The 72089-nt window shown below is 42.1% G+C and overlaps 1 protein-coding gene across 7 annotated transcripts; it reads left to right on the top strand.

Moving 5' to 3' along the window:
- Positions 1-14335: 14335 nt before the first annotated feature.
- Positions 14336-66139, top strand: esrrga (estrogen-related receptor gamma a; the record flags this gene model as incomplete). Of its 7 annotated transcripts, none has more annotated exons than XM_083994652.1 (7): positions 14336-14760; positions 20921-21037; positions 31163-31273; positions 42507-42689; positions 61751-61857; positions 61973-62135; positions 65895-66139. In XM_083994652.1, the coding sequence occupies 7 exons, from the start codon at positions 14349-14351 to the stop codon at positions 66137-66139; spliced, it is 1338 nt and encodes a 445-aa protein (XP_083850778.1). The 7 variants fall into 7 exon arrangements, with proteins under 7 accessions (XP_083850778.1, XP_083850777.1, XP_083850779.1 ...); XM_083994651.1 differs by having other exon boundaries at positions 20921-21049; XM_083994653.1 differs by having other exon boundaries at positions 20909-21037.
- Positions 66140-72089: the final 5950 nt, after the last annotated feature.

Below are 72089 nucleotides of genomic sequence, written 5' to 3'. Positions count from 1 at the left end.
AAAGAATGACTGTAGACGGGTTCAGCAAAGTTTCAACGTCTAAAATAATTCAAAAATTGTAAATACCAAATGATTTCCCACTTTTTAGGCCCATTTTACAGTAAATAGGAATAATTACTTTAACTCATGTGTCAAATAGAAATACTCACAATGCAAAGCATAGGAGGCCTTGAGCGCCGCCAGCAGGCATCGCTTTTGCATTTTACATTATTGAAGGATCGCTTCATGAGCAGTTGTGTTCTGACATCTGCCCCACAGTCTGAATCGGTGACTGTATTTTCTATATTCTGTCGCCATTAAGTTAAGTTCTTCCCATTGGTCCTGCTTCATTCTCCCCGTGATAGTTTTCTTTAAAGTAGGACACCCACTCACTTTTATCACCAACGTTGCCTTATTCCCTCCTCCATTGACGTCAGCCATGAGTCCCGTTTCTGGATTCTTCCATGTGATGAATTTGTTTTTTGCAATGGGTGATTTTGATTCCTTTGCCTGTGGTGACCTTATCACCCCAGCAACAGCTCTTCCCCTGACGACAGCATTGGCTTTGATTGACAGATAGCAGTCCCTCCTCCAGGGCTTTTACTTTTATATTCTCCGGCCCGGTGTGAAAGCTTGTCCAAGGATGAAACTGGTAAAACTTCTCTGACGTTAGATGCAGCAATTAACAACCTAACGCACACACGCGTGCACATGTTCGAAATTTAATAGATTTGATAGCTCATTCTAGAGCAAAAGTCTCATGCACGGGTGCTGTCTCTGTGTCTGTCTGTCAGCGGTGCTTTCCACGTCTTCGAACTTCAAATTTACTTTTTTTTCTCCTCACTATCTGCAAACCTACAGACCTTTGTTCTTCCTGCATTGAGCAGTTACATCAGTAACATTGTAACTGTTTTGTGTGTTTGTGTATTTGTACTGTGGGCATGCACACACATGAAATTAGTGAACACATGAATGATGAATGTGTGAATGTGTGTATGAGATGTGTCCATTGACCACATCAATAACATAATTTCTTTTTTTTTTTTTTTACAGTATTTGTCGTTAAGTTTACTTTCTCTATGTCATTGTTTAGTTTTGAGCTTTTCTGGGAGTTTTGTCTTCACCCTTCTTTCACATTTCTATGTTTACACTTATTTATTAAAATTAGAATATTTCAAATATTGAGAGATCTTAAATACATATTTTAGAGACATTTGTTTAGTATTTCTGTTTACTATGCACATTTGAACTATATACCGACAAATGTGTATATATAATATATTTTCTACATGAATGTTTAATTTATATTTTTTTCATTATTTGCACTATTTTAATATCAATGCAGCAATGATTTGTATGTCCTTTTTTTTTAACAATTTATATTCAAAAAGTCTTTTTCCATCTTTTTTCAAACTGATTTTGTTTTTACTTGATAGTTAATCCAGCACCCTTGTATCACTAGAAAAGGCATGTGTCAGCTTTTCTTTCTCACCCACTGTTTCTCTACCTTTTCCTGCTACATTTGCTGTATTTTCACTGCCATCCCTTTCTCTCTCTCTCGCTTTGCCCCTGCCTACAGAATGAACTTATCGAAGGGGCCTTTGGTGAACAGCAGCAGCGAAGATAACTCCAAGTCGACCTTTGGTAAATGCGGCGCTGGCGCCTGGAGGATGCACCAGAGCTACGATCCACTGGAGGCCAACCACATGAGAGACGCACATGCCCTCTACAACCCCAGGTAAGACAAAATGACAAGAGGACCACAGACACACAGAAACAGGGGGAAATAGAGGGAGAGCAAAAATACGTAAGAGAAAAAGAACCTATGAATCTGTTAAGTTCAGTTTTACACAAAAGACTCACTTGACCTCTATAAACCTCAGATGAAAGAGAGAGAAAAGACAAGCACTTTGAGGCATCAAAAGCCAGTGTTTTACGTGTTCAGTGTCTTTGATGCATAGTGCTGAGAGAGGTAACTTGCCTCCATGATCTATTCAAATGTGAGGGGATGGATAGTGTGTGCGGGAGCATATGTGTGTGCGTGTGTGTGTCTTTACATTTCTTTACATCCTTTGATTTTCATTCATTTCAGTCCAATTCAGATCATAATATTTGTCCTTTTCCTACAGTATAAGCTTCATTTTGAAACTCAGTGTTTTATATTTTTGGCATAGCTCAGCTTTAAAATAAATAATTAAAATTAAATTCAACGGCTCTGTTTCAATATCATGGTGTGCAAAAGGCAACGTTACTGCACAGCACAGACCATGTGCTAATGTAGCCGATGTCATATCTGGCCCTCTGCGTTGTGTTTCTCACGGCCTGCCCTAGGTGGGGTTCGATCCCAAGACCTCCCGCACCGGAGGCGACGATGCTAACCTCTTCGCCAAGAGGTTGACAACCACTTGGCGGGTTGGTTAGCACGTCTTTTATGGGTGGAGTGAGTGCACATCCGCTACACTCACCCCCACTGAACTCACTCCACCCAGGGCATCCGGGTCACGGCACCACTGTAGCCGATGTCATATCTGGCCCTCTGCGTTGTGTTTCTCATGGCCTGCCCTAGGTGGGGTTCGATCCCACGACCTCCCGCACCGGAGGCGACGATGCTAACCTCTTCGCCAAGAGGTTGACAACCACTTGGCGGGTTGGTTAGCACGTCTTTTATGGGTGGAGTGAGTGCACATCCGCTACACTAATATCAAAAAGAAAATCACGTCAAAGAAGGGAAATGCAGTGACATGCACCAAAGGGCCGCTGGGGGAATCCAACCAGGGCTGCTGCAGCGAGGACTGTAGCCTCTGTATATGGGGCGTCTGCTCAACCCATTGAGCTATACGACGGCTTATATTTATTGCTTCTTAATAGGCAAACACAGTGGCCACTGCTATATTATTATGTTTTTGTACCTATAGCACTATCCTCATTTCACAATGTTTTCATACTATATAAAAGAGTATCACAAGAGAGCAAGATTCAACTTTTGGCTCAAGGACACTTAAGTAGTGCAAATGTGTTGCAGCAGCACAGAGGCTTTAAATCATATTTAGTGGGAGGACAGTCACTTTGACCATTAACAGTAATCCTCCATGCCATCTGCATGCGCAATAAAACTCGTAGCATCAAAAGCTTCAACAACAGTGAAGTTTCACTCTGAAGCTGTGCGGTGTAAACCAGTTCTTAGTTGGTGTGGGTGCAGGCAGGTGAAACTGAGGGCTGCTCTGGTCCGTTTTTAGAACTTCAACGGTAAATACGCTGCTTGTGTCATGTTAAAACACAGCAAATGTGTGACGCATGAAACAGACACACTTTCTCTCTTCTGGCCTCTCTCTACCACGCTCTCTGTATGTCTTTTCATCTCTGAGTTTTTCTGGATAAGACAGACATGCACAGATTGCAAAACTGTAAGTATATGTTTTGTATATAATTAGCATAATGTAGGCTTATTGTACTATTTTATGGTAATGAGTTGAGTACTGCTCTGCGTTTATATTTTTTCCCACCCGAGCTTGTTCTGACAAGGCACAGCTAATGATTGGAATTGACGTTATTAAATAAGTGTGGCAAAAAGGTTTTCCAAAACTTTATCTATTCATAAATAGATTTACTTCATCTTTTCATTCTCTCTCTCTTTTTTTTTTTTTTGTGACCAAACAGCATTATGCTGCATGATCTTAGTGGTTGACATGATTATCTTAGCAAATGTTACTATTGTTAATGATGTTGTTATTGCTGTTATGTTGCACAGCCTATTAGAACAACTATTGATTGATTGTCGGGCATTTGCAAAGCCCTTTAATTTCAAGTGTGTTTGCATCTGTGTATGTGTGTGTGTATGTGTGTGTGTAGGTGCGTGCGTGTGTGTGTGCATGTGTGTGCTGTAGACTGGGAAGTCTTAGTCCAATAGGATTTCAGGGTTAGTCTGGGTCAAGCCAATTAGAGGTCTGGCAAGCCATTCTCACGCAGACTCTCAGCCAATCACCAAGAGGAGTGTTACTAGCACAGTATGTGCGTGTGTGTGTGTGTGTGTGTTGGCATACACTGAAGTCTGGTGATGAGAGGTGTAAAGGTTTGCCAGGGGATAGCGAGTCACGCCATGGCTTGAAGTCACACTACATTCGCACACACAGATGGACATTCACATACACACCAACCTGCAAAACTGTGGAACATTATTTCCCTTCACATTGGTCCAAGTCTTGGACCAAGTCAAACAAACTACAATAATTATTGTAATTGTGAATTCAACAAGCAGAGCTCTGCCACGCATCAGCAGATAATGACATTACTGTAACAATACCTGCTGAAGTTCACGACCTCAAAATGTATCACCTACTTAGACTTCTGCTGAAATACTGCACTACAAGATTATGTCATTTAAAAAAAAAGCTCACAATGGGCCTTTTTCACAGCTTTGTCTTCATTTGTATATTTACACCTGTGCTTTTCCTTCTGTGACATGTCATCATGACTTGACAGCTTTAAAAATGGACCAAAAAGAAAAGTCTTAAAAGAAAAAACAAACAATTAGGAACTGAATAATTAATAAAAACATAAATAGCTTCATTCTTAAATTACCTCAATTCACAGTCTCACACAAACACTCACACACCTGCACCTACAAAAAGGAGTGCACTTTTATAGACACACATGAGATCACATAAACACTCCCTTTAGGATATCCGACCTCCAACTGTGTTGATAGGATTTAGTCACACGATTGTGTGACACACACACACACACACATACACACACAAACAAACAAACACACATCTAATTCTAAAGTCCACTTTCAATTGTTATTGAGACTTTTTTCCTGTTCTTGTGGCCAAAATTAATTATACATTATTGAGAATGGCATAACAGGCAAAACTGATATCAAAAACATTGTTAAATATAAGACCAACATGACCATTTTGATTTGCTTGCTCCCAAACTTTTCTGAATTCTGCAGAAATTCCTGATTTGTTTTTGGAGATCTGCAATTTTCATTGGACAGCAAGAATATTATTCCTCTTTTATTTAGGCCATCAAACCATGGGAATGTGATTAATGTCAGGCAGTCAGGGTGCGCTTGAACACACACACACACTTTGCTGTAAACTGAGCCCAATGTAATCATAATGATAAAGCAGATTGCCTTAACACACAGATGGGCCTCCCAACAGCTCTGTGTGTATGTGTGTTTGTGTGTGTGTGCATGCATGCATGCGTGTGTGTATGTGTGTGTGCAAGTGTGGACAACGCTGATTGGATTGCAGATTTATAGAAGAGGATTACTGCGGGAGCGGAGAGAGAGAGCGAGAGAGAGAAAGAGAGAGAGGGTTTCAGACACTCACCTCTCATTAACTTCCACCCCCTTCACCTCAACTCACCTTATTCCCAGTCATGAACAAACACAAACATATACACACATAAACATGCACAGCGTAGGACCTAATTTTCTCCATGCAATGTCAAATTGATTCCTTACACAAATAATTCATTAATTTTACTATTGAGATGCTGCAGTAATATTTACATCTTTGTAACTTGCAATTAGTTTTAAAGATGATGAGAGTTTAGGAGAGCAAATTTAAAATCAAAGCAAATCCGAAGCTGGACGGATGAACAGTAGTGGATTGTCCTTAATGTCAAAGCATTAAATTCAACCAGAACCAAATAATGCCGAAGATCAGATAAGACTAGATCAGATTAATTGGCTCTATCTGAAGAAAGTGAATGGGGAAGAATAAAAACAGACGAATAAATAGAAAAATGTAAATGAACTGTCCGAATACACAAAATTAAAATGGATACTTTTCTACCTTCTTCCACAGCAGAAAAAAGGGAGAAAAGTAAAAACAATGGACAGTTGGACAAAATATGAAATGCAGAGAAAGAAAGAGAAAGAGACCGAGATGGACAGAGAGAGACAGAGGCAGGCAGAGACAGTGGGCAATCCAGCAAACCTGATTATGACTGGATGTGAATTAGATTCCCTAACAGATGGTCCAGGAGCGAGGCTGTAAGGTGCATCAGCCAGCAGTGAGCAGGGGAGGGAGAGGGGGAGGAAAGATCAGGCGAGGAGGCAGAGGGGATGAGTGTCAGCAGCCGCAGCAGCAGTTAGTGACAATACAGATAAATTGGGTGCAAAACCTGCAATAGTAAAATGTGTTTGCATGGGATGCTTACCTTCATGTAGGACATTTAGTATTTTAGTAAATATCGAGATTTAATCAATTACATTCTTATTTTAACCATAGTCCCTTTATTACTTTTTCCATGATTAGTTTAGGTTAAAGAGGTTGATTTTCACCAATCACTACTTTTTCATATCTGTCACTGTCAGTGAATGCTCAGTATGTTCGTCCCCTTTTATAAACATATGACAAAATATTGGAAATTGCATTGAAAGGTAAGCAGTGGATTGAGCCTACTACAGATGGTTTTTCTCAATTTTTACACATGCTGTGCATTATTGTACATACTCTGGCCCTGCTCCTCTCCCTCTCCCTGTGATGGATAGGTGTAAATCATCACAATCCTGTAGTGTGACAGCCCAATTTCCCCAAATCTGATCTGCTTAAAGAATGCAGCTCTCCTCTCCTCTCCTCTCCTCTCCTCTCCTCTCCTCTCCTCTCCTCTCCTCCTCTTCTTTTCTCTTTATTCCACTTTTTTGCCTGTGTCTCTCAGATCCAGAGTATGATTTTACGTCACACCCTCTCTCTCTCCTCTCTCTGACTCACCCTTTCTCCCTCTTCTCCTCCCTCTCCTCTCTTGCAGTGTTGCACTCCCTTTTCCCATTCCCCCCCTTGTCTATTTCCCTCTTCCTCCCCTCCCCTCTTGCTGCCTCCCTCCCATGTCACATCTGAAAGCCCTGTCATATTTACTAGAGTGGAAATCCTCTTTCACCATCTGCTTAATAAAATGTGTTTTTAATCCGATAGCGGATATTTTGTTTTTTTAAACACTTTTTTTTTTATTATACTTCTGTGCAATTTCATTTGATACGGCACCTTGCCCAGGTCTCTATCTGTCTGGGCATGAGAGAGAGGGAAGGATAGCTGCACACTGCACTGTACTCAAATGGTAGAGTGTGTGTGTGTGTGTGTGTGTGTGTGTGTGTGTGTGTGTGTGTGTGTGTGTGTGTGTGTGTGTGTGTGTGTGTGTGTGTGTGTGTGTGTGTGTGTGTGTGTGTGTGTGTGTGTGTGTGTGTGTGTGTGTGTGTGTGTGTGTGTGTGTGTGTGTGTGCGTGCGCGTGTGTCAGCGACAATTGCAAGTGCTGGTAAGTGTTTGGAAGGGCTGTTGCACCCCTAATGCTCAGCGATAACACAGCTAATCCACACTCTCTAACACACACACACACACACACACACATAGAAGAACAGAAACAAACACTAACCTTGATCAATGACCTTTCTTTTATAAAGGAGCCAGCCAACAATTTATATCCCTTACACCTCTGCACAAACACTTCCCAACAATATCACATGAATAGGCAGTTTGAAAACATGATCAGTTGCATCAGATTTATTGTGCACGTCGTTTAAACAAGTACATGTTCATGAAGATTCTGGTTATTACATGAAATGAAGGATTTGTAATTTCACGTTTGCCACATGCAGTCTCCTCTACAAAGGGTTTACCTAACAAGAGGATGTATTCAGTAATTTCATTGATTTCCACTCTTCAGCCTTTCCAGTAAAAGGCTGGAGGTCACTACAAGTACATGGTATGCTGTTTACTCTGCCAAGGCCCAAAATAGAACTGAATTAGACATCCAATTTGGAGTTACTTATGTATTAATTTTTTTAATCGAATAAATACTGAAATCTAGTACACAAAAGGGTTGTGTTTATTGTACTCAAGATGTGTGGCACGCCGGATGGAGTTGAGCTGTTTCAGAGGTTTGAAGCACTGTCCTTACAGTAGACAACCACCCTTACAAACACAATGACACACAGCAGATAAAGGCGACAGAAAGAGAGAGACAAAGAGAAAGGTAAGGGGAGAGAGGGAGACATGGTGACAAAGATAGTGGCTGGCAGCAACACACTTATCAGCTACTGCTCCGCAAGAAAATGACCTAAATCATCAAGATTCCCATCTGACACACACACTCACACGCAGGGTTAGCAGTGCACTGCTGTACATTTTTGCCCCGAACAAGCTTACCCTCTTCATATCTTTTCACTGAAAGGCCACACTCATACTGCACCAACACAGTCAGGCTCTCAAATCTAAACGATCCTGTGAACACACCTTGTAGGACTTTGTGGGGGGAAAAAGCACTGGATTCAAAAGAGAAGAACAGAGGAAAAACACAACAAACAGCACCATGTAATAATTTAACACATGAATTACACTGATATCAACATGATATTCCCAAATAGTTGGCAGTCTACAGTTTGGAAAGCACATGATTCTTAATCAATAGTGTTAGCTGAGCCTGCCCTGTGTGCGCCGTCTCCCACAGTTTATCCATTCACATCTGGAGCAGGCGTGTGTGTTTGTGTGTGTGTAAACTTTATAAACCCCAGGATGCATCATAACAGCTTTATCCCCACCAGTGTGCCACTGAAAGTCTTACCCAATTCATTTCACACCTGTGCATGTGTGTAGTTTCTGTGGATAGTCGACTCGCACACAGCACTGATATATAGGTATGTGTTTATCACATTAAGACTTATACTTAGAGGCAGTCGTTGTGTTTAAACACACAATCACAGACTCATACACTCAGGGATATAGACACACACACATTTCCTCTCCTCCGCCGGTCTTTACAGCCCAACAGCCCATTGGGTAGAATGTGTTTTAGCCATTATCACATTGATTGTATGTAATCAGGGGTTTATTCTGCAGCCAATGAAGTGAATTACAGGTTTCCTGCCCGACTAACACTGTAACAATTGATCTGCTCCCTGGCGTGTGTGTATGTGTGCGTATTTGAGTGGGGTGTAAGGTGGTGTGTGTGATGGGGTGTGGATGAGCAAGAAAGAGAGAGAAGCAATGATAGAGTGTGTTTGTAAGTGTAGAAACGACAGAGAGAGAGCAGGAAGAGGAGGGCGAGAGAGAGCTCAGTAGGAGGGAGAGTGGTTTAGATTGACTGTCGCTGCGTGAGTTTTTATTTTGTATTTTATTCATTTTTGTCCCTGAAAACAACTATAATCATCTACACACTGCGGGTCTTTGGAGCTGAAACACACATACGCACACACACACACACGCACACACACACACACACACACACACACACACACACACACACACACACACACACACACACACACACACACACACACATACCTCTACACTACACAGACACACACAGATTATTCTTTAAAGCCTGTGCTCTGTTTCTCTGCATGAACTATACACACACACACATAAAACACATACATACACACACACAAGGTGCATGTAAAAATACAGATTCAATTATCATGAACCTAAAAAATGGTACAAAATTTGGGATTTGTTTGTGTGTGTGTGTCTGTTCATTTCAGGCACCTGAAAACAGATAATGTGTTCTTGTAAGTCAACCTCTTATGTGTTCTTTTTTTTTTTTGCGTACGAGTGCACACTTACCAGTGCATGTATCAGCCTAACAAGCTGACATGCAGTTCAACAACCCTCCACAGATAGCAGGGCAGTGAAAAGGGAGTTAAATGGAGAGAGAAACAGAGCAAAGAAAGAAAAATAAACAAGAGGAGTGTGAGGGCGGAAAAAGCAATTCAGTCTATTGATGAAATCATTCTGCTCATTTGACTACGGAAATGTAAAGACATTTCCTGCTCCTATTCCCTTCCTCGCCCCATTCTTTAATTCAATGTATTTTTTTTCTGTCTTCCATCCTTCTTTCCTTCACTCTCACGTCCATCCCACAGCATTGCCGGTATCATCTAGATAGAATTGTGTAAGGTTTCCTCTCTTTCTTTTTTCTTTTTTTTCCTTTTTGCTTATTGGACTACGTGTTCTTATCAGCATCGAGAGCACAATGCTTGGTGTGATGGAAAGGTATTAGCCAACCCGTGGTAGCTACATTGTCAGCACTTCTCCCTTCTCTGTCTCTACTGCTACCACTTCGCTCCTCTTATTCTTCCATACTCATTTTTTATTGCCGTTTCCATGGGAATTCGGTTTTAAAAATATTGTCAGGGCAGGTAGGCGTCCCATTTCTCTGCACTTACAGGCCCAGAAGTTTGTCAAGGTGTTGTCAAATACATTTGGCCTGTTCTTAATGTACTGTAGGGTTGAAACAACTACATATTTATATCTTAAATGCACATTTTCTCTCTTTTCACTCTTTCTATCGTATCAGACAAGTTGTAAAAAAAAAAAAACTATCTGATGCCAGGTAGTGAAAGGTAAAAGTTAAAATGACAGCCACACTGTCCATTGTAAACATTCACAGTAGTCATAGCTACTTATTTCTTTTCTCTTCTCTTCTCTTCTCTTCTCTTCTCTTCTCTTCTCTTCTCTTCTCTTCTCTCCTGTTCTCCCCAGAGGGAGACTGAAAACAGTTGGGAGTTGTTTGAGGACCAGTTTGTGTTTATGGCTGCCATCTAGCGAGGCAGTCATACAGAGATTGTATATAATAAAAGAGCGCAAGTGCACACAGACACAGAGTGAGGGAGCACACGGCGAACAGCACAGAGACACACAGCGAGGCAGAGAGTAGTTGCTCTAATACGATGATTGTATGTTTGTCCCTGCCAGTTGTCAGGGCGCTGCATCAGCCCGCCACTCTAATGACAGCTTGTCATACCAAAGTGGCCCACCTTCCTTCAAAACACACAGAAAAAAACACTTCTTTCTTTCTTTCTTTCTTTCTTTCTTTCTTTCTTTCTTTCTTTCTTTCTTTCTTTCCTTTTCTCCCACATATGATTCAGGTTTTTTTCTGTTGCACTCTCTCTCCATGCTGCCACATGTTTATCTCTGTTTCATGAGTCACTGTGCCTTCCTTCAAGAAGTGAGAAATGGGAAAAAAAAGAAAAGAGAAAGAGAAAATCACAGGGATCGAGCTGGAAATGGAGACAAGGGAAGGTGGTAATCTCTCTGGTCTGCCTGTGTGTGTGCGTGTGTGTGTTCCCGTGTCCCCCCTCAGTAAGAGACAGGTAAATAGGCCTGCTGAATATTTGATGTCTGCAGGAACTAAACTAAAAAGCCACTTTTGTCTTCTTGCTTTGACTGTTTGTGAAACAATCTCGTGTCTACAGTCATCCGTTTACCAAAACCCTTGAGTGTGGCCAATTTCCTCACTGTAAATCTTTATCTTACTGCAATAGATTCACTCTGATTTACAAAGAAACTACTTCAAAAAATTGTCATCTGAGAAAAGATGCATATAGCTTTGCTTTTGTTTGGTGTTGTTTAAGTCAAACCAAAATATGTAAACGAAATGGGGGGAAATTGTTTATATATCGTGATAATTTATGACAATTTGAACATAAGTAGAAATTGCAATACTTTTTAACTCATTCACAAACTGTGTTATACTATGGCGCTCCATAATGTGGATGTGTTCCAGTGAAGTGCATCAAAATTTAGAAAATGACAGGAAGAAAATTAATTCAAAACCATTTTCTATAACAGAATTAAGTAAAACGGCTTATACTAAAATCTGATTAGTGCTGTTCTTCTGGTTTTACTGGAATCATCTCATAACACACTGCTCACGTCTTTGTGAAAACACAAAACGAAAGAGAAATACACTCAAGCCGCTTCCTCTTTATATAAATCTCTTTAAACACCTCAAAATATAAAGAATTGATAAAAAATGAGACCCACCCCCTTCCCTCTCTCTCCTTACTCATCTGAAGAGCAGACAGGCACAATAAGACTGCTCTTTCAGCACTGAGCCTTCGCTACATAGCGCCATAATTATACTGATAACATACATACATAAATGCATTCAACCTCTCGCTCCGCGCAGCGCACTGGCTGTGATTTCTTAATCTTCTTTCCTCTGCTCCTCTCCTCTGCTCGCATGTCTTCTTTTTTTATTCTTTTTATTCCTCCCCCTTCGACTGCCATTATTTTTCATTTATAAGCAGAGTGAGAGAGAGAGAGAGAGGGGGGGGGGTGATAGAGGAAAAGAAAAGGAGAGATGGAGCAAAGAGGAGTGGAAAAGGAGAGGGAAAGAGAGATAGATGAGAGTTTGAGAGAGAGAGGGGAAAAAAGCACCTGAGATCTTTTGGCACTTAAACTCTTTCACTTAATGGTACTCATGGGGATTGACGGTCGAAGGGAGGGGGCACAAAAGAGCATAAAGAGTGAAAAAGGAGAGATTAAATCATCACCATCACATCATCTACTTAAATGGGTCTACTCTCTTTTTCTGTCACCACTATGTTTTCTCTCCCTCTGCCGGAGCATAGACAACCCTGTGCAATATCTTGTCAGTCTGTCAGTCTTTTCTACATTTTCATTTGTTTCTTCCTTGCTTATTCTATCACTTTTTATGTCCCCTCCTCCTGTGTCCCTCCATCAGCTCTCTACATCCTGTTTTACCTCCCTTCCTCTTCCTCTTTGATTTGTGTCCAAACCTCTCTTGCTGTCCCTCTCATTTTAAACTAAAGGCCTACTGAAGCATCAGATAAATGGATTTATAGACATTGGTGAATACCACAAAGCCAGGATTAATAAGAGGGGGGAGGAGGGGATCGAGGGAATAAAATATATGATGAAAAGGGGGGAAAGGCCAGGCTACTGTAGGCTACATCATAAATGTCATGTCACTTAATGAAAGGGAAAAACTGAAGAGAGAGCACTGTTTTTTGGGGTATTTTTTTTTTCTTTTTTTCTTTTTTTTGGGAGGTGGGGGAGGGTCTCACAGTACTCTTAGAAATCACAGATTTGGTGAAAGCAAAAATTGCTTTGTCTCATTTTTCTGCACATCAAATTCATTAAATCTCTGCAGCTCATTAAAAACCAAACAACCAGATCTGAAAACGCTGTCTGTCTTTTTACTGTCGTCAGTCATTGCTGCCCCACAACCCCACAGTCTCTCCTCCTTCTCCCACTCTGTGTGTGTGCCTACCTGTTTTCCTTTCTATATCCTCTCCCCACACCCTCACCCCTCCCCTCACCCGACTGGCTCTCCATTTTCCGTCAAGACGCTGTATGTGTTTTATGGGTCCCTGTAGAACAGGGATCTTTTACAGGCCGACTGGACTTTAGAAGCCCCTCGTTTAGCAGCATCCTGCCTTAATTAAAAACCCCTTTTGTGCTTTCTGCTTTTAACAATGAAAAAAGAGAGAAGGGAGGGAGGGCAGGGTTAGAGGGATAGAGAGTGGTAATGCAAAAAGGAAGAGAAAGAGAGAGATGGTGGTGAAAAGGAAGTGATAGGGAGACAGGCAGATAGATAGTAAGGTAGACAAAGAAAGGGATGGAGAGATATGGACACAGAGAAGATAGCTGTTAATTACAACTGCCATTAACAAGACACCAGTCAGCCTCCTTAGGGAGAGGAAGAAGGGAGAGGAGAGAGGGAGAAAGCAAGGAATGCAGGGTGGAGGAAAGGAGAGTCAGCAGAGAAAGAAGAAAGAGATGAGGATAGGAAGTCCGCCACTGAATAGTGGAGATTTAGTTTTATTGTTATGTTCTTTTAAAAATCTGTTTTATATTGTATGACTTCCCCTAACATCTTAAAAATCCAGCGTGTGCTTGATTATGACTGTGTTTGAATCTGCTGTATTTGGTATGGGTGGGTGAGGGTGTGTGTGTGTGTGTGTGTGTGTGTGTGTGTGTGTGTGTGTATGAGCACCCTCGTGTGTGTGTGAGGCTGTCTTTGGGATGATTGAGCAGCAGAGAGGCTGCTTACTGATTACCTTCATGTAGAACAAACTGCTATTGACTGGAGAGTGACGGATGACCATCGGCCCAGAGCATGTGTATGTGTTTGTGTGACTGTGTGCTACTGTGGACGCTTCTCTGCTGCTCTCTCTTACACGTGCCTTCACTAATAAACAATCATCTTTTCTTTTTCATATTCATGTCTCTTACTATCCTCGTTACTTTCCCCTTTCTTTTTCATATCAGTTCCCTTTTAAAAAGCAAAATAAAACATATGATGGATGGATTGTGCGTGTGTGTATGTATGTGTGCTGCATTTCTGTGAAAAATATAAATCCATCATTGAAAGCGGTCGCAAAGAAATAAGAGAAATGATTTCTATGATTCAGGTTTATTTTTCTTATTTTTCACTGAACATGGCCTTTACAGTGTCCTCTCTTCTCCTAGACCTCTGCCTAGGTTTTAACTCTTCTCTCTCCTTATTTTTCTCTGTAAATATCCACTATATTTACATTTTCTTGTAATACTGTTCTTCCTGGTCTTCTTCCATTTCTCTCTTGTCTCACTCCCTCAGGCTTCTCTGCAGAATGTCCAGTAAGGAGCGCCACCTTGAGTCCAACTGTCCGTCTTCTTATATAAAGACTGAGCCGTCTAGTCCTGCCTCCCTGACTGACAGCCTAAACCATCACTCCCCTGGTGGCTCCAGTGACGCCTCAGGCTCATATTCGTCCACGATGAACGGCCACCCCAACGGCTTAGACTCCCCGAGCCTTTATGGCTCCAATGCAGGGCCTCTGGGTCCTGCTGGTGGCCCTGGATCAAAGCGTTACGAGGACTGTTCGTCAACTATTGGGGAAGATTCACAGATTAAGTGCGAGTACATGCTGAATTCAATGCCCAAGAGGCTGTGTCTGGTGTGCGGGGACATTGCGTCAGGGTACCACTATGGAGTGGCATCCTGTGAGGCCTGCAAGGCCTTCTTCAAACGCACTATTCAAGGTTGGCTTCCATTTTGACTTTTGTCTATATCTCTGTTTTTCTATCTACATTTTTTTGTCTTTTGTCTTACTTATATCAGCTCCATCGTTACAGGTTTGATTCATCCTCTGTCTTTCTGTTTTGCTTTAGTCCTGTTTAGTGTCTCACTTTAGCAAACTGATGTAATATCTGGACGTTTTAGATGAGGATTTGTACATTATACATTTTACAATGAATTGTCATCTAGGCCTAACTGGCATTTAGCCGACTCAATAATAGATCTTAAAGACTGTCAACAAATGTTTTGTTTTTATTTCAATTTGATTTCTTCAAAATTTGCATTTATGAAGCTATGGAAGTACATGGAAGGTCATAAATGCCTCAAAGCAAATAAGAACACAACAGGGTTAGCTTAGGAGAGTGCAAGGTCAGAGGTTGAAGATGAAGATAGAGTGATCCTTATTTCAAATGAAAAGCCCAGACGCTCACTAAAATGAGTTCCCCCACATGTGCACATACACCTGAGCTACTATACTAGATCCAGGACATAGGATAAAGCCCCAGGCCAGATGTGAGCCCAGATTTTTATGTGGCACATGTCTCCTCCTCTGTCTGCTAAGTAAACCACGGGGACCAGCAGAGTCTATTTTTTCACTCTCCTTCACCCATCCAATCAGGTTCATGCATCCAGACAAACTCCCAGACACGCCCCCTTTTCACCTTCAACCTTGACCTCTTTGTCATCAACAGCAAAAAGTAATTTGCAGGTAGTGTTTGCATTTCTACATCTTCCTGCTTACGTCGCACAGGAAGAGTGTAAGCTATAAGCCTGTTGTCTCGGAGATAACGTAGTGTCAGAGGAAGGTCAGAGGTCGTGTCTGCAGGGTCAGGAGTTCGGTTTAGGGGTAGAATAGAGAAGGGATAGAGCAGTAATCCACATGATGAGAAGAGTACCAGGAATTAGGCACAATAATCCCTTGCTCGCCTCTTGTTGGGGTTAGAGGTAGTTCAGGAAGTGCACAGGTATTTGGACTATGCTCGTCAGATGTTGTGGCTATACAGTTAATGCTCGACTTCCAGCTTGATCAACATCATAGCCTTTATTTACCCTTGTAGACACAGCATAGGTCGGTCTTATAGACAACCAATTATCCATACAGCAAGCCAGGTAGTCTGCTATTTGTTAACTGATCCATGCAGTACAACAATAAGTCTCCCTTCCTAGTTCACACGAATTATACAATATGTGGAATATTATTGACTTTAAAAGTAGATGCAATTTCACGAATAAATCACCAACAAAATATACATTTTACTTGATGAATTCAGGTTTTATACACATTTTATACAGGTAGTAGATTATTTTCCTCTATAAGAAAACAGCACTAATAAAATCATCCTTTTTACTCAGCCTCTAAATACGTATCTACTCAGCCTCACTGTGGCCCTGAGCCAGGACATCAATCTTTCAGAACACAAAAAATGTGCATACCTTGGTTTTTATTTTATAACATTTAATATAATACATTTATTACATAAAACAGAGATACGGACATCGCAAGGGATATTATATCTTAAAATGGAGTTACTGTATTTTGGAATACTTAAAGATTTTGGTGCTACAGTTAGTGTTAATGGTAGCAAGAGTGTTGTAGAAATGACCCAAAGAAAACTACACTGCCTGTGTTGATCAGACAGAAAATTGAGCTTTATCAGGCAAACTGGTTATATAGAAAATCCTTGTTATTAGGATCAGTTATCTGTTGGCCCATGTTATTTCATGGCATTTGCTGACATTAAGAAAATGATAAGTCATAAGTCTTATTTTTTCCATATTGAGGCCACCGAGGTGTGTATGATTAGCAAATGATGAACATTTTGTTAGTTGGTGTTTAAGAAATAAGCTTTTTTGATTTCATTTTTTAGATAATTAATAAGGCCAATCACTCAGCAGGATAGGCCTCTTGTCAGTCAGTCTGCCAGTGCAATAACCAAGCTACCAGTCGGTCAGCCAGCCGCATCGATCCATTGAGTCAGTCAGTCAGTCAGTCATATCAGACAGGATTCATCTATCTGCCTTTCCATCCATCCACCTATCTGTCACTGCTTTCTTTTGCCTCTGATAAGCAGCTTTCCAAGTAAAGCCCTAGAGAGCGAGAGAGAGACAGCGCGATGTGCAGGGGGTGGAAGTCTTACATCCACGAGATGGTCACCACTACCTAGAGATGACCTGTATGTGTTTATTATGGGATGAGATCAGAGCACGGCGAAATCCTGACAAAGAGATTGGAGCACACACATAGAGATAAAGGCGGAGACACGCTCAAACGCACAAACACAAACTCACATAAGTACATTCACACATAGACACCTGCGCATTTGAAAAGACCACCGCACACATGACCTTGTAGTCACTCTTTGTATAGGTTTAGCCCCTAGTGTGTCATCTCTGCACAGCCTAATAGTTGACCAATTCCAGATGTCTCATTTCATTTAGAGGCCTTGTTAAAGGTGAAATGGGTCAAGACACAGTTACAAATTAAATACAATAGCCCAGCAAACATATAGATATGACGCCTCTTTGGAGTTTGACCTTGAATAGATTAAAAGCAATGCATCAGTGTCTGAATATGTAATCTGCCGGTCTCCTGTAGTGGACATGTTGCAGATCAGGAAGGCCAGAGTTAGAGGTTATGGGTCAGGAGTTTGGCAAAGCAAATCGCAGGACAGTTGTCACGAAAGGCTGTGATAAATGCAGCAGCAGCAGCAGCAGCAGCAATGAAGCATAGCGAGTGTATGACTCAATGCAATATAAAGGAAAATCAAAAATGTGAATACAAACCAATTTGAGAGGTTTTCCACCATTACCTTTCATAATTCTTGATCAAAATCAATGTTTAGAAATTCAAGGTTACTAAATGTTTGTTAAATAGTTACCAATAGTCAATGGGTTATACATTTCCATCAGCAATTTCCCAAACTTCAGTAGACACTAACCCTTATTTACTGAGAAAATCTATCGCCACAAAGTGTTGTTAGGACCAAATCTCAGTGCTTTTTTTAATCAATGTTTGTGGCTACAGTACCACTGTTTGGAAGCAGACTGAACAGTCTTGGAACAAATGGGTCATGACATTATCTTTGGCTGCCACACCAGCCAAACTCATCCACGGACAGTGTGGATATGTGTTAGCCTATGTGTCTGTGTGTGGGCTTGTGCTCATCCAAATGTAAATGAGTGCAGGTTATGTGTATGTCTCTGCACATACGCTTGTGTTTATGTGCGGTTGTGAGTTAGTGTGTGTATCTTGGCTGGAAAGCAAGGCCAGCCTCAGATGGGCAGCAGCAGACATATTGGTATGTTTCAACCCATTAGCCAATAAAACCGCAGGTAATCACCAAAAAAACACCTCCAGCTGGACAGGGAGGAGAGCATGGGGTGGGAGAGGAGAGGAGAGGAGAGGAGAGGAGAGGAGAGGAGAGGAGAGGAGAGGAGAGGAGAGGAGAGGAGAGGAGAGGAGAGGAGAGGAGAGGAGAGGAGAGGAGAGGAGAGGAGAGGAGAGTTAGGATAAACAATAACTTGAGACACAGAATGACAGAAAGAAAGGAGAAGGTGGGGGAGGGAGGAATTGGGCACATGGATGTAGGAAGGAATTAGTGGAATGTGTGTGTTGGTGTGTGCGTGAGTGTGTGTGTGTCGCAGCATGGAGGAAGTGGCTCTGGCAGCTGCTGTTTTTGTGGCGTCAGTCCAGCGACACCTGACAACCTGCATCTATCACTCCCTTATTGAGAGAGAGGGATAAAGGGGAGTGAAGAGGAGGGCAGAGTGTGGGATAGGGAGGGATAGGGCGATGAAATGGGAAGAGAGAGGCAGCAAGTGCGAAAGAGAAAAGTGGGAGAGAGCAGTAAAGAGGGTGATGGGATGGATGGTCGTGGTGTAGAGCAAAGGAACAACTGAAAGGTGCAGAGTTTGGTCTATACTGCCTAAGAATAATCAAGAGGTTAAGCAATATTAAATGAACAAATACACATTTGCATGTTTGTATGTGTTCATATAAAATGGTAAAGGGGGTTTTATATTAAGTTATACCTTATTACTTTGTGATAAGGAATTGCTCTGTAACTATATTAAGAGAGAAGCCAAGGTAGCAGTTTGTCAAGATAAAGTTAGTGTTGCAACTTCAGGAGAGGTAAAAAGAAATATACAGAGTGAGAACTTCAGCCAAAACACACACACACACACACATAAACAATCATATTACACAGTCTGTACAATGGTGGCCAATTGTCATGCAGCAGGTGGACATACCCACACATCTCAAAGGAGATTGAAGGGATTTGAGTCCCATATATCCCCCTGCTCACACCAACACACACATACAATCCCACACATTATACATAGGAGGACCTCTCCACTCTAAGCCCATTCCACTGCACAATAAGACACATAAAGGCGGAAATAAAGACACACAGAGAAAGCCATGACATTCTGATATAAACCCTTTTTTACTAATTCCTACCCTATACCCTGACTTTAAAGTAGGATGTTTATGTCCAAGCATACAAAGAGCCAGATGACACAAGGTTATCTATTCCTATGTCACACCTTTATATTGTAACATAAGTCTACAATCTATGATAATACCTTTTGTACAAATATGATTTTATTAATTACTGTAATTAGTAATTACTGTTGAATAGGCGTGTTATTAAATTTAGGTTTCAGAAATGTTGTTGTCATGGTCAGGAGGTCAGTTTAATCAACACATTGTGCATTTATATTGTGTATTGATGTCCACTTCCAGCAACACTCAGCATTTGTAGCTATTAACATTTTGTTTTGTACGCTAAAGGTTTATCACATTTAGCCTCAGTGCTACCAGGCCTGTAAATGGCTCTTTACAGCAGTTATCCATTTTGCAGCGGTTGCCTGTTTAGCCTTAGACTAATAAGGCCTTTGACTGACTACCCATTAACAGACACAGATTCTATCCTGGCATTAGAGCATTTAGCCTTAGTGTTAGGTAAGTGTCCCTCTTAATTGCTGAATTCATTTACTCCTCCTCTATCATCCACATATAGAGCTTATGTGTAAGCTAACTAGTCCCATTAGTAGAATTCATTAGACTGTATGGGTCCCCCCAGCATTTAGCATGTTTAGCATTTACTTTAACTAATAAGTTCGATTAATGAGTGTCTTGTTACTCATTAAGACGTGTTTGGGCATTTAGCCTTTTCCCAAGCTAACTAGCCCCCTTAATCAGCCCAGTAATGAGAAGCATCCTCTTCACAGCAGCAGTCAATAGTGATCACTGTTTACTCTGTTTCAGTGGGAGATGCATTGGCTTTCTGGGGTACTGTAGTTGTCAGCTGGGCACAGAGGGGATGAGAAATACAGGTTTTATGGTTCACATCGCAACACAGTTCAGACAAGATAAATAAACCTTCCAGAACAAAGAAACACGTTGGAGTAAATCTGCAACCATTTAAACAGTTCCTAACAAATCCATAACAGTGCTTTGACCTGGGTGGAAGCAAATTAATACTGTAAGTGCAGGATAGATGAGCAGAGCTGGAGGATAGTCCAAATAAAAATGAGAAAACTAAACAAGAGGGAAACAAGATTTGGAAGTGTAGTCAAAGAGTGGTTGAATTACAACTTTTCTATAAATAAAAAATACGAAGTAAGATAAGCGCAACACAGAAAAAAGAAAAAGAAATGGTGAAGCAGCTGACAATTAAGGGTAAAAGTGGTATTAGCCTGTAAGACACTTAAGGTGTTGTCTTTGTTGGCCAGGGTTGCGAAGTTAATGGACTTACATCAGCTAATAATCTTAGCCTCAGCTCTGCACTCGAGTCCTCTCGAGAGCAAACTGTAGCCAGTCACGCAACCTCACCTCGCTGTAGCCATGACATACTGTATGCACGTCATCTTTGTAACACATAGATTAAGGTAGTTAATTCAATATTCATAACGGAATATTTTATAATATATGTGTGCCCACATCTTTATGCAGCTATCATTTTTCTTTTAGTCAATTTGATACACAAACTGTATATTTTTGTCTGTCTGTAGCAGGGTTTGCCGGATACAGTATACCATACCATGTGTCTGTTGATGTTTCTGTGTGAAATGAAACCTCTCTATCTATCTGTCTTCCTCCAACATGTCTTGCCACAGGCAACATTGAGTACAGCTGTCCAGCCACCAACGAATGTGAGATCACCAAGAGGAGACGCAAGTCGTGCCAGGCCTGCCGCTTCATGAAGTGTCTGACTGTGGGCATGCTGAGGGAGGGTAAGGGAAAAGGTCTCTTACTTATCTTTCTCCGTTAACTGTGCTACATGTAGCATTGCGAAAGCTGTTACGCTGTAATTGTTAAGTTAATCAAGACAGGCGCTGATGAAATTTGCAACTTCTTCCAGCCTCAGTGCAGCATTTTGCATCATATACCATTGTGTTAGATTTGCAAGTGATCTGCTACATTGATTTCTGATGCTCAGATACATCGTTTTAGAGGATGGCTGCAGTTTCTCTTCATGACACATGGCGAAGTAGATGTGAGAGCAATGAAAGTCAAGTCAAAACTAATTCTCCATTTAAATTTGAGAAACACAAGAACAAAGTAATCATAGATAGACACCAGCCATCTAGTCAAACGTTAATTTAATGTTACATGAATTTAACCAAGATTTCATACCATATATGACAGTGATTTATTAATGTTGAATAATGCTACATATAGCACTTCAAAGAAAGTGTTAATGCTTGCTTTTACACAGTGAAATCTATTTGTGTCTGCATCAGGTGCTTCTTGTTGCCGTCTCACTTCTGTGTCTATCTCACCACTTTCAGTCTTGCTCATCCTCAGACTAAGTGTTTCTCTCTTTTATCTGACTTCCTTGTCAGTCTTCTTATCTCATCATTGCTTAACATTGATTTACATCCTTCTCTTCTTTCCCTGTGTCCCATGTTCACTTTCCACCTCTACATACACAAGTTACATATAACAGTCTCTGAGGCCGCGTAGCCTATTCAAAGATTCACCTCCTGACAGGTTGTTGGTTTTCTTCACCTAAATTAGGTAAAGATAGAAATTACACGATAATTGAGACACTCACACTCAGCAGTTGTTTAGTGGTTGAAGTTAAAAAAAAACAAAAACAAGCGATATTATCTTCCCCCCACACCACTTTGATTAAATACACTCACTCTCTCATTTTTGCACTCCCTGGTTGCCTCTGCCTCTTTCTCTCCCTCTTGTCTGCCCACCTCTGACCTTTCTACTCCCACTGCACTCCCAACGATGAAAGGAGGGAGAGGAGTGGCGAGGGACGAAAAGCATGGGCCGAGGCATAGTCGGGTGGGGGAAGGTGGGGGAAAGCATGAGGGAGGGAAGAGGGGAGGGAGAAGAGATTGATTTATAGGAGCCAAGGAGAGGGACCAGGGGAGGATGAGAGGCAGGGGGAGGATGGTTGAATGAAGCAGAAAGTGTGTGAGAGAGAGAAAGGAGAAGAGAGGAGGGTCAAGGTTGTAATTGATGGGAGACCTGGCCTACGCCCCCTTCCTTACAGTGGTCAGGGAGCGTGCCTCTGCCGACGCCTGCCAGCCCTCCCTCCATCCATTCCTGTCTTCATCGCTCCCTCCAATTCTCCCACTCAGTATTATTGTATTGTATTAAATGCATTGTATTGTGTCGCTTCTCTTATGCCTTTCATCTATCCATTCTTCTCTTCAAGTCACTGTCCTCTGTGTCCTGTCAGCAACATGACACCGGCCCATAAGACCCAAACATTAGATGGCAAAACAATGGCACTTACATATAAATATCTGTGCAAATACAAAAACATTGTCTTTATTTTACATCAACTTAAACTACACAAACATTTCAAAAAATCGTCAGACTGAAATTCAAACTAAAACGAATATTTATTGTTGTAAAAGAGACTAAAATGAAATAAGATCAAACTTTTTCACTTGGCTGGAGCTTGTCGGTACCTTCAAAATTTTGCAACAAATTGCTGTAAAAGGGAAAGTGATGTGCAGAAAACTTTCCACTATGAGCCGTACAGCTTTAAACACACACAATCATACACTAACACAAAATTCATGTGTATACTGTATATATATCTATATCCTGGGGCGCCACTACCTCCAACAGTCCAGATTTCACTTCACTGAAAAAGCATGCTCATCCCTCTCGCCTCTGTTTTTCTCTCTCTCTCTTTTCACACACACACACTCACACACACACACACACAGGTATACACACATTCCCAACAAGCTGCTGCTGTAGCACTTGTGCTCCCGGTTGATCTGACATAGGCAGAACCTGTGTCTCATCTCCTGTTTTGTCTCGTGTGTAAGTGTGTGGCCACAAACACACACATACACACGTGTAAGTGCGTGTACTATTGGCATCTCTGACAGTCTCACAGTTCACACAGCTTAGAGTGCAACTTCCTACCTGACAGAGAAGCCACATCGCACTGGTCGATTAAAGAAAACCGGAGTTCATAGGGACTATGTTTTCCTGATCATTTTCTTTTACTGCAACAATTTTTAAACACATTTTTACGTAGATTTTGTTTAGCTCTCATTGATGAAGACATTTCAAAAGACACAGAAAACAGAAGAGTCTGTATGTGTGTGTGTGTGTGTGGCCGACCGTGTAGCTGAGGGAAATGTGTTTGTGTGTTTCTGTCCAGAGCCGACAAACAAATAGCTGCCTTTTGTTGCCACTGCTTCCCTGCTCCACATACATATATCATTTACACACACACACATGCACAGACACACATACACCAAGGCCTACATATCTATACATCAACGTGACAGACCACAGCCACCCCATTTGTTGTGCTGGGTGTGAATTTAATTCAGGGGGTCCCGCTCTACATATGAATAAGGGTCATTTGAAAATTGATACATCCATTTTCTTATATTTTTTTTCATTTTCACTTGTTTTGAACCCATGGGAAATTTGAAATAGATCAACAGCTATATAAAAGAGCTAAACATAGTTCTTCACCTTTGCTTTATTCTGATGGAGGTTTATAAATGTAGGCCATATATGTATACATTTCTTGTCATTTAAAAAAGAAAAAAATAGTATACATAATGCTATATGATCAAAGGCCTACTGATGTTGCGCTTGAAGTCAAAGTGGATAAAAGTTTCCACCAAATGAGAAAATGCAAATCAGCTTGAACCATCCAGACAAATCAGAAAATAGTTCACACTGATAAAATATAAAAGATCGAGTCAGAAAGTGATTTAATCATGTAGTTTATTCCACAAATAAAGACATTTTGTGATGTTGGGAAAGAAGATCAGAAATTCTTTACAAAAACCAAATTCATTAGGCTGGTTCATTATGTCGACCAATAGTCTGCAGTGGACTAATTATAAGGAACATCTTATTGAAGAGCAATGTCTAATGCTCAGTGGTAACATTCTAAACTAACAGGATTTTGCACACACAACATTTAAGAACATTGCTTTTTGCGTTTGCCGACCATCTGCGTTCAAGCATTGTTGCAGCAGAACTGAATAGATGATAATGGTAAGTGGCCAGATCAGTTAGCATCAGAACTAACTGTGGTTGTCAGGGGCTAGCTCACGGGAGAAAGGTGAAGATAAAGTAGGAAGGGTGGAGAGGAAGTGTTGTGGATTGCGTGTGTGTGGTGTGTGTGTATGCTGTAGTTTACCCCTTAGGGCAAGATCTGCCTCAAATTAGCTTTGTCGCCCTGGGAGACAGAAAGGGTGAGATGAAGAGCAAGTGAGGCAGCAAGGAGTGTGTGTGTTTGTGTGTGTGTGTGTTTGACAGAGAGAGAGGGGAGAACAAGAGGCCAGAGGGTCAGTAAACCAACTCAGAGTGGAGCCGTTTCTTTACACGTTTTCTTAAACACACACCTGATCGTGTGAATACGCACACACGCTTAGCTTTGTGTGTGTGTGATATTAGATTTTCTCACCCTCTGCTGTGAGGAGAGGAGAGGAGAGGAGAGGAGAGGAGAGGAGAGGAGAGGAGAGGAGAGGAGAGGAGTAAACGAGCAGGGGGGTAAACTGAAGGAAGAAACCAACGTGGGGCACCCACCCACCAATATGTGGCTGCTAATTTCTGGAGCAAGGCAATTAAAAGGCCTGACTATATTATGAGAACTTCCCCTCTGGCAATGGCTGTCTGTCCATTTTTAATGAGGTCATAATGATGCGTCAGCTGAAGACCGAAAGGTCACAGGGGCGGGGCTTAAATCTGCCCAGGAAGAAGGGGGGTAGGGGGGAGCAGCAGTATATGATTGCAGGTAAAAGATTTAATGAAAACTAGACAGATGAAAGCAAATTTTAACCAGTGCTAACGTCAGAAAATACATTTATTTATCTGACAAGTTAAACAAAACACAAGCAAGCGAAAGTAATTACTCTATAACTGTCACTGTTGTTTCAATTTCTACACAAATGGCAGGGCAGGGCATACATAATATATTCAACATCAGTACTAATTCGTGGAAATGTCATGTACAGAATACAAAGCACAGATCAGACATTTGAACATGAAAGGCTTTGGCAGAGGCACACAATCCAGGAGCCAGCAATATTCAATATGCATGTTTACTCTACATATGGTCATATTGACAGATTTGCTCCCTTACAGCAGAGCAGCTTTGATGATGGCACGTCTGATGAATCGTGGTTAAACAGACAGAATGTGTCGCATCCAAAACCAAAGCCTCCATCTCTGTAATGCCATAAACGGCCAGCTGGATTCAGATGGTAGACTACTAGAGAGAAAAGTCCATGGACTGCAAATATAAACCCTGGCATATTGCCCTACATGCACACACACACATACACACAGAGAAACACCAACAGCTCATGCCAACTTTGGCCGTGCTCCCCATGGCCTCTAAGACCTAATGAGTGAGATCGGGTGGAAGGCCCCAGTCTGTGTGAGTGTGTGTTTTGTGTGTATGTGTGTAAGTGTGTACACACAGCTGGTGGTGTGCGTCACAACTCTCCTTATAGCTCAACGATCCTGACTGCTGGTATCCTATCTCATTGATCCACACATGTGCAGTCACACACACCACAATCAAAACAAATGGAAACACATGTTTACTTACAATATGCAAAGTCGATATGTCTGCCATAAAGGACACGTCGCTATGAAATGACATGGAGCAGGGGGTCTGGGTAAAACGACAGAAGAGGTTAAAGAGGGAAGAATAAAAGTAGAGGATGACTAGAGGAGGAGAGAGGAGAGAGCAAGTGACAGGGAGAGGGGTAGGGACAAGAGGAGAGGTCGGGGAAACAGAGGAGGGGAGCGCCAGACAACTGGTGGCGTCTGGTGTTCCCCCATGGGAAACTTGTAGCTAAATCTGGCCCTGTAGCGTCTGTCCTGAGTGAGTGTGTGTGAGCATTTGTGTGTGAGTGGCATCTGGTTGCATCCCAGCTAGAAAGGAGCAATAATGGGAAAAAAAACTGTGACGAGAGATCTGCCTAAGTGGTCCGCTCTCTTTCTGTTTGTCTGATTGTCTGGAGAGGAGAGGAGAGGAGAGGAGAGGAGAGGAGAGGAGAGGAGAGGAGAGGAGAGGAGAGGAGAGGATGTGGCATTGAGAAACCACATCCACACACACATTCAGACATCCCATGGATGGGAGGAGAGGGAATGAGATGGATTGTTGTTGTGTGTTTTAGTATCCAAGTGGTTTAGGGAGACTGTCTCTGGGTAGCTGTTTATTTAAAGCAGAAGTGAGTGATATATTTGTGTTAATATAAGTCTTAAATAGTTATATCTTCCGACAGCAATCACTTACATAGAGTGTTTGGACAGAAACACGGGTCTCTCAGTCCCTCTGCTCTGCTCTGAGCCGAAGAGAAAACATTTATCGTATCCTACAGTTTTTATCCAATGAGGAGAGAGAACGGCATGCAGGGCTGTGTGTGCAGCCAAGGAACGCCGTGAATGTGGTGACGTAGGGACGAGGACTGTTATGGTGCGTTCAAGGAAACTCGTATTTTTCCGACCGTGAAGTGGTACCAGTTCGATCTGGTACGAGTTCACCGGTCGGAAGTTACGAGTGGCCGTTATAGTGACTTTCACCGGTAAAACAGGTCGGAAAAACACGAGTGGGCTGCCTGGAACGGTACAAAGTCGTAAGTTGTGACTTGAAGCTGTAATTTACGATTTCAAAAGCCTGCCTGGAACGCAGCATTAGCGAAAACGACCGGACCACTCACTTCTGCTTTAACTGAAGATTTTAATTCATGAAGTGTTGCTGTTGTTTTCACTTGAAGGAAAAACAGATGTTTGTTTGGAAAAAGCAACACTTTTGTAAGATTCACGCATAGTCTTAACACACACACACATTCACACACCAGTGACAGCCACCTGCCTGCTGCCTCGGGCAATGCTGTTCTGATCTGTTCTGGTCACTGCATGACACGACACACACTTCTCTTTGTGTGTGTCGTGTCTCCTTATTTCTTTAAGTAGTTTTGTGTATTTTGCTTTTCATTTCATCACACTGTGAACCAACCACAACCACTTTCTTACATAGAGACACACACGCACACATGCACATTAGTTTTAAATGGGGCCTGTTGTCTCAAGCAATGTACTGGCACATCGTTTCTTAAACCCACATAGGACCCTTTATGTTATTACATCAGCTCGTTGGTAGAGCACACACAAAATACACACACAGGGAAACATAAGGTGAAAACCTGGTTTAAGGTGGAAGCAAGACTTCAACCCTGTTACAACTTCAATTACCATAAAACTCTTCCTCTCTCTCACCTCCTCGCCCTCTCACCATACCCTCGCCTGCGCCTCTTTAAATGCTTTCTCTCTCTTGTGCTTTTTGTCATCCCTATTTCTCTTTGCTCTGATCAAATTGTATTTGTCTTCCTGCTCTCTCTATCTCTCTCTCTCCCTCTACACTTCTTGTCTTCTTTCCTTCACTCATTCTCTTATCATATCATTGACCATCTGAAATCTATCCATCCTTCTTTTCCTCTCTCTTTCCACGCTTGCAGGTTCTCTCTTCAAAACCACTTAGGTGTCAAAGGCATTTCACTCGCAATCCTTCAACTCTTCAAGAACACACACACATACGCATACACATACACATACACACACACACACACACTCTAACACAGTGTGACGCCACTGCAGTGTAAAATCTATGCTGATGTGATCAGTGCAAATCGTGCTATTGACAGACAGCAATATTACCACCATAGGAATGATTCACCTTCATCACTGTCACTGTGTGTGTTCACCTGTGCATGCACTGGGCCGTGAATCTAGTGTGTGATCAAAGTGGTGCAATATTTATACAAGTGTGAATGAAAACAGGTACTCAATCAGTTTCCCAGGTAGAATACATATTAACAATATGTTATGTAATATAATTTACACACACTGTGGTCTAAGTAACACATAGATGTTTGATATCTGCGTGAGTGTGCAGGAGTAGAAGCATGAGACTGAGCAGTGGTGAACTAGTGGCCTGTTGGTTGACATAATAATTAAAGCATATAATTAAGGTGTTTAACCTCTGTGGATTTCTTCTTCTTTTCTCTCGTGGATCTTTCTTTTTTCCCCTCATCATTCTGTTCCTCTCTAATTTCTTTTTATTATGCCTAACTCCATCCCTCCTTTTCTTTCTCATTTCATTTTTTTTCTCATCGTCCTTTCGTCTTTTGTTTACCAGCCCATCCATTACTTAAACCCCTTCTCCTCTTCTTTCACAACCTATATGCTCCACTTTTTTCTCCTCTGTTCTCTTTTTTCTTCTCTTCCCTTTACCATAATCTTCCATTAATGTTTTTTTATCATTTCTATCTAAATTTTATTTCTTTTCTCTCATCTTTTTATTCCATCCCCTACCCATTCCCTGTCCAATTATTCTCTTCTTCCTTTGCCTATTTTTTCTTCTTTACATTTTTTTTTCTGATCCTTACATTTTCTCTCCCCGGACCCTTTTCCCTCTCCTCTCCTCATTTTTCCCTCCTCTCCTCTCTTACCCATTCTTTATGATTTGAAGGCTCATTTGTTAAAAGGTGTAGAGCACCCTCACTCTCCCCCTAGCCTCTTCCTGTCTCTTTTTTGTGGGCTTTGGAAATATAATTTTCAATTTTTAATTTGATTCATTTAGATTTGATCATTAATCAGCGCTGGGAGAGAGTTAATTTGGTGGAAAATAGATGAGGTAGTTAGAGCGGGCTCTTTATGAAGTGAGCTCAGCACAGCTCTGGCTCTTTTAGTCACAAGGAAAAGCGAAATAGAAAAATTGCGAGTCGGCACATGAGAGTTTGTGTGTGGTAGAGAAGAGTGTGTACGTTTGTTTTGCTTCTTTAAAGTAAAGTTAAGATATTTTAACATCAATTAGTCTTTATCATGTTCATGTAAACAACACTAAACAGATTATGTCAACCTGTTCTAAACTCAGTGTTCAAGTTAATTATTTTATTACACAAAGTCAAAATGCACATATAAGGGAGGGGCCTGCTCTTAAACATTCAACAGTGAAGAATTTACAAATGCTGATATCTGAGCCACTTGTATCAGGAAAATGGCTATAAATTGTCTACAGGTTTATTTTATAGCAAAATGGTGCATTCACATGTAATTTGACAGTAGTAGCTATAATTTACAAAATATTCTCAAAGATTCATGTATCTCTCCTACTCAGCTGATTTTGTGGTTATTACATCCATCCACCCACATCCTTCATCCATCTTTCATTCTCTCATCGATCTAAATACCTTTTTTTTGTACTTTTTCTTAATACCTCTGCCTCCATGGTCGTCTACCTTCTCTTATTCTGCTTTCTCTCTGTCTCGTCTCCTCTTCTGACCTGCCACTGACCCAGGTAGTGACTGAGCAAGCTGCTTGTCAGGGCTTACCCAAACACAACATGAGTGTGTGGGTTGCAGAGACAGTCTGTGTGTGTGTGTGAAGAATAAAGCAGGGGATGGGTTTGTGTGTGTGTGTGAGTGGGTTTGTACCCCCTGATGTTAAGAGTTTCTTGACCGTTTGCTGACACTGGCCCCCCCACTGTACCTGGACTGTCAGCCCTTCTGTCTACCTATATCCATCTCAATCACACAAACACACACACACACACACACATGCACACACAGTTGCGTGTCATGTTCAGTTCACTGAGTAGCACGCTTCCTGCATTAGTTTGAGGTTTATAAATGAAAATAGATTTTCCAAAAATGATGATGCTTTGAATAAAAGCAGCGCTAACATGTACATGTCTATAAAACACAGTGTTAAAACCACTTTAATGCTTCCTGATGTCAGAACATACTCCTCACATGTTTTTTTTCTTCTTTGTGTAATCTCTCTGTAAAATCTCTTAGGTGTGTTGTCCTGAACACGGTCAGCACATTTTTGAGAGGATTTAAGTCTCTGTGTGTGAGCAGGTCTCACTCTTGCTTGCTCACTCCTCCCCGCCCACCCTCTCTCTTTTTCTCTCTGTTTATACATTCAAATCAAATCCTGAAAAAGTGGAGCTGCTTGAGTTAAGTTAATAGTACTGTTTTTGGTTTGACCTCAAATTATCAGCTGCAGTCTCAATAGCTAAATCTTCAATAACAGAAAGCATAAAAACACAATTTTAACATAAAATAGAAATGTTATTTAATTTATTTTATTAAACCTAAGATTAACATCTGGAAATAAGTTGAAGCAATAGAGAGGCTCTCTACAGCCATTTTGCATCCCTCTGACAAATTATTTATTTAATTTGTGAACATTATGTACAACATAATAGCTCAGGTTCATTTTGAAACATTTGACAGCCCTCTTACATTCCTCCTTTCCTCTCCTCCTCCAGGGTACATGACACCTCTGTCTTCCTTATCCATCTTTAAGTGGTAACCACGGTAACATCCAATCCCCTAAGAGATAGGCCTAATTAAATTAGGAGTCCTTTGTGTCAATTAATTAACGAGACAGAGAGAGACAGAGATTGGGCAAGAGACAGGAAAAGAGTGTCCCAGAGAAACCTAGAGAGAGAGAGAGAGAGAGAGAGAGAGAGAGAGAGAGAGAGAGAGAGAGGCCTTTTACTCAGATGGTGTCCCTATAAATTTGTCTTGTTGTAGAGTAAAAGAGGCAAGTGAATTTAGCAAGCTTGACAGTAACATAAAAAGTGCCTGCATGCATAACAGATGCACACATACAGCACACACATGCATGCACTGCTGAAACAGCACATTAATACCACTTCACACTCATATGTCAGTAACCTTCCTCCATTCCATGCTCTTTCTCTTCATCCCTGTGGTCTCTTTCTATAGTTCTTGTATACCAACAGATTTGTTTTGTTTTTTTTATCTCTTGTTGATAAGTAGTCAAACAAAGTGTGACACATTCTTCTTCTCTACGTCATTTTTTTGCAGGGGTTCGTCTGGACAGGGTTCGTGGTGGGAGACAGAAGTATAAACGTCGGATAGATGCGGACAACAGCCCGTACCTGAACCCACAACTGGCTCTACCCCCCAAGAAGCCATGTAAGAAACACACACAGACAAACACTAACGTTACAAGTTTGTGTGTAATAACCCTTTTCTGTTTGAAGTCTAAGGCAGGACTAGCATATCGTCCTCGGGACACTGTAACTCTACTAGATATGTGACAACAAGATCTGACATTATGTGTTGACCAAACAATAAAGAACAACAGACAATATTCCAGTTCGAGCATATTCTAGGATGTATACTTGCTGTGTTCATGTATTAAGGCTAAAGTTGTTGTTTTGAAACCACAAGTGTAAAGGTATACCTTTCCATTAGTTACTATCCTAATGGAGACAGTTGGACAATAAAAATGTTGAAACACACACACTGACACACAAACACACACACATAAATAGACACAAGGTAGTGAGAAGCCCATCTGTTTGGGACCAAGTTTATCTCTCTGTCTCTACTGCTACCAGTTTGGGGTCATAACATTTTATATGTGTAATATTTCACCATAAAGGTACTCATTTAGCTCCGGCTGGATTGGCTGCGTTTTTTTAAAGAATAAAACCATCGCCAAAGACTGATGATTGAAAAATTAACAAGCGGGGGAGTGAGTGAGAGTGACCGAGAGACAGCCAGAGAGAGAGAGACAGAGAGAGCGGGAATGACTGAACTGAACTTAAATGAGACGGTTTCTCAGAGACACAGAGAGAGAGAGAGAGAGAGAGAGAGAGAGAGAGAGAGAGAGAGAGAGAGAGAGAGGAAGGGAGGGGGACCAGCCAGAAACCTAATCCGGATTAAATCCAATCTGGCAAGCACATCAAACTAGAGTTAGCTCTCTAGCTAACCGTCTGCTCTCTCTCACACACACACACAGTGCAGATTGAGCAGTGTTTAGCAGCTTGGTCCCCAAAGCCCATTTTGCTTAAAGCTGGAGCATATTCTGCTTTAGGCCAATATGCTGAATGGCTGCACAACAGCTTACTGGGACTTTTGCACTACTAATCAATGAAATGATGGGATAATGTGAGTGTGTGTACACTATGTGTGTAGCTATATTTAAATCTTTAGGCCTATCATTACCTTTATTAAGCATTAGTCACATTTGAGAGGAGAGTCTGAACATGAGTGACCACTGCATACACATGCAAATACTTAACCACATTAAATCTGACTCTCCCTCTTTCATAAAAGCAAACTACACTTGAAAAATATATAGATTTGACTTCCTGCATCTCTCTTTTTCTTTCTCTCTCCCATGCAGTCAATACACACAGAAAATCTTTCTGTCCCTCTCCCTCTCCCTCTCAGATACACGCACACAGCCTATCTATCTGTAGCCCAATCCCTAGCCTCAGCGTCCCCATTGATTGTGTGAGAACAGAACAATAGCCCAGGGTTTGGAAATGGGCTTCCATTGATTCTAATTAGGGAAACATTAAATAAGATTTACCCACAGATACTGCAGTGTGACTGGGATTGGTTGGGCCCAAGCGAGACGAAGAAGGATGGAAAGAATTTATATATATATAAGTGTGTGTGTATGGGGGTGGGGAGTGATAGATCAATACATAACTAACCCCCCCCCCCCCCCCCCCAAACTGTGTTTCACTCCCTCTCACTGTTTATCCCTATCTAGCTGTCGTTCTCCCGACTCTTCCTGTCTGTCTCTTACTATCTGTCCATGGCTCTATTTCTACCTGTCTGTCTCCTCCTGTACTGTCATTGCTTATCCCTCTCTTTTTCTTCTCCTCTATCCCTCAGTCCTCTCTTGCTTCTCTATCCTCTGTTATTATTCCCATGCTTGATTAGTCAGTGGATTAATTTGGAAGCAGGGTATCAGTCTGTTACTAATGGGCCATAGAGATCTCATCACCACATGTCACTATTACCAGCTGAGCTGTTTGGCTTTCAGTATTATCTTTTCCTTCTGTGTGTATCCGCGAAGCTTCTTAAGGCTGTGAGACAAAATACAACACTTTGGGAAACCTGAATTACCAGCAGTAATCACCTTTAATCACACCTTGGAGCTTCTCCTAATCTGGAACCGTTTCAATCATTTTTTGATCTTTTGTCAAGTGCATTTTCATGTTTAGTCCTGCCAAATTACAAGAATCAAATTATCCAATTATCTCATGCTGGATTGTTGAAGATTCCACAAGACATTATAACCAAGCATCTTCTCATCAGATTTTGTTGCCACTGCATATTTTTATGATTTCTTTTTTCTATAAAACTGACGGAGCGATCCACAACCTCCATTATGATACAGTATGTTTAAAGTTCACTGTATGTCATTATTTAACTGTTTGGGTGTATATGAACATTACATTTTCAGAGATCCTAGAAAACAGTCCTTTCAGCTGGTTCTTGTAACTGTGTTTGTATACAATATAAATGAAATCTGTACACACTGTATAATAGGCAGTGTCCAGATTTTTACCGAGCTATCTCTTCTCTAGTAAACTCCCCTCTGGAAGGGTATAGCCAGGACAGTACGGCGGGAACAACTCGAGTCTCTTTTCTTTTCTTCTTTTATTTTTGTTCACACACGGTATCCGATGGTCAGCCTGCCTGCTACAGCTAACATTTCACCGTGGGTTTAGCTTGACTAGCTTCGACTAACTTAGCAGATTGACTAGCAGACTAGTAAATAGGTTCGACTAGTTTTGACTAGGTTGTAAACCTAAAAGGTAAACACAAACACAAAATGTACTGTAAACATTATACAGATATTCATATTAAATGATTTCTCGTCCACAGTTACATTGAACATTACTCACCGACGAGGCGTACCGGTCCTGACAATAACTCACTCAGAAATGAGGTAGAAAAAAAGGTCTATGCCTTGTGGCACACTGCGCATGCTCCTACGCACGCGGTCTGGGAGTGCACTTAACACGTATCACGCATGACAATGAATTAACAGCAACGGCTGCTGGAAAGTTCTACACCTCCCACTTGGTCTACTGATTCTTGAATCCAAGTAGGCCACTATAACTAGCTCGAATAAGTAAACTTTAGAAACAAACTTTACCCATATAATCATACACATAATGATACATTTTCAGATATGAATTACACGTCAACATTAACTGAACTGTAAGTTCAAGGTACTTTTACTGTCCATAAACAACATGCTATGTCCTTGACGACACTGTCACATCCTCCACCGAAACACCCCACCAGCCTCCTAATGTCCATGTGGAGGATGGTGGAGGGGGGGTCTTGATCCTTTACCGAAACACACCACATGGAGGGGATCCATAACCGAAACACACCATGTGGCGGGGACCTTACACTTGTTCGTCCACTGGAAGCAGAACCACCAGCCTCCTAACGTCCCTGTGGAGGATGGTGGATGGGAAGTTCTCCACACTTTGGCTTCTCTTAGACTGTCCGCTGGTAACTGGGCAGCTTTGGCATGTCCTCACCCTCACATCTCGTACTACACCCTTTACGTCAGGGCAGGCCTCCAGTACTCGACCGAGCCTGAACCGGCCCCTCAGCGCATTCTGGTCAGCTAACCACACCAGGTCTCCTGCTGCGACGTTTCTGGCAGGCGCGTGCCACTTCTGGCGGACGAAGAGACCTGGACCCGCCAGTTGACTCCACCGCTTCCAGAACTTATCGACCTCGATCTGAATCGCTCTTAGACGTACGACAGGGTAAGTTGGATACTCGAATCCTCGCGTGTCCCCGCTAGGTCCCGTACGTCCAAGCAGAAGTGTGTTGGGAGTTTTGACTTCCACAGTCTCGTCTTGTACTTGGGCCTTAGCTCCAATTGGTCTCTCGTTTGACAGGTTAGCTGCCAGATAGAGCAGGGTCTGGAACTCCAACGTTGTTAGGTTACCTTCTTCGCCAACGCTGCTTAACGCTCTCTTGAGTACATGGACTGCCGCTTCCGCAGCTCCATTTCGGTGGGGAGAGTCTGCTGGATGAAACACCCACGTCCAGTCAGTTCCTGCAGCTGCTGCTTTCTTCTGGACATGATCCTTGTCGATACTAGTAAGAAACTCATAAAGCTCCTGTAATACCGGCCTGGCGCCCACAAAGTTAGTCCCTTGATCCGACCAAAGCTTTCTTGGGTGACCCCTGAGAGCCGTGAAGCGATGGTACACTTTCAGGAATCCTTCTGTCGACAAGTCTTCCACGATGTCGGCGTGCACTGCCCTCGAAGCCATACAGCTGAACACCACACCCCAGACTTTCATCCTTGTCCGTCGTTTCACGGTGTCTCTGACAAGGTAGGGGCCAAAGAGGTCAAGTGTCGTAAACTCAAAGGGTGCCGCTGGTTCGGTTCGTTCGAGGGGAAGCTCACTCATCACCTGTCTGCACATCCTCGCTTTGGTCCTTCGACAGTGCATACAGGCGTCAATAACATTTCTGGCGATCCTCGGTCCCTGCACAACCCATGCTCTAGATCTCACTCGGAGGAGTGTGCCAGCAACACCTTCGTGGTTAGCTCCATGGGCCTCCCGTGTGAGAAGGGTACTAATCCACGCTTTGTAGGGAACCAGGGGCACACCGGTCTCTCCCTGCGCAATGGTCTGGACTCTGCCATAGCATCGCAGGAGTCCTGAAGCTTCATCTCTTCTGACAACGAGCCTCTCTATTGTCGACACAGGAAACGTAACTCCCTTCTGGGCAGCTAGGCACAGGTCTAGGAAAGCAGTTTCGAGTTCTTGCACTGTCAGCACCGCCTCCCACTTTGATGTTATAGGGGTTCTCCCAATGCAGGCCAACCACTTCTTCACAGCTCTGCGAACATAACCGACTACTCCACAGAGTTTAGCGAGAGAGCTGTACCTTGTTGGATCCACTTGGTCTATGAGCAAAGCTCCCCACAGCACCTCTGCTTGCTTGGCCTCATCTGAGGTCAATTTCACTCCATCACTTGAGGACTCTGGAGACTTGCTAGCTTCACCTGTGACCACTGGAACTTCACCACCAGGTCCGTCAGCATTCAACAGCTTCTTCGCTTGAGCTCTGGTGAGGACTGCCGAAAACGCTTTTCTCTGGAGTTTAACTACCATCTCTCTGGCGTTAGCTGCCACTTCTGAGGCGGACTTCATGGGCCAATCTCCGACTGGACAAGACAGGAAGCTAGGACCCTTCTGCCACACAGAGTTTTCATCCAACTGTTCAGGAGAGCATCCCCTTGTGACTAGATCAGCAATGTTGACTTCTCCTGGGATCCACCACCAGTCGGTTACGGGCCCAGCTCTCTGAATCTCTCCTATTCGGTTCGCGAAGAACGTCTGGAATCCGTAGCTCTCTCTCTGGATAGCTCCTAGCACTGTCTGACTGTCAATGAAGTGAAACCACTTCTCCACGTCCAGTCGCCCATGCTTCAACACGTACCCTTTCAGGCGTGCGGCGAATACAGCCCCACAGACCTCAGCCTTGACCGCGTCACCTTTCTGATCGAGCGGAGTTAACTTGGCTTTCGACTCCACGAGCCTGACGACCACACCATCTGACGTCTCCCACCGCAAGTACAGTACAGCACCATAGGACTCACAGCTCCCGTCAGAAAACGTGATGCCCCAAGGCTTACCCCTCCAGCCGGAGGGCGTGAGACTTCGGTGGAACCTGATGCTGCTCAGACGAGCGTACTCCTTAAACAGCTCAATTGCTTTCCCTCGGAGCTCGTCAGAAAGAGGTTCATCCCAGGTGTCCTTTGTGAGCTTGCCAGCTTCCTGGAAGGCTCTTCTCACAAGAATCACTCCCTTTTGTTTCACAGGTGATGCTAGACCGATTGGGTCGTACAGACCAGCGATCTGGCTCAGTAGGACACGGCGAGTCAGTGGGTTTGGTGTCTTTACTTCCACTTCTTCTTCCGTGAGGTCAACCTCTGTTCTCATCTTCTTCTTCCTTCTGGAGAAGTTAATGGAGACCATCACGAAGAGTCTGTCCTCTTGCACGAGGTAGCCAACCCCTAAGGCTTTGTTATCCTCTTCCCTTAGCTGGTTGGGCAATACTAGAGTCAGCGGCTTGGACTCTGTCTCCTCCTGCCTCCCACTAGAACCGGACCGGACCCAGGGTTTAAGATAGAAGCCTCCTGCTCTCAGTATCTTCTCCACTCCCTCTAGGATCTTGTCTAGACACTGTGGGTCATTGTGAGACGTGAGGAGGTCATCGACGTAGGAGTCTTCCTCGATGACTCTTCTTTCCTCCTCCAAGTCAGAGAACTGGGGTAACTTGGCGGTCTCACGCATGGCTACCTGCGCGATGCACCCCGCCGGTTTGTCTCCCATGTTCACTCTCACGACAGCGTAGTCCTCAATCTCATCTGTTGGTGAATCTCTCCACAAGAATCGGTGCACATGGACCTCTTGTTCCTCCAGCCATACGGAATTATACATCTTGGTGATGTCTCCGATGGCTGCGTGCTCTCCTTCTCGAAATCTGAGAAGCACTGCCCTGATGGGATTAAGAACGTCTGGACCTTTGTGTAAGATGCTGTTCATACTCACCCCTCTGTACTCCTGACTGCTATTCCAGACGAGGCGCACTGGTGTAGTCACTGAGTGGGGGTTTGGTGCGGTTAGATGGCTCACCCACCACACGGCACCTTTCCAGCCGTCCATCACGTCCTTGGTGAGCTTAACAGCAGCTCCCCTCCCCACCATCTCGTGGACTTGCTTCATGTAGGCCTCCTTCCACATGGGGTCTTTCATGAGCCGCTTCTCGGCCCTCAAGAACGTTGCTTCCACAGCCTTTCGGTTGTTAGGAAGAGAGGCTGGTTCCTCCTTCCAAGGATACTTCGCATCCCAGTGCGGCTTGTTGCTGTGAGCGTCACTTTCCCGGTAGGTCAGGCCTGCTCGTATTATCTCTAGCTCCTTCTCGTCGGCCAGCGACATCTCCTTTCCTCCCGGTGGGCACTTGCCACAGCGACATCCTCCGCAGACGGGGTTGCAGGCAGCTCCGATGCTATCCCACCTTAGCCACTCAAGAACCTCCTTATTGCAAGCCGCTGTCGTCCGAACTTCCAGGCAGCTTTCTTGTTCCTGGTGGCTTTCTGTCTTTCCCACGAAGTGTTCTTCAACCTTAATGGCTACTGTCTTCATGGAGTGAGCAAAGTGCGTCTTTGAGCGCCAGGTGGTTACTTCAACCTCTTCGAAAAGATCTGGATGCACACCACTCACAGTTTTGCCCAGAGGACCATCCCATAGCACAAGGTCACCAGCTCTTTGCAGTCTCTGCGGGGCTAATCTGCCTTCTCGAGTACTGATCAGTAGATCTATCTTCTCTGGACGGGACAGTTCTCCTGGCTTCACCTCCGGGAAGAACTGCTCCAACCGCTCTGATGTCACCACTCGATCCACTTTGGCGATGTTCTCCATCCCGTAGCAGATCATCTCATGAAGCTTCAAGGTCCCTCGCGAAGTCCACACCTTTATTGTCACAAGATACCTTTTTGTGTCAACTTTCACCTTCATCATGCCAACACCATACACAACAAGCGTGATCGGTACACCGGTCAGTCCGAGTCTCTCCGCAGCTTGATGTGTGATGTAATTAGTGTCTGAGGCGAGATCGACCAAGGCTCCAAGACTGTCTCCTCTTTTCGTTGTGACAGGTACGAGCATCATGAGAACAGGATGCTCCTTTAAGCCGCTCTGTTCTATCGGATCCTTGCCAGTAGACACTCTTGATGTTGCCTTGTTTGTACAGGCTCTGCGGACAGCTTCCAGCTGGCGGGGAGTCAGTCCTAACTCGGCGAACACAGCCTCTTGCTCCTCTGTTGGACCACGAGGTCCCTTCTTTTCCTCTGCTTTGTTCTCCCTCTTAGCAGCATCCCTCTTTGTTGGTGCTTTAGTGCAGAGGAAGTAGTGGTGGTCTGCTGGAGTGTCGCCTTTCCTACACTCTTCCTTGCGACAGAGGAACTTTGGAGTACAGGTGCCGTCAACTCCGTGAACATCCAGACACTTTGTGCATGCTCTTGCCTTTTTCACATGCGCTTTCTTCTCTGGGACGGTGGCTTTCCTGAAAACTTTACAGCGAAACAGTTTTCCTCCATGTTCTTCGTCACCACACACAGCACATGGTAACAGCTGAGAGTCTCTCTTAATTTCACTCGCTGTAGTCTTTGTGAACGACTTCTTTTCTCTCCTTCTGTCACTTGGTTTCTCCCGGTAGCTTGGTCTCTCAGGAGCGTTAGCCGACCATGGCTTGCTGGGTAGCAACTGTTCCAACCTCACGAGTAACGACTTTTGGTCTTCCAGGAACAGTAAGAGCCTGTCGAAACGGTTTCCTGGATGGACATTGTTACCAGGGTTTCGTACACACATCAACCACTCTCTTTTCATGACATCAGGGAGTTTGCTTTCTAGAGACCTAATAACCAGTTGGTTCTGCAAAGCGTCTACACATCCCAGGTCCGTGAGATCCAATGCTGCCCTCTCCACTGCTAAGATTAACTCCAACGTCTCTCGTGGCTGGTGGTTCTTGACAGCAGGCCGGGACTGTAGCTCCAACACGATCTCTTCGGCTGTTTGCGCTTTGTCACCATAATGGTTCTCTAGTTCTCTGAAGATATTGTTTGCATCTCTGCAACGCAACAGTCTGAGTTCACTTTTTACAGTCTCATCTATGCTGTCTAGCAAATGAAGTTTCTTACATTCACGTGATCCTGAAGGTTCCGCTTGTGCCTGGATACTCTCCCATTCAGTCTTCCAACGCCAATAGTCCCTCCTGTCCCCGGAGAACTTAGGCAGGCTTATGGGTGTGAGTCTTATTTTAGGTCGCGCCCACTGGTAGCTGTTATCTCCCCCAGCGTACGCACCAGAACCGCTATGTGGCCCGTCACTCCCTTGCCCCATGCTGAGATCGGCGGGTGGAGCTACGTGAGTGCTCAGCAGTTGTGGCGTGCTGGAGAGGGTTGGAGGTAGAGCAAAACCAACACTGAGTCCACCGTCCAATTGTCTTGACTGCAGGTTGGGCTGAAACGTCCGTTGGGGAGTGCTGAGTATGGCAGGTGCTGCGTAGCTGCTTGGCGGTTGATTACTGATAGTGACCACTTGAGGAGCGCTGGTAATGATGCTTGCTCTGTCTGTGGAAATGAACGGAGGAGGGCTTACAGTTTCCTTCCCGTCACTGGGCGAAGTAACAACAGCTGGCTGGATGTTATCAGGTGAGGTAGCGATAGCGAGGGTTACTGGTTGGGTAACAGTGATGTCATTAATGGCTGTAAGACTGTCGCTAACACCGACTGCATTATCACCCCCAACATCTGCATCCTCTTCCTCGTCGTTTCCAGTGCTGCGCCTCCTCATTTCCTCTGTATCCCGTCGGCATGTCCACTCGTCCATCAGTTGCTCCTTGTCCTCTTTCAATGACAGAAAGAGTGTCCATTTATCTTTTCCATGTGGTCGATAGTCTCTCCAGGTATACACAGTGTTTCTGAGCTCATGGAGTTTTCTATCTAGTTTACCACCTTCAACCCCTTGCTGCGTCCATGGCACTACTTTGTCTTTCCAGAGTGCTTCAGCCCGACCAAAAGCCGACTTGAACTGTGCGACAAGAGCATCTATGTCTGGCGCTGCATACTTTGACCACAGTATCTCCATAACCATGGTTTCACCTTCAAAGAACTTTTGTTCACTAGCGTCTCTCCTTGTTAGGGCATCCTGTGACTCACTGTCGTCGCTTGTTAGGTCCATCTGCCCCAGCGCTTCGATGTATTCGTTACTGGCATCAAGGAGTTTATCATAATCGTCTCTCAATCTTGTTAACTCTTGTGAGAGGTCAACTTCACGTAAACGGCCAGCACTGACACTAAGGCGGTTTATCCGTGTTGTAAAGTTCCGTTGTGCGTTTGAACGCTTCTGCTTTAGGCTCTCTATGACTGACTTGTCATCCGCCATTTTGTTTTCCACTCAGGAATCACTAGATTCACTTAAGCAACAAAAAGAATCGTTTGATTCGCAAAAAGAATCGTTCGATTCGGTTCGATTCGCAAAAAGAATCGTTCGATTCATAAAAGATTCGTTCATCCAAACGAACGGCTCAGTTCGAAAGATCCGTTCGAACGAACGGTTCGTCCGGAACGGCACACAAACGTTGCGTCTTTTGCCGGCTGTTATGGCTGGAAGCCGTGTTGCACACACATTACAGTCCTGTTAGCGGCGGCTTGTAGCAACGTTTCATCACAATATCACAGTCTCTGTGGCTATTTAGTAGCAACTTTAGCCTCCTTTAGCGTAGCAAGTTAGCACGAAGTAGCACTCAGAAAAAGTCACTTTATCAGCTCTGTAGCTTATCATACAATCCACACAGCCTTACTTACAGCTGCGGTGATTCTTCCGCACTTTAACGACCCCGTTAGCTCTCGGCTCCGGCTCGTCCGTTGTAGCGGCGTTGTTTACAGTCGCGTGCTCACCCGGCTCCGGGTCTCCGGTCCCGGCGCTGGTCCTCAACGATGACCGCCCTCCGCTCGGCGCTGTGTACTCCGTTGCACGGCTCCGACGGCGGTTTACAACTGTCCAGATTTTTACCGAGCTATCTCTTCTCTAGTAAACTCCCCTCTGGAAGGGTATAGCCAGGACAGTACGGCGGGAACAACTCGAGTCTCTTTTCTTTTCTTCTTTTATTTTTGTTCACACACGGTATCCGATGGTCAGCCTGCCTGCTACAGCTAACATTTCACCGTGGGTTTAGCTTGACTAGCTTCGACTAACTTAGCAGATTGACTAGCAGACTAGTAAATAGGTTCGACTAGTTTTGACTAGGTTGTAAACCTAAAAGGTAAACACAAACACAAAATGTACTGTAAACATTATACAGATATTCATATTAAATGATTTCTCGTCCACAGTTACATTGAACATTACTCACCGACGAGGCGTACCGGTCCTGACAATAACTCACTCAGAAATGAGGTAGAAAAAAAGGTCTATGCCTTGTGGCACACTGCGCATGCTCCTACGCACGCGGTCTGGGAGTGCACTTAACACGTATCACGCATGACAATGAATTAACAGCAACGGCTGCTGGAAAGTTCTACAGGCAGTATACTGAAATGTATTGCGTGTTCAGTTCATGCACTATATGATTTTTTATTTCTTTTATGCCCAGTGTCAGCTGCTTTTTTGCTACATGAGGAAATACCTCTAGACATCTGTGTTACCTTGCAGGCCATGTTGTCAGGCTTATGACATTACCGTTCACATTTTTGCACCAGATTGGTGTGGAACAGCTTGTAGCCTAATACGACAAAAATTCACCATCTCTCTGTCTCTGTGTCTTTCTCCTTGTCTGGTGGTCATGTCAGTTGCCTTTGGCTGCCTTGCAGATAATAAAATCGTCTCTCACCTGCTGGTGGCCGAGCCAGAGAAGATTTACGCCATGCCTGACCCAACAGTACCAGACAGCGACATCAAGGCCCTGACTACGCTTTGTGACCTGGCGGACAGAGAGCTGGTGGTCAACATCGGCTGGGCCAAACATATCCCAGGTAGGGAGAAAAAAATGGCTGAACCCTGACTTTCACACTGAACCTGACCTTACTCCATGTTGAGACCATATCACATGCAGACATACGGTACAGTGTGGACAGTATGGACACACAAACACCTGCTGTGTGAATTTGCAGAGAGCTAAGAGGTCAGAATCAGCAGCTCCAGATGCAGTTCAGGCACTTATATAATGTACACACAAATACACCGGGTGTTGAGGCGTGACCTTTCACCCTAATCCTTGCACTCAGACACATTGAACTATTGACTCCTTCAACAGACTAACCTCACAACCTTCTCTGCTACATACTACACACACACACACACACACACACACACACAGAAATGGTGGCTTTTTAATCCAAGCGGTCCAATCCCTTTCCCTCTGATGTGTTGGTGTGTGTTTTTGTGGCTGTGTCTTTAGTTGTGGTCACCTTACCCTAGATCTCACACAACCCTTTGAAACCACATCTTTTACCCTACTGGTGAAATACTATATGTGCTGATACTAAAAGTCACAGTCACAATAGGGTGATCATCACTACAACAGAAGAATCTAATCTAATCAAATCTAATTTAATCTTTTTAAAGATAACCCCCTTTTCTCTCTTAATCTATTTAAAATTAGACCTGGATTTTAAGATCAGACAATTTAAATACTGGCCAAGAAAATATGACAATGAAAAATGACAAATGCACCTGTAGAAGGCAAAACAGCGACTGTGGCAGGGGAAAAGATGAGACGAAGCGATGAAAACTTTATTCTGGGTTTGGTTTAAGTGAGAGATCTTGCTGAGAAGGGAAGAACAGTGTCTCAGATTAACTGAGATTAGCACAAAGGTTGGTGTTTTTGCAGACTGGATTTAGCTCCTGTTGTCACTGCTCAAACAGCACAGGGGGCAGTGAGAGTATGGGGGGAGATACCAGATGAGAGACATAAATACCACTAACTCACGCTGCATAAATCTATAACAATAAAGTCAATGAAGTTGGATAGGAGGGTCTCAGATTATATGTATTATCTCATATCAATAAATGTGAAAATAAAAGAAGAGAAAGAGAAAGAAAGAGAGGAAGAGAGACAGAAAGAGAGATGGGAATATACATAGCTTCTTGTTAGTGTATTGATTTATGTGCTGCTATGGACAGTAAGCAGACATATATATTGATCCACACACCAAGTATAGCTCTTTGAATATTTATTTTTCTCTTTCAAAACAACATATAACCTCATTGCAATACTATCTCCTTTCCTCTAATCTCTCTGTGACCCCTTTTCTCCTTTTTTTCCTTTCTCTTTTAATCCATTTACCTCCACCCCCCACCTCTTGGACATACCTACTGTACTGTACTGTATATAACACACATCCAGACACACACCTAAACATACACACCAACATTCACACGATGTAGATTGAATCTGTTGTTTTGCATTGGGTTCACATTTTCTCTTACTCACGACTTTTTTACCGGTGAGTGGACTGAGTTAGCCAGGTTATGTGTTGAGCCGAGTGTGCGCATGTTTTGTGTGTGAGCGTATGTATGTGCAGCTCTCTGCGGAGGGAGCGAAGCGCAACGATTGCTCGGCGGAGGAGAGAAGATGGCGTGATTAGATGAACGAGAAAGGCAATCCACTGCTCACAGAGAAAGATAGAACTCTTCATCTTCTGTGTGACTGTGTGTGCGTGTGCGTGTGTGTGTGTGTGTGTGTGTGTGTGTGTGTGTGTGTGTGTGTGTGTGTGTGTGTGTGTGTGTGTGTGTGTGTGTGTGTGTGTGTGTGTGTGAGAGAGAGATGTGAACACCTTATGAAATCCTCACTGTTTACAACAGTGAACACTGATCTAATACCCACACACAAACACACACAGACACACATACAATGTACACACACAAGTGATCTACTGTTCACTCAGGGTGGAAAGGATTGTCAGAAAGAAATACGACTCCTAAACATTCTTTATCAGCCTCTTACACACACACACACACACACACGCGCACACAGACATACACACACAAGCTCACACACACACAAAAGGAAAACAGAAAACAGTCCACAATGACTTAAGTCTTGAATAAAACAAAACAGAATAGACCTGTTAACCTTTTTGCAGCCGTCCTGTTTCACATCTTGTCGTGTGTGTGTGTGTGTTGGCACGCACGTGTGTGTGAGATGACTATGTGCAGGGAGTACATGCAAACACACACACGTCTTTGCTCGCTATGGTACAGTAATTTTTTTAATCAAATTGATGGAGAGAGACAGAGAGACAAAAAGAAAAAAGAGGCAAAGAGAGGAGAGGTGAAGCCAATTTATGCTTCATGATATGGCTCCGCAGCGCCGTGTACACACACACACAGACACACACAGCGCATACGCACACACACAGGCTGCTAACAGTGGTAACAACGTGTCAAGGCGAGCGCCAGGCAGCTAATTTGAAGTCATTAGATGTCTGCCGTACTGGCAACAATTTGTTACGCTCACACACGCACAAACACACACACAAAAACACATCACATACACACACTGAGTTAAGAGCCGTCTGCGGATAGCGAGGAGGCTAAATTGTAAACTAATTTAAACATCACTCAGCGTTAGAGAGGCTGCCTGCAAGACAGGCCCCCGGATAACAAGGCTAGGGTACGTGTGTGTGCGTGTCTATGTGTGTGTGTGTCGCTAGTCATGTTAGCCACACAGAGTCGCCCAACCTTAGAGACTTGTGACAACACACACACACAGAGACATACACACATATACACAGAAATCTCTTTGATTGGTTCTTTTATTCTAAAGCCATGTGTGTTTGTGTGTGTGTGTGTGTGTGTGTGTGTGTGTGTGTGTGTGTGTGTGTGTGTGTGTGTGTGTGTGTGCGTGTGCGTGTGCGTGTGCGTGTGTGTGTGCGTGTGCGTGTGTGCACGCTCATTTCCATACTGATATGGCCTATATGCAAACATTTGATATGTCATTAGGAGGGGAAAATGAGGTTTCAGACAAAGTGTGTGTCTCCACAAGGAATGGAACACAAACACACTCATTCACCTCACACATGCAAATATCAACAATACACAGAAATCTAGACCAGAATAAGAGGCATTTTGCTGACTCAAACTGTGGCCCGCACATTGTCAAGTGGTTCCATACATACACACCTGTTTACCTGCAGATACAATATGTGAGCAGTTAGTGTTCACTCAGGAAACTCTTGGTGTGTGGAAATGTCATAGGAGTTGTCATACAAAGGTTGTGGGAGGCCTCACCGTGTAATATTATGGATTATTTTAATAGCTCTCAAAGAGACAACTCTAGTTGCATATTACACTGCATGTCATAAGTGTGTGTGTGTGTGTTTGAAGGAGGAACAAGGAGCAGTCAGGTGAGAGGAGGAGGAGGAGAAGAACAGCAAATATTTAAACAGGAGCGAATGAGAGAGTGAATTGAAAGAAAGGCCATTCAAAATGAGCCATTTATCTGTCTGTAGAATTAGTCTCTTTCTCCCTCCCTCTCTCTCTCTCTCTCTCTCTCTCTCTCTCCATAATAACTAAATGACTACCGGGCACTCATGCTAGCAGCTCTTATCTAGACTCGCAGACACAAAGGGAAAGACAGACAGGCGAGCACTTGACTTGACGAAAGAGCAGAATGAACGAACAAATGAATGAATCAACGAATGAGAGCCAGAACCTATAACACAGTCTATTTTACCAGAACCAGGGGCCTTGCCATTAGTGCTTTTTTACAACCCCCACCCCCTATTCTTTCTTTATTCAAGAGAGAAATTGCTCTCAGGCCACCACCCCCCACCTCCCCTCTACTATTCTCTTGCTTCCCTATCTCTTCTTACTTGGTCTTTCTTTTCTAACACTCTTTCTCCCTCCCTTTCTTTCGCTCCCCTTTCAATTTTGACACTCAGGATAAGCGGTCTATGTGTCGGCAGTAACGTGGTATGATTGAGCTGTAAAAATGGGGAAGGGAGGTGGAAAGGGGGCTGCTGTCGGACCATTCATTTAATCACTCTTTATGGAGATACGGGAGAAGGGGTTTGGTTAGTGGTGGTGATGGGATAGTATAGGTGAAGAGGGAAGTCCTCTTGCCTCATGTTCTACTTGCATTCATTTGTCTGGTCTCATCCACTCAGTTATTAGCCTGTCCCTTTATCATTCCCGCCTCTCCTTCTTCCTCTTAATCTTTGTTTGGATTTGGGGATTGGCATGGGGGTCTTAATGATTGTCTAATGTCAGTGATGGTGATTGTTGACACAAACTCCCTCTCTGCTGAACAGCATATTTCCTGTTTTCTAATGTAATATAATATTCAGTCAAGTGGCCTTTAGCTGTGGTTAGTCTTCTCCAAACAGCAGTAAAAACTTTAATAGGCAGTGATTTTGTGTTTTATAGAAATTTGACTTGTTTATGATCGTGGTATGAGATTTGGTTTACACAGAGTGTTCCTCTGATTGATTGAATTGGGAGGACACCTCATACAGCCCAGACATTTTAAAGATATTTTAAAACACCTCATAAGGAAATAATGCTTATGCCAGGAAGTCTCCTCCTGTTTTCAGTCAGTTGTGCAGGTAAAAGGCATTGTCTCTAAAGCTAGAAGTATAACCACCACAGACTACGAGAAACTCACCTGTTTAGACTTTATACTACATTTGGAGTTCCTCAAGGCTCAATGTTAGGTCCTATAATTTTTTTTGCTACTTGATAACAAAGAGTGCTGAAACTTACTGTAATTCTTCATGTGCAATTCAAAAATATGGACATAAACCGCAATCTCATTAAGCAGCAATTGTTTTCTCGGGTATCGTAATAGGTAATACTAAGTATAATAACCATGGCTCATTTTGTTTAACCAATTTTAACTTTACAATTGCATCGTCTTTACATATTGTTTTATTATATATATATGTTATGGTATAGTGTATAGCACATAGTTACATTATATTCCTTTTTCTACATGTGATAAAGAGTAACAGGCACAAATAGTGGAAGGAGTTATAGGATGAGGTTCAAAACAAAATGTATAAGGTTAGGGGAGGGAACCTCAGCATAACCTGGATGCTCCCAGAGAGACTTTAACACAATGATATTCTGACCTGATGGCTAAATATCCACCACCTCTCCTCTGACCTCTCTCTCTCTGTCTGTCTCCCTCTCTCTCTACCTCTGTCTCTCCCTCCTTTCACCCTCTCTCTGACCTAACCTCCCCACCCTCTCTCTCTCTGTGGTATCCTTAACCTCTTCATTATTAAGTCAACCTCATCTCTCAACCTCTGTTCCCTCCCACACTCCCCTTCCATGCTCTTCTTATACCCCCAGCCAGCTATTGTCACTGTTTTTTCTCTCTAATTCTGCCTCTGTATCTCAAACAGAGACAGTTGTCAAGATGTCTTGAGTCCAAGTTCAGCTCTAGATTATGAAACAGAACCAATCAATCAGATCACTCAGTCCAAAATGTATTTTTATTAACATTGGTGTGTCACAGCATCCAACAATCTCTTCTCTTTGATCTGATGTGCTCTTTCTCGTTTGGGCATGTTATAAATGGTTTTCACTTAGAGATTTAGTCAACCAGTCAAGCAGTTAGCCATTCAGACTGCCAGACAGTCAGTCAGTTATTTAGTCAATCAGTCAGTCAAGTAACTACACAGCCAGTCAATCAGCCTGAAAGACAGGCAGTCATTCAGCAAATATTGATTAATAGAAGTGTCCTGCTCCTTTTAGCAAATCAAATGTTGAGTCTCAGCAGCCCCTGCGTACACACACAGGCTCACATGTGCACGGATACTCACACCCTTGACTCTGAAAGCGCAGCTCACTAAATTAACACTGACACACATTATAACACTTCACAATGAGCTTCAAGAGATGCAGAATGGGACCACATGTGTGCGTGTGTGTGTGTAGAGTAGATAGAGTGAGAGAAGAAAGTAAACGCTCAGTCGGGTGGTGATGTCACTCTCCAGCCCTACTCATTAAGTCTGGTGATGTCATCAATCAGCAAAGAGGTTGTTGGGCTTTGGGTCAGAGAGTGGTAAATCAGAAGAGAAACATCCTTCTGCCACTGCTCACACAAACGCACACATACACACAGAGTTATTTTACAGTGGTTAAATCAATGAGCTTTAATGGCATGAAACTTCTAAAACAATATTGCTTCCTAATTTCTTCCCTCCCTTTGTTGTCTTCATCGTTCTTGCCCTCCTTCATCTTTTAATGTGTCTCCCTCTCAAAACAGTTAGCCATAAAATGTCTGGTCTAGATACACATGCATACGAAAACTCACACACCAAGAAACACACAGACGCACAAGCAGCATTGTCCCCATTCTGTCGGCTAAGGCTAGTTCACCTTGACAGTCACAGCATGGTTGGTGCCTTCTTGACACACAAACACAACAAGCAAACATAAAGTGCATTCACTCTGACACACAGGTATAGTACAGTGTATAAACAGTTATGTTGCGGTTTCCAAGCAAACATATAAACACACAAATAAGCCTCAGTTGTCATATTGCAAGATTGAAATTTTCAGGTGAAAAACCTTTGTAAGAAAAAGGCTAAGAGGATAAAACAACAACAGTGCAAGATAATACCATCTAGTTTTTATAGTTATCACATTACATGAATTATGACTTAAAATTGCTCTCAGCTGCTAAAATGCATCCAGAAAACCTTAATAAATCTTCAGAAAACAGATCTTAAGTTCAGATAATTTTATTATTATGACTTCACTCTGGCACTAGTTGTGATAATACTGACCCAGCATTTTTTTTTTTCATTCTAATGAATTCAACTCTCAAGTATGACTCTATTAGGATCTGATTTAAATTTAGAGGAAGAATTTGATTTAATATATTCCAATGGTCAATTTAGTCTCTTTTGTGCTCTCTAGTATATATCATCATATATGTGCTGTTGATCTTCTCTGAGCTCTGTTGGACGTGTTAGATTTCCATTTCATCTCATCCCTCAGCTACATAACGCATTTAGAGGTTGATGTCTTGGTTTCAAGTATGTGTGTTTCTTTGAGTGCGTACGTGTGTGTGTGCTTGTCTGTTTTATTGTCCACATTGGTGCATCAAAGATATCTTATTTTCCACTGCACCACCACCATGGTTTCCTCTCGCAGCCGATACAAACAAACACACCCCTGTTTGCAGATGAAAATAAATATTGATGAAATCAAATTAGGAAAAGAATATTTGATATCTGAGCTTAATGTTTGGATTAAGTTGGGCTTTCTTTATTGGATTAAGCCTGTGGGTATTGGAAGCATTTCATCAATATGAGAAAACATAGCAGGGAAATCTTTTTTCCTTTTTTCTTTTTGGTATGAATGTAACTAGTATAATTTACGGTTGTAGTCACCACACGATGCAAGCTTTGAAGGGTCTGCAAGTTTAAAACAGAAAGAGGGAAAGCTGCAATACTGGTTTCTTTTCTGTATTGTGGTGCTGGTTTGTAAAATAATTTAATTAACATCACATTTGATATTTTGAATACACACGCACATACACACACACAAATGGCCTCACATATTCAGCCTCCGCAGGCACGTTCAGTCTGTGTTGACTGTGTTGTCTGTCCAGTGCCCTGTGTTTGTTTTGTCATCACCATGTTGACAGTGTTTCCATGACGATGTGCCTACAATAACACTCAAACATAGACAGACAGCTTTAGGTGCCTATACTTTAAAAACACACTCTTGTTTTGCACACAAACGCAACACACACAGATTCCCAGAGACACTGGTATTTCCTCTATCAGGTCACACCTTGGTGGTGACACACACCTTATGCCTTGAGAGGAGAGCAATGTGACACATCATACGGACCGACACACTCGTGCACACACTTCTTGCTTCACACATGGTACCAGCTGTCACTGTCACTGCATCCACCTGTGCCACGCCACATCAGAGCTGAATTCAAAATGAAAAATAGGAAACACAGAAGTCACATAAGAGTCATGGCAGCCTGTGGTAGTGGAGTTGTGTACATCAAGGAAATGTCATCCAACAGAACCTTTACTGGGTTAACTGTGACACCGTGACACTGTGAACAAGTGAAGGAAATATTTCTATATTGCTATAGGAAGAATGTTGATTTTAGAAATACTGAAAATGTGCCTCCCATTAAAAGTGATTTTAATAATTTGATTCTCATTTCGAAACAAAAGATTAAAAATAAATAAATAAATAAAATGAGAGTTATTCAGTAGATAGATTCAATTGTTTCATTTCAAGTAAAAGTGAGAAAAAAACACAAATATTGAAGTCGTGAGATTTACACTCAGCAGCTCATTGCTGTTTTTCTTATTAGTGTGATTACATTAGCAAATCAAATTTGTCTATCAGCCTTTGAGACACAGCCTGCAATCTGAGTACACTGTCTAATCTGCATCAAATAATGTCTGTCACAGACACACACACACACAAAACACACACCAAAGACAGGCCGCGTACATAGGCGTGCACGTTAGTCTGCATGCACAAACACATATAAGTACATCATACACACATCCATGAACACACAAATGTACACTTCTAAATACACATGGCATGCACCTATTTTGAAAAAAGCTCTAACACACAGTGAATGTGCACAGATGCGCACACATCCACACACGTCCACAGTTTTATAATGTGACATCAGATGAGCAGTAACAAATAAATCAGCGTACCATCTGAGCCCATCATCATCGCAGTCATCACTAGCAAACAGTCAGCTTTTACTACTTTCAATTTGCTTTTGTGTTTGTGTGTGTGTGTGTTTGTGTGTGTGTGTCAGGAAAAGAGAGCGAGAGAGAGAGAGAGAGAGAGAGAGAGAGAGAGAGAGAGAGAGATGATGTGATGTGATATGATATGATATGCTGGCGGGGCATAAAGATAGATGATCATAATTACGCACAGGCCAAACTCCATTTCAAATCATCATCATCCTATTCTATCTGTTGGAGCACACATGTACACACACATACACACACACACACACACAGCCAAAGCAATATGAAGAGTTCACACACATACAGGGATTCACACACATATCACACACACCTATGCATGCAGCAAATCTAGTGGAAGGAGGGACAGGCTTGTCATGGCATCACATTATTTCTGTCGGTTCATGCAAAGTTCACAGGCGGCCATGAAACACTTCCTTTACCTTCCTCCACTTCCTTCTTTCGTTTTTTTCTGAACATTGTTCCTTTGCTTCTTCTTTCCTCTCCCCCTTTCTCCCTCCTGTCATTGGTCCTCACCCTTCCCCTTCTCTCATCTCTCTTTCCATCTCTTTTTGTTTATTCCTCACTCCCTCTTTGTCTTTACTCCCTCTCTCACCTCTGTTTTTTGTCTGATGCTCATTCTGCCCTCCTGTTCCCTCTCCTACTTTCTCCTACCTCTCCCTCTCCCACTCTTCCATCCTCCATCCATCCGTCTTAAATAACAGTCCTGAGGATTCATCCCTTCCATCAGGGAATAAGCAGGTGGGAAAATAGGATTGGAGCGTGCCTGTCACCAGCTGGGGAGGACTTATGGCCTGTGCACACAACACACACACAAAGGCCAATCATATATACATGCCCCAATACATACACATAGATAAACACACATGTATATCTATGTGAATATATATACAAACACACACACACATTTACACAAACTGTTCCATGTGGCATCCACTTTCTGATTCACTCTTCCTTTGGTCGTTGCGCTGCTTTAGAACCTTTTAAATAATGTACATTGTGCATCTGTTTGTACACAGCACTTCATTCTTGTACAATTGTGTCACTTGCCACCTGCTATGTGGCGACGGGCCATGGTCTGTGTTCTAGCTATGCATCCACATACACACTCAGAAAATACACACAGCCGTAATAATGTGTGTATTTCTGTGTCTATTTAATCTTGATGGGATGTTTCATCTGCAGGCTGCTATCACAGCTGGCTGCCTTATTGTCCGGGTCAGACTGATGGGTATGTGTGCAAGTTTGAGTGTGTGTGTGTGTGTGTGTGTGTGCGCTGTCTTCAATTTGTGCACATGTATATACCTACAAATGTTTGTTTACCATTGTTAGAATAGACGCATTCTCTCTTATATACTGTACCTAATCACTATTTGGCAACATTACAAATTGTAGACATGCCAGTGTATGTATTTTTTGTGTGTGCATGCTGTCCATCAAACCACACACATAGCTGTACCAAACCATTGGCTTAGTTGCTGATGATGACATATGAGTTCCTGGCCTTGGTAATGGCTGTTAAATCTCATAATTACACGCTTCTTTATTGCAATGCATAATGACCCTGCAGCACTATTGGACAATTAATTAAGATTTTCAGCCCAGGCTTTTTCAGGCCCAGATGAGGAGGTGGAATGAGGTCTAATGTTCTTGTCTTCGAGCTAGGACATTAAGGCATGATGCTGTAGGAGAGAGGACTGTCTGTGTCCATTTGTTTTCATCTCTGTCTTTCTTTCAGTCTATCCCTCTGTCTCTCCCGCTCATTCTCTCTGTTCTCTCTCTCCTTATTGTTGAGCCCTTCCTCTCGATGCTTGTCCTGGATGATGATATTGGAGACCATATCTCTAATCTATGAATGGTAAATTAATCCCTGTGGAGTTTCTGCAGTCCTCTCTCTATGGAAAGCAACAGAGGATTAGAAAGATAGAATCAACACAGCCTCTTAATCTCATATTCAGACACCAAGCCTGGACAGGGACCATTGGGTTTTATTTGAAAGCCACAAACAGCAAGTTTCTATTCACACCTCAATGATTCCTTACAAAAAAAGAATTGGTCTCATGTCCATTTACCTTTTTTTTTCTTTTGGAGTTTGAGTTTTACTTTACTGGTGGTCCTGTTCATGCAAACGTTGTTTGTGGCAGCATAAAATAAATGTAGCAACAAAGGCTTTGAAGCAATCATGTATAGGAATTTTTTTTAAAAAAAAGATCTCTGCCTAGTGCCCTGTGGATTTTGTCTTTATCATGACAATATGTTGTAGGATTTTTTTTTTCTGAAAAGGTAATCCACCAAGAGATCAATAGACTGTCAAAAGCCAGTTAATTGAACAAACTGGGAAAATGAATTAATCACTAGATAGATAGATAGATAGATAGATAGATAGATAGATAGATAGATAGATAGATAGATAGATAGATAGATAGATAGATAGATAGATAGATAGATAGATAGATAGATAGATAGATGTAAAAATGTCATTACATACGGTCTGTGTGAACATGGGGTGACATTCCCAGGGGTTTGAATTTTGATGTGAGGTCCAATCAGTGTGTCAGTGTGTTCCCTGATGAAGTGCTTGACTAAGTGTCAAAATATCTTCAAAATAAAACACCACTCTGATATAGTCTGAAATCACTTTAAACCGGAATACCAAAATGCTAGTGTCATAAAGTATTTCTAATGTGTTCACTTCACTCTTTGTCTCATATTACAGTTGTCAACTTAGTGTGGTTTTTTTTTGTATTCGAAAGTGTCTGTCAGCAGAGTGTGTGTGTGTGTGTGTGTGTGTGTGTGTGTGTCAGAGAGAGACAGACAGAGTTGGTGTGTATAAGCTTCTCAGTTGTGTGAACACATGGTTAATTCCCCTGACAGATTTGCTCACACACTCAGAGTGGTCATTCCTGCCTGCATCAGCATTGTATTGTAGGAGGAAAGGGCAGGATGCAGAGGTAGAGGATGAGAGGAAGATGGATGAATTGAGTGAAAGACAAAAAAAGAAGACAAATAAGAAAAATAAACAGCTGAGGCATTAGGTGTACACAATGTTTATTTCACAAAGAAATCTCCACCAGAGTGGACCACTGGCACTCGAACAGTGATCTTGACTCTATATAGAGTCAGGAAGATTTGGTCCTCGTGGAACTGGCGGTGGCACATGTCCACGCATGCACACACACACACACACACACACACATGCTCCTTGACACAGCCCTGGTGGAGCTAGAAGAGGGTAATTAAAATGTAAATATTGATATTTTATTATTTGAAATAGCTCCGCTGCAGTGTTCTTAATGCCACTCCATCTGTCGTCTCCGCGGAGGCTTGGGGTTGCCCTCGACGACCGGCTGCCCCCCACCCAAGCAGCCCCGGCCACAGCAACAGCCATTAACACTCAACAGCCATCTCTGTGTTGCCGTGTCTCCATTTTGGGTCTAATTAAGTGTTAAATATTAGCACCCGCAACCACAGAGGCAGCACACACACCACACCACACACACACGATACTCCGACTCCCTCTCTCGCTCTTTGACACACACACAGACACACACGCACGCACGCTGCCTCGCAGAGCACTCATCTCCACTACAGCAATGGGAAGATTTTAAGTGTTAATCTTGCAGTGCTGCTGATGGTGTCTAATGTATGCAATTAACAGTCAGCCAGGGCTGAGGGTTTGGTAATTAGCTGGCTGTTCACACTGATTAGAGGCTACCGCAACCCTATGACTGCACTATTCTCCCCGAGGCCGCACAGAGAAAAAGGGGGGATGTGGTGGGGGAGGGAGGGGAGAGGGGGGAAGGAGAAAGAAACAGAATAAAGACAATATTTTAGCCAACAATATGAGAAGGGATGAAGGTGAAGGTGATGACACACGCATATGTGTGAGTGGATATTAGAAATTTGACCTATAAGGTACCAAAGTAATTAGATATTTGTAAAAACTTGTCAGTTATTGTCCATTTTCATTTATAGTGAAAATGCAGTGGAGTCAGCCATGCAGGTATTTCTAAGATTGATCCTAAAAAACACATCTCAATAAGGCTTTTTTCCAATAACAATAAAAATGTTGAATTTGGGGACTACGGGATTCCACTCTTGCTTTTCTTGACTTCTAGAAAATATTTCAACTTGACCTTCATAAATATACAAATTTGCATGTGGACATATTTGCGATGAGGAGTAAAGCAATAGAAAGGAAATAAATAGAGAGTAATTCTGCTCTACTGTGTTCATCTCTACACAAACACACACAGACACACACACAGACATTGCTTGCTTTGATAGAAACGTCAGTAAAAGATTAAACTCAATTGCACTTTCATATAGTGATATAGAACAATGTTTTTCATAATCTAAGTGTCTACACATACTATATAGGAATGTGTGTGTGTGTAAGTGAGTGTGTGTCCTCCTGTGTGTGTCTGTAAGCCCTCCTAAATTAGCTGGTTCTCTGGGTAGATTTGTTTCCATCTCGTTGCGCATCTCTGTGTAATTGGGTCAGCTGGTGGATGTGTGTTTGTGTGTGTGTGTGTGTGTGTGTAAGAGGGAGCATTTGCCAGTGTGCTTGTCGTGTGCCTTTTTTTCGTGTGTGTGTTGTTTCAGCTTGGCCAAAGCCATCACAGGAGGTCCGTGTTCATTTGGGCCGGCGTCTGGCCGTATGGTGCAAAACAGTTTGAGATGTGCAGACACACACACACAAACACACACTCACAAGGGAGCACTCACATTGAACAGCATGCAACAATGTGCACGGTAACACAAATTTTAACACAAACATGTACAGAAAGTGGTATGAGAGAGAGAGAGAGAGAGAGAGAACTGGAGCCACATAACCCAGTGTGCATACAGAACAATCAGACGCACACGCACACATACACACACACACATGCAGGGCAGCGATGTGCTGGTAACTGTTGGAAACTTCACGTGTTCTAATGCAATCTCTATCTCAGTGGGCCAGTAGACTTAAATCTGTCCCCTGCAGAACACAATACGTCTACATGCTGCAGACAGACAATCCACTATTCTCCTCTCACCTACGATGAGCAACTAGACAATCAAAAAAGAGTCCACATCACAGTTCTTAATCCCTTTTAAATACCTCCTATTAAAAAGATTTCATACACTACGCCAAAACAGACCATTTTCATATTAGTAAGTGTCTATTACACATTTATAACACTGTTTGAGAGTTGTTAGGGGGTTGTTTGCAGTGGTACAATCAGTGTTGGGAAAGCTACTGGAAAAGTGTAGTGAGCTAAGCTGTGAGAAGAGCCTACTGTTATTTTATGATACTACTGTACATCACAAGCTTCAGTGTAATTATAATCATTGTCACTCAAACAGCTATGCAAAAAAATACTGTAGGAAATAGAAATGTTCAACAGCTGTGATTGTTGCTCTCACTGCTCCAAAACCAGTTTGGTACTGTAACAAAAACACACAGAAAAAAAGCATGTGCTCCACATACTGTAGTGACAAACTGCAAGTGTTGTGAGTGTGTGTGTGAATGTGTTAAATTTCTATGACAATGTGTGAAACTGATTCTTACAACTTCGACTGATAACTCTTGATAAGTGTGTGAATCTTTGCTGTTAAATCGCTGAGACAGAGATGTTTCCTGTTGAATGTGTTCTTAGGTCAGGAATAGGATCAATCTGATTTGAAGTTATCGAAGGACGAATTTTTAAAACGTGTGTAAAATATGGTGTTGATTCTGTTCACATCATGCAAAGACTGACCCAAACACCACTGACCTATTCTGTACAATTCTGACCAATCTTACACTGGGGGTTAAATTGATAGTTGGCCCATTCAGATCGTATGTATTCCCACAACATTAAGTGGAACCATTTCACTGCTGGCAACACACATGCACTCTTGTCTGAACCTGTTCTCTCTTCCTTGTCTTTTTGAGTGGTCAGCTCAATTGCCATAAAACAACTAAAATGTCATTTCCAGGGAAACCTTTTTTTTTTATATTACATGCTGATTTTTCTTTGGCATTCAAACACACCAACAAGGGCTGTTTTAGCTTTCCTGAAATAAAATCCATTTAGGACTGATCTTAAAATGGTCTTTTTGGGGTTTTGTTATTGAAGTAAAGGGCGAGTAAGCCATCTAGGAATAATGATGGTGGCGTTATTAAAAAAGCTGATTCATTTTTTGTGTAGCAGCACAACTCTCAAAATCGGTTGTGTAAAATATTATGAGAGAGAATTTCCGAGATCAAATCATTGTGAATTACTCTTAACTAAGAGGATTTTATTTTGTAATCATTAAAGATGTGATTTACTTTTGCTGCCTCAACTCAAAGCTCACAGACAAATGTTATATATAACTATTTTTTTACCACAGTGACAGCATGTGAATCCAAGTCATGTGGTAATAACTGGGACCAGATCATCATTGCAACCCGTTTTTGCACCTGTCACATTCATCTACACACACTGGTGCAGACAGGCCTTCTTTGATGCAGACATACACACACAGGCATTATCATACATGCACACCAACTCATATGTAACTAAATATAGCTTCAGAAATGCCACAAACTGTACACACATACACACAAGGGCACGGGTACTCATAAGCATCACAATCGCTTCTCACTGGTTCCCATTTGCCCTGTAACCACTAGAAAACAAATATAGGCCTCCTGGACATGTGTGTTCATGTGGGTCTGTGTAGCAACTGGGGTGTGAGAGAGGACTATCGTGTGTGTGTGTATGTATGCCAGACTGTTGTGCGGTCTCGGGTGTAAACGTGCAGTCAGGACTCATTTGGCAGACAAACAGGCCGCAGGGTGGCTGGGGAATCGACGATGTGTGTGTGTGTGTGTTTGTGTATGTGTTTGTCTTTATGCGAATGTATCTGATGGAGCAAAGGGAGGAGAGAAGAGAAAGAGAGCATGAGAGCAAGCAGCAGAGGTTAAGTCTGCATGACTGCACTGCAGCCTCTTTCTGTCAGGCCAATGTATGGCACATGCAAACACACACATACCTGCACACTTTTCTTTCTATCTCTGTCTCCATAGACACAATGGAGCAACCTAATATTTTTGGCAGATGCTCCAACCCTGTCTGCGGGTCTCTATACCATTACTGCCAGATCTGCTTAGTAGGAGTCATAATTGTTTCCTCAATTATTTTCCAATCCAGGAAGATTTATGTCCTAATGCTGCAGAAAATATTGAAGCGGGCGACTGGGCTGAATGGTGGGCATATAGGGTGTTTGGGTCTGTGTCCTGATTTACCTTTTGCTTTGAGTTTTACATCACTATACTTTTACCACCACCACCACAGCAAACGGCCCACGAGCTGTAAAACATGCACACATGCACAAACACACACACATACTTCCACACATAGTATGAGATGCCTTATCAACAATGGGCAGAAAGGAAATGTAATTAGAGCCCAATAAGGAACCTTCTTTTGTCAAGTGAAATCACAGGTATGAAAGAAAGGTCTCCACCCCTCCCACCGCCACCACCACCTCTCCTTCTAACAACTCTCCTCCTTTTACTTTCTTCTCTCCTGCATCTCACTCTTCCTCGTGCTCTCTCTCTCCCCATCAATACCTCTCTCTCTCCATCATCAGCACTAAATTCCCATTGATGTTTCTTTTCTTCTGCTGTATCGATCGCTTCATGAGAAGGAGGGGAGGAATGGAGGAAGGGAAGAAGGGAGAGATGGCGTTATCTGTTAATTAATTTGTCCTGAAGCTGGCCGCCTATTAATCAGACAGATAAGAGGCATTGGATGGCTGAACGGCGCAGACAGGCTGGTGGGGAGGGGAGGGGGTCAGGGAGGCACACACACACATACACACACACAAACATACAGAAATACACACAAAGAGAGACGCACATACATAGACTCACAGAAACATATGTATGGGAATGTAAGCATACACAAAGAATACAAACATGCTGATGAAACAGGAAGCCACACTCAGTGCAGCCATGTACATAAAGTTCACATGCATAATGTAAATATACACATATAAGAAAAGCACACAAGATGCTTTCACACAGCACACACACACACACAGACCACATCCTGATAAAAATCATTGATGAACCTCAATAAGAAGGCGCACTTTCAGCTCAATAAATTAATCACAGGGGTTTTAATTATTGGTGTTTGCTAGTGTGGGTGTTGGTGCACGTGCGCATTTTATGTGTAATTAAGAGGGAGATGTTAGTAGATGGCGGGTGAAGCCTAAGAACAATTGGTCATGCAGACATGTTTTTGACACACTTATATTAATATGTACTTCTTTATACTCATTATGTGTGCCCCCACTGACCCCAGATCAAATTCCACCAGATAGATGAACAAAGATTGATTGAACCCTCTGCACCGCCCCTGATGCCACAGCTCCAAAAACGCACACGCAGAGAGCAAGTTAAAACACACAACGAGTGACACCATTAAATGATATTAACCCCTCGCTCATCTCTTCTTCTCTCCACTTGACCCTGGGGTTTGAACAGATTCAATAAGTGTGGGTGTGGATGTGGGGGGTAATTTTAGCAATGCCAGCGCTCATTTCCCCTGCCCACCGTGAGTGGTGAAGTCCTAAGGCAACCCACCCCCCCAAAGACATCTGCCTCTGTGAATGAGATGTGTGTGTATGTTGGTGTGTGTGAATGAAGACCCCCTTAAGAAATTCACCTCTAATCCCTTCTGATGATTTCATTAAGTAGAAGAAGACACTGCCAGTTGGCAACGATACTTCTCCCTTCACTGTGATGTGTGTGCGTGCGTGTGTGTATCAATCATATGCATTTGGATTCACTCCAGGATATATTCCTATATGATACAGTGTGTGTGTGTGTGTGTGTGTTAGTGTGTGAGAAATAATGTCTATATACAGTGTGTGTCAGTATCTTGGTGTGTGTGTGTGTGTGTGTGTGTTGCAGATGTTAACAGTTGTAGATAGAATGAATTAGAGCACATTACAAACAACAATAGCCTGCAACCTGGACATAATGAGACGCCTGCCATTACCCATCAACACACTGTGAGATAAGAGCCCCTAATGCACACGCACACACACAAACACACCAACACAGCCACTATCGCACACCTACCATCTCAAGAGGAGACACACCGCGGCAGATGTTGCTGAGGAAATATCCTCCTTCTCATCCGCCCGCTTCTCCTGGCAGGATGCTCCTCTCAAACACACACACACACATGCACATACACACAAACACACAATGGAGGACTGCAGCGAGGTCTGACAGGTGTGCTCGCATGGGCCACTGTCTTTGCCTTTCCTATGAAAGCTTGCGCACACACTTAGGCAGACAGGCAGGTGTGAATGGACAGGTGTGTGAGGAAAGGACAGCTGTGAGGAAAGGTGTGAGTCGGCAGGTGTTCCATTAAAGAGACAGACAGAAAGAGAGACAGAGAGAGACAACGAGCAAGAGACTGGTGCACCCGACCCAAGCAAGAGCGTAATCGTCAGATGTGAAATGAAGATGTGAAATTTAAAACGCAAAATGATGGTAGGAAAAGGAGCCAGAGAAAGTGAAATACATGTTAAAAAAAACAAAAAACAGACAAAACAATCAAATGGCAAAACAAACATCTGCACAGAGAGACTCAAACAGGAAGTACAGACAGATGTGTCAAGATGGTTGGGTAAAAAAAGATGAAACCAGAATCAGACACACAGATGGTCAGTCGTAAACAGACACTGACAGATAAAAAGGCAAGGATTGCGATTGGAGAGACAGACGGATATAGATGTAGGCAAATAGAAAGACATGGATTGACATCGGAGAAAGCAGTAGTTTTGAGGCCATAGCAGCAATTAGTGTGTGTGTGTGTGTGTGTGTGTTAGTCTGTGTGTGTTTGAGCAGTGCAGCAGCGATTGCTAGCATTGATCCATGGATGGGTTGTGTCAGGGGGAGATAAGGCCTGCCTTTCCCCAGAGAACAGCCCTGGGCACAGGGGAGAGAGGAAGAGGAGGTGGAGGAGGACTCTGGTCAACTGGATGGAGGGGGGGCAGGGAGGGGAGGGAGGAGGGCTGATCTTGACCCTCTCACTGGCTTCAAACAGGCTTAATTCTTTTTATTCCTTTGTTAATTCACTTTTAAATACCTTTTCATCTCACTACTTGTGTTGCCATCCAATGGAAACTACAGTGATATTTATTGTATTATTATTTATTGACTTTTTAAAAACGCACTCGGTGTGGCATAGAAAAATCCAAACTGCTTAACTCTGAGGTGATTTGGAGATCAAATTTCAAATAATAATTTCCCTTGCTTTCTTTGTTTCCATCTTCCCCAGGTTTCTCCACGCTGTCTCTGGCAGACCAGATGAGTTTACTGCAGAGTGCATGGATGGAGATCTTGATCCTGCGTGTTGTGTACCGCTCACTGTCCTTTGAAGACAAGGTTAGTGTCTTTGGCATTATGTGTATCTCTTGCCGCTGTATATTTATGGCACATGACACATACAGTAGCACGCGTTAATGTGCAACGTCTCCGCCTCCCTGTGTCTCCTCTTTAGTTGGTGTATGCCGAGGACTACATAATGGACGAGGACCAGTCAAAGCTAGCTGGACTTCTGGACCTGAACAACGCCATCCTTCAGCTGGTCAAGAAATACAAATCCATGAAACTAGAGAAGGAGGAGTTTGTCACCCTCAAGGCCATTGCTTTGGCTAACTCAGGTTTGAAATTCTAATGTTAATGCCTATGCTTTTATGATTGGGACTGGTGTAGAAAGAGTTAATCCTAGAAATCTCCAGTCCCACGGGACTCATTTAAACTGGATCATCAAAGGACTCATTTCAATACTCTGCATCCAAACACACACACATACATTTACACACACACACACACACACATACATACATACATACACATACAGATGTTTTTTTTTTTCATTTAATAACACCTGAAGTTGTCAAACCTTCTACTTTCTTTAAAGCCACACACAGTTGTACCATCATGCTCTTCATATTTGCACGCATACTTAAAATCAGTACAGTTTGCACATGCATACACACACAAGACAAACACACAAACGCGCACACATCTTCAACCTGAAGCCCACCCCCAAACAAAGTGACGATCCCTTATACAATTAGCATAGTCGTCTCTTCAGATGCCTGTTAAATAAGGTGAAATCATTAGAGCCCAAAGTCCGTCGATAAAGCCCCCTCTCTGATGTGTCCAGCTGCATCGACAGCTGACTGACACACGCACACTCACACACACTCTGTCTCTCTTTTGCACACACACACACACACACACGCCCTCTTCCTCCCATGACCCGTCTTTTGAACTTTGTCTTGGAAGCCGGCCAGCTCTTCAGTACTCTTTAATTACAAGGGGGGAGCTGTCAATACAATGTGTTTAAATGGGAGAATGCAATGGGAGAGCTTTGAATAGAGAGGGAGGGGGCCTTTTGTTCAGATCCTTCCATCATCAACACATCACGCACATGCACACACACACATTCATGCACATCCACACGCACACACATTCTCTCAAATATGCCAGTTTCATCTCAGACATATGCATAAACACACACTTACACGAGTGCGTTCTTAATAATGAGAACCACTGAAAAATGTTTACTCACACACATACAGTACCTACAGTACTGTCATGCACATGAAGAAAATATTGACATTTTGTTTTCCTGTGGGCACATGCGAGACAATCAATCTTTTGGCTGCAAACGTGTGTGTGTTTCTGTTGCATGTGTGTAGGTGTGTCTGATGGTGTATGAATGCTGCTGACTAAAAGCTGAGAAAATTGACAGGAAATGCTAGCTGGGACAACAGTAGATCCTGATCATGATTAGGATAAATTATTAAGGCATTACATGGACAGAAAATTGTAACTTTTAAGGATCACATTTTGCTAGAAAATTAACTGAAATCATCTATTCAAATCGTCAAAATTATCAAAATCAATCCCAATTAATTTGCTATAAATCAGATAATCAGTGATCCTTAAATGAATCATATGAGCTCTAGATCCAACTCTGTGGTAGTTTCTGAGCAGGTGGTTAGTAGGTTTAAATTGCATTATGTTTTATTTAATGGTAGTTTTCAGTGCTTTGTCCTCCCACATTTACATGAGACAACTGTAGCTAGAAAAAACAACGTGGTTACTCGGTATATATAGTATCAAACCTGCCAGCTGTAGGCAGAAATTACACACCTCAGACTAAAAAAAAACCCAGATAATTCTCAAGAGTAATTTCTACTCTCAACCTCTGTGTTGAGAAAACTCACATTTTAAATAGTCATTCTTTCAACTGATTGAAATGGAAACAGCTGACACCCGAATACGAACTTTGCATCACTGGCCAGACTCTGTAACTGCTCTTCAAGACAACAGAATGCTAGCATTAGCATTTTGAAGGGCACTGACACTAATTAATTCACAGGATGCTAATCGTCTGCATTAATGAAGCCAAGCCTTAAGAAATGTTAGCAAACGTGCCCCACATGTAAAGGCAGCTAAACTAGCCATGGGAAACAGGAGGCGTGTGTGTGTGCGTGTGTGTATGTGTGTCCATGTTAACGTGTGTTTTAACAGCTTCATGTGCTTGTGCTCATTAACGTCTGCTGTTTTACTTGTGAGTGTACTGCAGGTCACAGCACAAGCAGCAGCCCTGTCTACCAGCTTAAATACCAAACACACAATATTAATCAAAAACTATTTGAAACTCATTAAACTTCAGTTTAACTTTGTTAATTACAGACCGTGCTTCAGGAAACCACTTATAAATCCAGGAATAAAAGAGGGGAAGGGGATTGCTTTTTCATTGTTACTGACATTAATGCTCATTCAGTTGTAGATTTTGTACATGAGCATTATGTGCTTGTCCTGCTTTATTAGCAGCTTTACTTTGTATTATATTCATTTAAAAGGAATGGTGTAGGGGTACCAAAAAATAGTTTTATAACAATAATAACAAAAGCGAAAATGATACAAAAAAATGTAAAAATTAACTTAAGATATATTTGTTCCCTCCCTCATTATTTTAAATGCACTCCACTAAGTAAAATATCATTATAGAGCAAAAGTATGAAAAAATAACTCCAGACAAGTGGACCACCCAGTCTTATTTAAAGCAGGAAAAAGTAGAAAGCCAATGGAGGCTGAGTTTTTTATTGATCCCTATAGAATCCAACCCACTGTCTGGTCCTGCATACTGATACATGTATTACACTCTATAGATCCAACCCTGTGTATTTGATGGTGTTTGTGTCTGTAAGTGTGCACATTTATGTGTAGGTGGCTGTTTTAACACATTTTACATGAAATGTCTTTTGTCCACACAGTATAATTTTACGTTTCACTTAAATTAGTGTTTGTGTGCATTCACACCTTTATTGTTTTTGTTTTTGTGTTCAACACCTCCGCATGTGGATGGTGTGAGCATGTTTGAGTATGATGTATGGTGTAAGAAGTGATGGCTGGATCACAAGATGATACAATATGAGGCAGACAAACCATGCTAAGGCTTAATATCATGGGGTTATTCATAAAATATATTAATTGAATCCACCAGTTACATTTATGAACACACACATAGACCTGACCACTCTGACACGGTGCTATACCATAATATACCTGAAGGCCATGTACACTTTTTTATAATGTATGGGTTGTGTTATTATACTTTGTGTGCACATGTATGTGTGTTCACATGTGAAAAGCTGTAGCAATTTTGTGTGTGTGTTCATGTAAGGGATGTTTTGGGGGGGGTTGCCTATCAATAGTTGTCTTGTGATTATTATTTAACATGCATGTAGTCATTGATCGAAGACATTGATCGGAGGTTGGAAGCTAAAGGCCAGCTCACATTAAGACTTTGCCTCCCTAAGGGGCAATATGGAGCATTATTACTGAGGGACATTCTCAGCCTTTACAGCCACAAATGCTGAAACACACCTACATGCCAGCTCAAAGAGAGATTACAGATGTTTGCTCCATACACAGACACACACACACACACACAGACTCTCAGGTGTTCCTGCATCTCTCCATCAAGTGTATTTCTTTTTTCTCCACCTACTCGTCTCTTTGTCCATCCATTCATCACACCCACAGATTCACACTTGAAAGGCAGACAACAGAGCTGCTACTGAATTTAAAGCCCCATTCCTGGATAGATACAACTACAAACTGTCAGTTTTAAACGTTAAAATGCATGCAGGCACTTTAAGGGTTATTATTTTCCTTAATCTGCAGAATAAAACTCTGGTGTTTTTCTTTTATTCATAGTCAAATACAAGTATTTAAGTAGTAAATATTTATATTTTTGTGATATTCAGTATTATTACTCTGTGAATTATTAGCATGGAAATTCCAACCCCGTTTTCTGTACAGTCCTTTGTTTATGTTTGGATTCCGGAGTGAGTCTCTAGTCTTATATATTTATTTTTTCTGCCCTCTTTCTTCAGACTCCATGCACATTGAAGATGTGGACGCAGTGCAGAAGCTCCAGGATGTGCTCCATGAGGCCCTGCAGGACTACGAGGCTTCCCAGCACCAGGAGGATCCCCGCCGGGCGGGCAAGCTGCTCATGACCCTCCCCCTGCTCCGCCAGACCTCCACCAAGGCCGTGCAGCACTTCTACAGCATCAAGCAGGACGGCAAAGTCCCAATGCACAAACTCTTCCTGGAGCTGCTGGAAGCCAAGGTCTGAGGACAGGAGAGTAGATGGAGGACAGCCAGACGCCAGTCTGAACCACCTGAGCTTCACCTCAAATTCTAAACAGCAACTTTGAATGACCTCTTGCTCTTTTACACGCACACACTCTTACCCACACGCACACCCTCACAGAAATATGTTCCTGAAATATGTCTGCTGACGCATCCCCCTTTGAATAAACAAGTAATCTAAACCTCTTACCTGAACCCCTAAAACTTCACTGTCATTGAGAAAAAGGCGCTCACTTGACCTTCTGTTCTGGGGACAATGCTGACGGACTGACATGGCCCCTCTATTACCAAGGAAAGATGATATTTCCTTTTAAAACTATGAACAATGACATAACAGTTCCCACGGTGACTCCGAACACTGACGATGGCAAAACCGTCACTTATGCATTTAATAACAATTAAGATGTTATTAATGACAAACGCTGAGGACACATTTAAAAGAAACTGCAAACTCTTCATTTTCTTTCTGAGAGACTCTAAGACTGCACTCGTGTCTCCTTTTCCCCTCCCAGTTTCCCCCAACAGAGTTTTTTAAGTGTTCAAGAAGAAAACGAGTGGGAAAAAAATGAACACGAAAGAAGAATTAACGTTATTAACGTTTGTTGTCAAATTATGTGTACAATGAAATTTAGATGGATGGACTGAAGGAAAAGAAGAGGAGATTTGCCCTGCCAAAGAATGGAGCTCATCCATTCAGAGGATGCCAGCAAACCTTATTGTCATAACCCAAAACTGTTTCTGGTTTGATCTACCAGTGGCTTTCAGTCCTGGGCTTAAGAGCACTGCTGGTTTTCTGTCCCACCGATTATTTAAAATTGTTGTGGTTGAAAAAAAATCAGCAGACTCCCAAGGATCAGGATTGTAAACCACAGATGTAAACTGTAAACACTCTCTGGTTCTCCCTGAATTCAGTTCCTAGTTACCCACAAATCCCCTACTTCAATTGCAACTTTGCTATTTGTTGTATTTGTTGAGGACCAGTGGCCCTGGCCTCCCAAACCTGTCGGTCTCGCTACATTATCACTTGACGTGGCTGAAAATAGTTTCAAATGGTCTAACCACTTGAGGAATGATAAACTCATATTGTTTATCAAATAACAGAACTTGATCTATATTCTCAAGAGCGGATCCCTGCGTGGCTAAGTGGTAGATGAAGGCTCAGTTCACATGCTCGCTATATATTCTATCAAACACTCCTCTTGTGTTTGGACTCTTCTGTTTGAGCCATTTTCAGCTGCTCAGTGACCCTGCAGGTTTGTGGCCCCTCCACATACCAGTTAGTAGAGATTTCAGTCTGTCAATGAGAATAGTGCCATTAAGAATAGTCCAGCCCATGCTCGCTACCCAAACTCCAAAAACTTAAAAATGTCACTTCGGTACTTAACTCTCCTTGCTCCGTTGCGTTCACAACTTCCAGCTCATCTCTTATGTCAGTAGGGAGATATTTTTGTGATTCATTCAGCGAGTGATGAGGGAGCTTGAGTCACTCAACGCAATACAAACCAGAAGGGAAGGTGTGCTGACAAAACTGACTGAAAAACAACTATTGTTGCTTTCAAACTCTTTTTTTTTTCTTAATTTATATCTTGAAAATAATCTTAGCGATGATACCAATATTAGGATTGTAAATAATTGTCATCCTGTATATGACATATACCACGGCTTTGTTTTTGTTATTGATATTGTCTTCTTAAAACTGAATCAATCAATATGTCTTTCCTTTTTTTCAGCTTGACCACTGTCAGCAATTATCATATATATATGAATATAACAAGTAATAATGTATTAACAAATCAGCGTTTATCTTAGAAACTCTGAGCAATAGTGGTTTTTAAAGGAGGGGTTTGTGCATATGGACTAAGTCTGCAATATTAACATAATGTGCCAGTCTTAAATTTGGGAAGGAGAGGGTTGGGATTTGAAGAGAGTTTGTAGCTTCTCTTTCTCTCTGTGTAACTTGCCATAAGCTATTAGATGACAGTCAACATTTCCTTTGCTAATAACAGTAAGGCAGGAACAACATATGGACCAGGAATGTCAGTATGAGATTTTAATGCTGCTGTCACATAAACGCTGTGTGAGTAATGGTCAGTATGATGTTTAAAGAGGTAAAACAAGCAGCTAAAAACAAAAATATACATCCAGATTGCAGTTATCTCATGGTTCTAATGTTTGCACCTTTTTTTTCTTTTTTTGTGACAAGGCACTTTTTCTGTCATGTTTGATCTAATTAAAACAAGACAGCTACTCAAGAAATAGTTCAGTAATACACATTTTTTCAGTTTAAGGTGAATGTTTTTTTTCCTGTTTTCTTTTGTTTTCTCTTCTTTGCAATGTGACAGAGTGTGGGGACCATCAGAAACATCAGACTAAATCTAGAGTTGTACTGAGGGAAATAGTGCTAGCATAAACCAAACATTATCCAAATCTTTAAAAAATGAAGAAGAACAAAAGACATGACAATGACAGTTTCTTGTTAGCTCTCTATTCATCCTTATTGTTTGACAGTGTATTTTAAAGTTACGGAGAAAATACAGTTTAGTAATGGTAAACATAATTAATAATTAACTAATAGAATTCATAAAAAGGCCTATCAACTAAATTGCCTTGGGAAATTCATCTCAATTTAAATAAGCCTAGTCATTTTTAAAACATGACCAACCATTTGTAGCTGAAGAGGATAAAAATGGTGATACTATTATACCAGACAAAAAAATTGTCTGTTAAATTGAAATGTCTAGAAACAAGAAATGAGAACTGAGAGCTAACAGCAAACTGTCCTACATTTACAGTCAAGTAAAGAGGCATTGGTTTCATTGTCATAGCAAGAATGCACGTGGTTGACTGATAACAGCTTTAACAGCTAAAGGTCAGGGTTTTTTTTGTTTTTTTTAATATTATTTATATAATTTCTAAAGCCGAATAAGAATGCCAAAATATGTAATTTAGATGATGGTGTAATCTAATAATAAATGGCAACTTATCACAGCTGAGAAGTGCTGCAGTTTAAGTGTAGTTATCTCTAACATCACACGCTCTGTATCAAACATCAGCATTATTACTAAGGGGTATTTTCTCAGCCTTCTTAAACATTGTATATTGTAAATTATACAGATTATAATTCTAACATAAGACATTTTATTGGAAACAAAATCGAGAAAAAAAGAAAAAAAAAAGTAGTTCAGCCTCGATGTGTGTTTCATGTTTGCTGTTTTTCTATCAAGAAAATAACTTTTTTGTTTTTGTTTTCTTTCTCTTTTTTGTTTTATCTGTTTTTGTTTCTAAAGTCCTCTTTCTGTTCGATCCCTTCTTCCTCTGTTGAGGCCTCTACGGCGATGCTGTGTGCTTTTTCTTGTGGTGATTCCCGTTCTTGTGCTGTGTGCTTCTTCTTTAGTCAACACAGAGTAGACTAGAGGCAATGTTGTCTGACAGTCGGATCAGTCTGCTGGGGGTCTGGGTACCGGATTCTCTCTCAATGAACCGAACCGGATATAAGACTCTTCTTCTAGAAACTTAACTAGACCACCAGGATCAAATTACAGTATTCATCTTCACCAAACTATACATTAATAATTAAATATTTAGTATCTAAATGAGGAAACACCTTACAAGTATTTAAAAAGGGATCATTTGTGTAACTTTCCTGTAGAGTAAACAATATACTGTATATCTTTAGGTTTAAATAAAGACAAAATGAAAAGGACATTTGAGTAATACAGAACTGTAGGTGACTCTTTTTTGATAAACTTGCTGTACATATCTGCCTTCCATTCAGCTCAGCTCAGTCATGATCTTTACTGTTTCAGCAGGCAAAAGGAGAAAATATGAAGATGAAAAACTTTTTTTTTTCTTAAAATATTTCCATCGTTTCTTACTTTTCATCTTATATCCAGGTCTATATCTTGCTTTAAAAAGTGAGGACAGAACACGCTTTGGTTGTGGTTGCTTAAAGAAAAAGTTTGACCCCTGCTCTTGTTGTTTCTCTTCACCATAGATTCATTACAATGTGGTAACATGTTTCTGCACTTTGCTAGAATTAAACCACAAAATCCAGATTTAAACTCAAAAGTTTCAACAACATTTAATAAGCAAGTTATTAAACTTATTGTACCTCTTGATACAAGTGTATAAGATTCATATTCTGCACTGCAAATAGCATAAATTCAAAAGATCTTGAGCATAAACATATATGTTTTTAGAGAGGAATTATGCAGAAAATATATTTCAGACCTGCATACAAGATATTTGTAGGCAAATTCCCTGATAACAGAATTGAATTTCATTGATTTCATATTCAGTTTGAAACCACTGTCTCATTATCAGGTGGATACTTTTTTTTTTTTTTACCATCTACTGTACATTAATCTACATACAGTTTATGGAAGAAGGGTGCTCTTGTCTTACTATTGTTTCCCTCTATTATTGTTTTTATTTATTTGTCAGTTGTCAAACCAATTCTGTGCTCTCCTGAACAATTCAACACAATGAAAGACGTTACACGTCTCCCTGAGGTGATTAAAGCTGAGCTGGATGTGGTTTTAAAATGTGAAGCAGTTAAATTTCTGATGAGTAAATACTGATATGTAGATTTTGTTTCCAAAATGTTTATCAATGTCAATCAAGTTTTGCAAATTGTGTCCTGTGAATATGCAGCTATGTTTGAACGCTGAATATCAGCAGGAATGCAGTTATTTCAAATAACTTGAAAAAAAAAAAGATGTACCAGCTGAAATCAGAAGGGAGACTGTGTGTTTCTTTTAGAGGTTTTTGTATAACTTGCTGCTTATAGCCAAGATATTATTTAGATGTACAGGAGGGAGATGTTTTTCCTCTTTTCCTCTTTTTTTCCCTTGTTAAAAAGCAATATTTTAATGACTGTACAACGATGAGGCAAGAGTTGCACTTGTTTGTGTAGGGTTAAAGATCCAAATGCTGATGTATCTATTGAAATTATTCTGCTGTTAGTGTTAAAACCATAAAAACAACAACAAACCAAACTGGTATTTTCTATGAGCAGCAGTGGAAGGACTGAATAGGTTTTCACAGAGCCATTGATAGAAAGAGTTTGACCTGGTTGCACTTTGGGCACTGTGCTATCACCCTCATCTGGAACTTAATTCCATTAGCTGCAAATACCTAGAACATGGTTAGGGTTCGGGTTAGGGGACAAGTTGTCTAGCCATATAGTGACAAAGCAGGATTGTCCATCTTCCATGGCTGCCCCTAAAAACTGCTAAGGCCAAACTGTGTCTATCTACAGCTCTACAGTGTTTAGTCATTTAGTTGTATTTAATCCCCAAATGTAACTGCCACTTGTGCTGCAGCAAACCCTGCAGTCTGAATTTGCAAATATGACGCAAAATATTTAAGGGAGAGAGAAAGTTGACACATTTGGATAAAAAGGATATTTAAGGATAAAACAGACCGTTGCATAAGAGTTGTGGATGAGAGAAGACCCTGTAGTGTTATTAAAACATGTCTGTAGATTTTAGATGTGCTTCACATCAGTAAATTAAAGAAAAGAAAAAAAAAAGATAAACAATTACCTGTATATTTTTGTGACGTGTATCATACAAGTGTGCTCCAACAATAATGTCCATTTGTGTAAATGTATTTATTTCACATTGTATATATTGTTCAATGCAAAAAGAGAGACCTATGATTCTGTAACTTAAACTACTATGGGTTGAAACATTACATGTGTTACTCCAGACTATGCCTTTCAGGATTATTACAGTAGAGCAATATCAATTAAAACCAGGCTTCCAGTTTTGAAATCTGTCTTGGTTCTCTCATTCTTTTCTCAGATTTCCTTTAGAGTTGCACCCAAACAATGAAGCCCTGTTTTACACTGATGCAAAGTAGCATAAAGTGAAGCACAAACCTTTCTGCTAGTTTCAGACAGACACTGTTGTCAATTTCCTGTCCAGTGC

Source organism: Trachurus trachurus (assembly GCF_905171665.1).
Source record: "Trachurus trachurus genome assembly, chromosome: 3".
Lineage (NCBI taxonomy): Eukaryota > Metazoa > Chordata > Actinopteri > Carangiformes > Carangidae > Trachurus > Trachurus trachurus.
This window is presented reverse-complemented; position numbering and strand designations above follow the sequence as displayed.